Below are 54,183 nucleotides of genomic sequence, written 5' to 3'. Positions count from 1 at the left end.
CTCTAACCTACTAGAAAGGTCAACAATGTGACAAGTTTGAATAACGTAAGGACTTCACCATTGTTGTTTTATATATGACTAGGTTAGTGACCCGTGTAATACAAGGGTTGGGTAATATATATATTTGAATAATAGAAAAATGATAAACGATTGTTTTATATTTTATTTTTAATTTTATACTGTTACTATTATTGTTATTAACTATTGGCCATCAGAAACTATAACACAAGTAAATCATAGTTTACAATTAATAATTGAGTTCTTAGTAATAATTTAAACATAGCTATTCTCTGCAATCTATTATTAGTGGGCCAAAAATTACAAGGCTTCAGTTCCTTTTTGTTCTTGATCAATGTTTTAAGTATAACTCTGATTGAGCTCCTTTTAAACATAGTTTAGCGTGTTTTCAACTTGATTAACCCGTTTACTATGTATAGAAAGTAAAGGAGAAGAGCCATGTACCTTTAGAAAATAAAGTTCAATCTTTCCGAGAGCACCACCGATATACAAAATTTGCACAACCCGACTACCCAAGTCCCAGGTTCGTTTACTATGCAACACATAATTACAATCTGCCCAAAAAGAAAAGAAGAGAATGAGATATATTTAAAGCTCGAAGCCAAGTAGATCGTTAAGCAGTATGGGAAGTCTCGACTCTCGAATGATGTTTTTTTAACTCTAAAACAAATTTAGATGATCAATATATAGTTATATGATGTTTTAAATGACATTGTTAAATCGCAAGCACCTGAAAATGGGGATGGCTGCTAATCACATATTCCCCATCGATTGCGAATGAAAGAAGGATAAAAACAATAAAATTTAATCACATTCATATGAGTTCATTTACCATGTCAACTGAAAGATCTTTAATTAAAATATCAAGAAGTACCAATGCACCGGTAATCATTACCTTAGAGTGTTTACAAAAATCCACACGAATAAATCCAAAACGAATAAATAATTTGACAAAAAACACACCAGAAATTTTGATAGTGGTAAAAACAGGAAATATCGAAACATATAACGAAATCAAATAAACATATGATTCGGTCAGATTACATACGGAGCTGAATGATAAAGAGGACCATAATACGCTGACCAAATCAATGTTTCCTTCCTCTCCTTCTTCTCTTCTGGTCCATGCACGACACCACCATCCATTCCTCACTCGATTTCAACCCAATTCAAAGTGCAAAGAGCTATGATTTTTGTTTCCCTACTCGATATATGCTCTTATGTTTCCCCACCCTCTTCGATTTCAGTTTCACAATCTCTAGGGTTCGTATGGCTAGGCCTAGAAGCTAGGATTTATGGTTAGAACGGCTAATTGATGTTCGGTTTATGCTAATTGATGTTTAATTTGGTTGAATCTTGCTTTTATATCGACAATTTGGTTTGAATGGCTAATTGATGTTTTCACCATTTGATGATACGTATTGGGATGAATTTGTAAAGAAAATTATGCTCATAAGGTATTTGATAAAATGACTTGAATGAAATGACTAATTTAACTTTTACACATTTGATAAAGTGTCACTCAAGTGTTTTACATCTATCTTAATGAAAATATTAATAGGGTCCATGTTTTCGACCTCCTAAAGTTTGAATTTTTTTATATTGCATTTGTTGAATTACTATGTTGATGCCGCATTAGTTGAATTAGGAATTCTTAAACTTTTGTCTATTCAGCTTAATATGATATTTGTTATAATAGCATTAAGGTTATAGTGGTCACACTTTAAAACCTTGAATCAACATTAGAACTTTGATAAATCACAACTGTACACATCTCACAACAATTAGCATGCTAAAATGACCACACTTTAATCATTACTTAGTGATTATAAATATATAAATATACAAATCAAATTATAAATAAATATAAGAAAACAGTTAAGAATTGCGGTGTCGGTGCTGATTCTAGAGCAGAAGGTGTGTATCATTGATCTTAATTGTGATGCTGATTCTAGAGTAGAAGCATGAATCGTTGTATTAACTGTAAACACAAATTGCTCAATATTGTTTAACGGTTATACAGCTCAGAGTTTATACGAGTAATAGTTGAATTGACTATAAACACATTTCGCTCAAAATTGGTTAACGGGTCTAGCATGGCTTTTTTAATACAGATCAGAGTTGATATGAATAAGAGTTAGGTTGACGCGAAACACATTTTGCTCAATATGGTTTCATATCTATCCCGTTACCTTTTTTCTTGTTTGGGTTTTAGTCACCAACGCGGTTACTCCTGCGATTGCAAGGTTTTTGGCAAGGAGACATATTATTGAAGACTGTATGATCATTAACCTTCACCAATGCAGTTACTCCTCCGTTTGCAAGTCAAAATGGCGTTGTGTGTGATATATTATTTTCGACTCGTTTAACCCAAAAACAATAAGTAGAGAGACCCGATTAAAGTGCCATGATGATGTTGCTACATGAGTTAAAACACATATCAATTTCTTTAGTTACATTCAATTTGTATGCTGCAAGCCTATTCACTTGCAACTTTGTTAGTTTGTTACTACCGTTGCAAATGATAAAAAAAATGATTTCTTGGTTGCAACATGTATATTTGGAGTACTGTACAGTTTAAATGATACTACAACAACAACAAAGTTGTATGTTACTACAACTAGTTACTTTTATATTTTACGGTTTAACACGTCAGTTGCAACGTACGGGTCTAGAAACTAGTACATTTTTTATAGAAGAAAGGTTGTATAATTGGTTATGGAAACCCAAAGTTTTGGTACCTAACTGTTGTGTTTCATGGGATTTATGATGTGAAATTCTTTTGATATTGTTGGTACTAGATCTTATCATCATTAAAGCAAACGTTATAGAGTGTTTAAACAAATAGATACATATCATTCAACACAAAATAATTCTCAGGGGTAAAATGGTCATTTTGTACAGGTCCAACCAAACAACACTTGTTGGTTCAGCACTTACTGGCTCATATCCTCTTAACCAGTCAGACCTCGACCTCTTACTGGTTCAACACTTAATGGCTCAGCACTTGCTAAACATACATATAATAAAGTTCCAAATTTCAATTCAAGCAAAAAGGTAAGATAAAAAAACAGAGCTAAACATTAAATTGCAGCCGATCGACTTCCTAATACTCTGAACATGAAATAATAATTAACAATACGCTAATTGCCATAATATCGGGTAGGGATGATCGATTGGAGCCTAGAATCACATAGAGTGTCTATACCTTAATTAATTGGCCAATGATACTATGACGGTAGATTGAGATGGGAAAATTAAAGAGTGTTGGGCATGAAATTGAAGATAAATATTTGAGTTTTGAATCCATTTATGGATGCGATTGATTTGATAGGGGTTTTAGTGTTTCACGGTGGCGTGATTTGTAATTCCAGCAAATTGAGATCGATATAAGATTTAGGGTAGATCTTAGGTTTAGTTTGACGGGGATTAGTTTGGCGGCAGTTCATCGATTGAACATGGGAGCTTAATTGTGAAAAAGGTTTTGCTGGAGAATAATAATTGGTGTAATATTAATCACATTACCTGTGGAATGAAATAAATAAGCCCTAAATAAGTTTTGAGCGGGAAAATAAAAATCAGCTGACTGAGAATGGGACACAATGACACATGTCCCATAGTTGATTCCTTTATTAGAGATTTAGATTAGATTTAGATTTTAGATTTAGATTTAGATTTTAAATTTTAGATTTTAGATTTTAGATTTAGATGTGATAAGAAAAAACATATAAAAGGTTTCCTAATTTAAGACATCCTAAGAATACATATATATTACGTATGCATCATATAAAACTTGAGAAAACTAAATAAAGATGGAAGTACAAGTACAGTATATATTAATCAAGCAATTAATAAGAGAGATCAATCCAAAGTTCATCCTCAACTGCCAAGATATTTGAAACCTGCCGCATTGTCGGCCTTTCCTGTGGGTTAGAGTTTAAACACGCTATTAAGATAATCAAAATGGACTCTACTAGTTTTTCAACTTGGGGCGTTGGTGGCGGTATCCGACTATCTCCCACATTGGTAATCAACATATAATCAGCCGACAAAGCTGGTAAAGATGTTATGAGCTCTCCAGTATGCTTTCCCATGATCACTTTGAGCGCAACAACTCCAAAGCTATACACATCACATTTCTCGGTTGCCACCATCGTATAAGTAAGCTCTACATGCAGAAAGGTAATAAAGGGTCTTAACATATACATATATTTTTGAAAATTTAGAAGATATATGTAGATCAAAACTAAGTTACCTGGTGCTATATAACCATATGTGCCTGCAACGGTTGTCCAGTTTGACGAGTCTAGCTTTAAAAGTTTGGTCGTGCCAAAATCAGAGATATGTGCCTCATAATCAGAATCGAGAAGGATGTTGGCTGTTGAAATGTCTCTATGGACTATAGGCGGTGAGCAATCATGGTGCATATAAGTCAAACCATTAGCTACAGCCCTTACAATTTGGACCCTTTTCAACCAATCCAATCCCTTCGATAGGATATCACTATTTAAGATCGATCTGAGACTTCCCTTTTCAAGGTATTCATAAATTAAAAACGAGTGACGAGAATGGTTGCAAAATCCAAAGAGCTTCACTATGTTCCGATGTCTTATGTTGGTTAATGTGCGTACCTCACTAAGGAAACCTTTATGATTAATTAGATTCTCTGATGACGAAGAATGAATTTTCTTGACAGCTACCGTAATATCGTTGGGTTGTAACTTCGCTTTATACACAGAGCCATATCCTCCGGTGCCAATACAATATGCTTCATCAAAATCATTCGTCACCTTTATGATTTCATCATACGCTGCTCGTCCATCAAAGTTTGATATTGAGAAGAAATCATTAGCTTCTTCAACCAATGGTTCCATTGAAGAAGAGCCTTTCCTTTTTAGTTGATAAGCATAGCGGCCACCAAGTAACATTGCCCCGAAAAGGGGAAGTACTATCGCAAGCACGAGCCCATGATGAAAGCTATCATTATTTTACTTCATTGCAATTTGACTTTTACAAAGTTTCAAACCTGTAACATTTCCACACAAACCTGGATTGCCTTGGAATACTTGTATGGACGAATTCGTGAAGATAGAAAATGAGGTAGGAACTGGACCTACCAACTCATTGTAAGACAGGTTGACATCAATCCCTCCGGGCAATTTTCCAAAGGCGTTAGGAATTGAACCAGATAATCTATTGTGTGAAAGGTTCAAACTTTCCAGCCTTACTAATCTATAAATTTCAGATGGTATCCCTTCCGTGAGTGAATTCCAAGAGACATCAAGGGTGGTAAGGTGACTCAATTCACCAATCTCAGATGGGATTTTCCCACTGAGCTTGTTATTACTAAGATTCAAGTAATAGATTTGTTCCCACTTACCAATGGATTTCGATATTGGCCCGTTCAATTTGTTTGCGGATATATCGAAAGCAAGGAGATTATGAAGTGACCCAAGCTCTTGAGGTATAACGCCTGAAAGTCGGTTTTCTTTCAAGGACAAATACATCATACCTTTCATCTTTCCAAATTCCTTTGGAATTTCACCAACCAAATGATTTGAAGAAAGATCAAGCCTTTGAAGTCGAGTTGAGCTTCCAAGCTCATGTGGGATGTAACCACTGATGTTTTTATATCCCATCCCTAAGGGTGTCAAGTTCTTGCATTTTTTTGAGACAGATTCCCATGAAAATTGTTATGACTGACGTCAATGTAATTTAAACTTGGATACACCCTGAAGAAACACTAATCGACCCCGGGCAGATTATGGATAATCTGGGGGTTAAATAGATGTTTCCCACGAGGGTTAGGTCCGGCAGAGAAGGATGTTCTTCAGATGATCTGCAAAACAAACACCGTGAGCTCGTCACTGAGAAGGGGGGGGGTTCCTCCTTGTGACCACCCTCCAGCGTGAGAATCAGACTAGATTGCTCTGAATATAAGTGTATATTGAGAGAAATAGCTAGTGAAGGTAAAATACCAGATGATCCTACCGTTCCAAGGTGTTGGAGTATTTATAGCCGAAGGTAGGTTTCCAAGCAGATACAGCCAGCTGTATAATATTCCTGTTCTACCAACTATGGGCTACGCACGTGCCATGCTGGTTGGTGGGTAGGCAGCGGCTGATAGTGACAAGGCCGGCTGTATACTGTTCCCTTTCCACCAACTGCAGGCTATGTGCGTGCCACGACAAGGGTTGGTGAGTAGGCAGCGGCTAATAGTGACAAACAGTACTAGAGCATGCTCCTCCTCGTACTGTTGTCGGTGAGCTGTCACCCTGTGATTGGTTCATGGGCTGCTTTGGTCAGATCTTGTCTATTTTGTCCATACCTTGGCAGGTATAGTACAAAAGATCTTCCAGAAGCATACGGACTGGCTCATTTGGGCGGGAGTATTCCCGCGTTGCTCATTCCTTCAGGTGACACTGAATTATTGAGTGCCTTGTGCGTGTAGCCTTGCTATTAGTGCGGGTAGCCTTCCCTGATGGCTTGTATCCGCAGCTGCGGGGACAGGCGGGATACTTCACCATTGGGAGGCTTTCCCTGCGGGAACAGCTGGCGTACTGCGCGTAAGGTCTTTATCTCTGAGCATGGTGGGTCCTGCGGAACCAGTTGGTCCTTGCGCAAACGTCCCTCTTCAAGGTGAGTCCTGCGGGTCCAACTGTGCTCTGCTGGGACCTACCTCTTCAAGTCCCCCCAGTCCAATGTTCTTCTCATGAATTGTTAATAAGTGAGGTGAACTTTGGACTTAAGCAAGGGGTTTTGAAAAGGATTTAGTTTTAAGGTTGTCCGTGGGGATTCTTCCCGCGGTTTCCCTAATGTCACGTGCAGAAATTCCCGACTTTTCTGCTTGATCTTTGGGTATGATGCGGGTAGGTGTGTAACCTCCTCGCAAGTCAGGAGCGTTGAGTTTCCCTTGTAGATTCTCCACGAGGTTTTGGTAGTTTTAAACATAGTGATCAATTATGTTAAAGAACCAATTCCATCCTGGAGCTTCAAACAATCTAGTTCTCAACGTTCCCGCTATGCGGGGATGTTATTTCCCTTTCCGCAAGCATGGCCCAGAAGATCCTTCTTGGTTTCAATTCCCTGCGAGTGCTAAGTATGTGAAGGGTTTCGCCTTGACACTGTACCCGCACTCGTCTTATAGTTATCTTACTTCCAAGGTATTCTTGGCGTCCATTCCCTGCGGGTGCTAAGTATGTGAAGGGTTTTGCCTTGACACTGTACTCGCACTTGTCTTATAGTTACTTGGTTGCCAAGGTAGGGGGTATTTTCCCGCTTACTTTTGAATCTTTTTGAAATTCGAAGAGTTTGTGAAAGGATAAGAACAGTCCAAACTGTTGAAACGTCGTCCGACGGTTTCTTCTGACAGTGTCAGGACGTGCAGGAAGTTATTGCGACGTGACAGTATATGGTCATTCCAGGCGCTTTTTCAGGCGCGTGGGCGCGATTTTTCGGGCGCGTGGCCGCGAAATTAATGACACGCGTCCTTTCAACAGCTGTTGCCAGCTTTCTCTTTGCCACGTGTCATAGTTTCATTGCACATGCGATTTCTCTCTCTTCCGCATTAAATTCATCGCATTAATTGCGATGAGTATATAAAGGGCGAGAGGGTGCACCTTAGTCCACACTTTCACTTCTCTCTTCATCTTCTTAAAACGATTTCCGGCGAATACTCACTATTCCGTCGAGCATTCTTCTGAAATCGTTGTTTTGTACATCCAAAACATGTCTTCTACCCGTGATTTTGAGGCCGCTGCCGAGGAGGCTGAGTTGTTCGTCGAGAACCCGACGTCGACGTCCGAAAAGGACGACAAGAGCACTGCCGGCGAGTGCCAGTGCGCTCTTCCTACTGACCTCTACCAGTACATCGTCCGGAAGTTCATGCTCGAGCCTTTCGAGCCTGAGTTTCCGGAGCCTCATCAGACGGTGTACGATGCCCCCAAGGGCAAGATAGGGGTGTACGCTGCATTCTTCGTCTATGGGAATCTAAGGTTCCCATTGACGAAGTTTGTGTACTGTGTTCTGGAGAGACACGGTGTACACTTGACGGAGGTACACCCAATGGCGATCGCGAAGATCCGCCATTTCGAGTGGGTGTGCCTCATTATGGATGTAGAGCCCCATGTCGACCGCCTGATGACCTTCTACTCCTGGAGGTGCATCCAAGGGTGGTACACCCTGGTCAACCGGATCAAGGGTCTGAAGATTTGCGCCACCGAGCGCAGTCTTCGGTCTTGGAAGCGGGAGTTTTTCTTTATCTCCGCTCGCGTCGTCCCCCTTGCGATGACGTTTAAGAATGGGAGAGCACTCCCCGCCCTTCACGCCGTCAACCACCAGGAGGCGGAGTGGTTCGCCAAGATCTCCCGGATCCAGACTCCGGTGTACCGCTTTGCGGAGTCCGGGATGGTGATGCTCGGGATGAGCCGGGTGTGGAAGGAGGCGTCCCAGATTCCCATCGTCCTCGAATACGGTTTGAACTCTGTCCCTTATGGTATGCTCTGTCTTCTTTGTTGATGTAGGTTTTTCTTCTAACTGTTTCTTTCTTTTTTTTTTTTTTTTATTTCAGAGGGAAACGACTTGCAGTCTCTCCTGCAGCCGCGGGAGAGTGATGGTCCCGCTCGGATGGGTACTCGTGCTCTGGACGAGAACGAGTTGCCCATCCTTGAGCAGACGGCGGATCGGTTCGTGGAGGTCTACCCGCTAGGCCATGAGATCCTGAGCGCCAGGCGGCCAGGTAAAGAACTTTTTAACCCTCGCCCTGTCAATGCTGAAACCTCTGCGGGAATTCCTCTAATTTTATCGTCTTCTGATGAGGAATCCGCAGATGGTCCTTTATTGGCGAGGAAGAAGAAGGCTGCCGGCGGGAAGAGGAAGGCGAAGGTTGCCTCCGCTGCCGATCCGGTGAATCGGTCCGAGTCAGAGACCGAGAGTGAAGAGGCGGCGAGGAACCCCGGTGGTGTTAAGACCACTGCTCCGGAGGTTGAAACGGCTGTCACCTCCGAGCAGCCCAGGACGACGACGGTAACCGGTACGAAGAGGCCGGCTCCATCGGGTTCGTCCCCGCCTGTTCGCTCATTCAGGCTCAAAAAGACCCGTAAGTGTTCATAATTTTAACTTCTTATCTTTCCGCCATTATACTTATATATCTTGTCTTCGTGCAGGCGTGGATGCTACGGCATTCCAAAGTGGAGCGGGAGGGAGCAGCTCTGGACCCATGAAGGTAGGTTTGGTCAACCTACCCGAGGTGATGACCCAGGCGGCTACGCCTGCTTGCAGTACTGGTTCAGTTGCTCATCCCGTTGAGCCAACTGTTCCAGCTGTAACCTTATCCCCGCCGGCTGTCAGTGCCATTTTCACCGAATCCATCACTGAGCCGGCGGTGATATCTCTTGCGGGTTCTTCCGCAGCCGCGGCCACGGTTGTGAGTTCACCTCCGTTGGTTTCCGCCGCGGCAGCCTCCACCACGTCTCCTCCGGCGCCTGCGACTACGGCCGGTCCTTCAGGTACGTTTGGGGCTGGGGCGTCTAGCCAATCCTTGCCTCCTTCCCGTCTCCTTGACCTTTTGGATGGATATCCCTTAGGTTCAGGTGATGGGTTTGGTGGCTATCGGCCTGTTGTCGACCCTACAGGTGCGTAGGGTTATTTTGGCCTATATCCCTTTCATCCTTTCTTTCTCTAACCGTTTTTTGTTTTATTGCAGTTCGTGATTCCAACGAGGTGTACGCTCCTCGGTGGAAGATCCGCCGGGGAACGACCCTCCGTACTGCTGAGGACTGCGTGGAATGGGCGCGTCATGCCGCCCCAAGCGGTGCGCTAGGGGAGGCCATGGCCAGCTACCAGGAAGGTAGGCTGTCCAACGAGCTCAGAATCCTTCTCGCCCGGATGCAGCCGCGCGTCGAGCTACTTTGTCGTGAAAACGACAAGTTAAAGACGGCGCGTAGCCTTGAAGTGGCTCAGGCGCGGGCCATCCGGGAGGAGAATGTGAAGCTTGCAGCCGTTGCTGCGGAAAAGGAGAAGGCCTTCAAGGCCCTTGAGGTTGACGTTCAGGCTCGTCTGGAGGCCCGTTCCAAGGCTGCCCAAGCTGTTAACGAACAGCTTCGGCTGGCCAAGGAAACTGCCAGGAACGCAACCGAGAGGGCCACCAAGGCTGAAGCTGCTGCTGAGCCTCTACGCATCGAAAATGAGGAACTTAAAGCGAAATTAGAGAGGCTCCAGCAGGCTCATGATGCCTTGGCCATGGAAGATGCCAAGAAGCTCCAAGAGATCTTGGACCAGAGGGGGGTGCTTGACCACACTGAGCGTAAGCTAAAGGGCGTCGAAGAGGCTGCAGCCAAAGATGTGTTGCTTGCCAACCTCACAAAGAACGAAGCCGAACGCGCCCGTAATGAAGCTCAAGCTGCCCTCCAGGAGGCTCTGGTTGCCAAGGAATGGCTTCTTCGAGAAGCGTTGTCGCAGGTATGCGCAGCTTCCAAACTTCTAACTTCTTTACGCTTTTCCATACTCTTGAGTTTGACAAACTTTTGTTTTGTAGGTTGTGCATCGGGTGTTTACGAACACATCATATGACGATGCGATGAGCGCAGCCCTCAACGCTTCTCATGAGGATGGGGAAAAGGCTGGCTTCCTGCTTGGTCTAGGGTTTGTTGAACAAGGCATCCCGCCTTCCAACTTCCCTCTTTACAATGTGGATACTGAAGCTGCGTATGACCAAGCAGTGAATCAGTATGCTGCCTTCCCGCATCCGGTGGTGGAGAAGGTGAACGAGATTGCTGCTGCTGATGATGGGCTAGCTATCCTTAAGGATTTCCTTGAACCGCCACACTCTACTGATGGTGCGGGTCCAAGTGGAAGTGGTACTGAAGCTTGATTCTTAAGATCCCTTTCCACCATTAGAGTAGATTTTTATTTTTGTATAGCTTCTTTTGTATGTGGGTATGTACCCAGCAATCTTTGTAATATTTGAATTTTGATGGAATAAAGATTATTTGCTAATGCCTTGCCTTGTTTATTTCACGCATATTTTGATTTAACTTAGCAATTTCTTTAGTACTTAGATAAGTTAACTTTTCAACGTGGCAGATAATAAGTTAAAGTTTTGCGTCCTCTTTCGTGATTGTGCGGATAAGACCGTCACTTGCACTTAGTAGGATGGCTAAACTTTACCTATATCTGACCTGCGTGGAAGTTTTCCTCATCTTTTCCTTTGAAATTTTCTAAGTGTTTTAAATAAGTTAACATTTCGACGCGCGGTTGCCAATAGGTCAATGTTCAGTTTCCTTTCATGATTGTGCGGGTAAGACCGTCACTTTCATTTATTGGGATGACCAGACTTCACCTATGGCTGACCTGCGTGAAGGTTTTCCTTAGAAATTTTTACCGTTTTGTGTTTATGCGGGTTTTGCCGCCTTCCACACGCAACGACTTACTTCTTCCTATATTTATGCGGTGAATACCGGCATATCAGCGTGGGAAGTTCATAAGTATAAAGGTAAGGCTATCAACACAATGTGAAAGGAGAATCATTTCCATTAGAAGTGGCTCTAGGCCTTTTCTTTACAAATTTGGAATTGATCTACATGTAACATTTGCGTAATTGAGCTCCGTTCCATGTTCTTGGGATAGGAGTGCCATCGAGCCTTTCGAGCCGGTATGCGCCTTTTCCCAAAACTTCTTTGATAATGTATGGTCCTTCCCAGACCGGTGCCAGTTTTCCTGGGCGCTCTTGGTTTGAAGCCTCGTTGTTACGCAATATGTAGTCTCCTACGTTGAAGTTGCAGAGTTTTACCCGCGTGTTGTAGTACTTTTGCATTTGTCGCTTGTAGTTTTCTTCACGCGCTGCGGCTAAGTCTCTACGTTCCTCGGTTAGCATAAGGTCTAACCGTCTTTCCGCATCATTGTCATCTGGCTGAATCAAGACCCTTGGTGAGGGCAAACCAATTTCGACTGGGACCATGGCTTCAGTGCCATAAGTGAGGCTGAACGGGGTTTCTCCCGTACTGGCCTTTTTCAGCGTTCTGTTTGCCCAAAGGACGTGTGGAACTTCGTCTACCCAACCGGATCTGTGTTTGTCACACCCGGCCCTGAGCGGCGGAAACAGCCGGGCGCGCGCGAGTGGGGATTGATAATTAAGCACGGGCCATTGCAAACATTCAAAGATTTTCATTGCGCATGAAATGTTTGATACAATTACATTGTTTAAAAATTACATAAAAACATCCAAGTATAAAAACTGTTGAAGATTTCCATGCCATATCCCCCTTGCGCGGCGGGAACAACCACGCGCATCGAAGGGATAGAACTAAAATCTTCCAAAAAGCTAGTTTTAGATGTTCAGCGTGAGGTGCTCTAAGTGTGACTCCATGCGCTACCTAAATATCTCCTGAAAGACACGTAAAAACATTTGAATCAGTATAAACTGAGTGAGTTCACAAGTTTTAGTAACTTGATAAATCGTATTGCATCATAATCTTGATACAAATCATTCTGAAACATAATTCTGATATCTTCATTAAAACACATGCTTGGTAAAACATAGTTCTATCAACATATTCTGATAAAATCGTTCCGCGGTTTACGCGCGAACATTTCTGGGAACTGTGCTCGTCTATGCAAAGTGGCGCTGCCACTACGAGCAAAAATAAGTAATACCGTCCCGCGGGTTACGCGCGAACGTTTCAGGAAAATGTGCTCGTCCATGCAAAGTGGCGCTGCCACTACGAGCTAATCAATAATTCCGTCCCGCGGGTTACGCGCGGACGTTGTGCCGGAAAACAAGGCGCTCGTCCATGCAAAGAGGTGCGACCCCTACGAGCGGGCTCAAACCCATAGTACTGCCCCATGACCTTACTAGGCACTCGTCCATGCAAAGAGGTGCGACCCCTACGAGCGGGTGGATCAAACCAGCAGTCCCTAGCCTTAGAGTTCCAATGGTAAAGTGATCACTTACTCGAGTTCTAGCGCACATACATCGAAAACCTTAAATAACCGTTCGCATTGCTCATCATGAAATATAATTTAAACACATAATCGCTTGCATAGCTTGTAAGTATACCATGATAAAACATTATTTAAGTACGTGTCCCTCGCCCCGAAAACAGTTTAAAAACAGTGAAAACAGCGAGAATAGGGGCTGTGAGACTCACCTGTGGTTCTTGTTAAGGGTTTAATCGAGATTCGGGTTTTCTTGGTGTTGGCCTCGGAATCGAAGGTCTAGAATACGATTAAATAACAAGTATATATATTAAGATTAAGAATTAGGAGAATATAAGGGTTGGAAAGCAGATCTCAAGGTTATATTCTAGGCTTACCTGGTAACAGGATCGGAAACGAAAACAACGGATGCTTGGGAGATGATTAGTGCAAGTTGCAGTTCTTAAGAGAGAAGTTTGAAGTGTGTTTTGGTGATGATAATTTAGGTTACATATTTATAGGCAAACTCAAGGGAACACAATCCCTTGCTTTAGGGGATTGTAATCTTTTCATATCTAGGGGTAATGATGATAAAGTATGGAAATTATTATTATTTATTTAAGAGTGGAGTAGTGGATAAAAGATTTTGATTTGATTTGGTCAGGACATGCAGGTCTGGGGTTGGTGAGAATAGGGTGGCTGACAGTTGACTTTTCGTGTTACAGTGTGCTTTTTCAGGTACTTTTGTTAGTGTACAGTAAAAAGTGGAAAATCTCTGAAACACGCTACCGTTTCTTTTTGGGCGGGAGTAATCTCCTTACAACTGGAGAATAGACTAAGTGTTCTGCGCGTATTACTTTGTGCGCATAGCTTTCTGCGTGAAGGACATTTCATTGCTGCGGGTAGGTGCGTGACCTTCTCGCAGTCAGGGACATTGAGTTTCATTTGTAGATTCTCCAGGTGGTCTTGGTATTTCAACATAGTGATCAGTTATGTTGAAGTCAATTCCATCTTGGAGCTTCAGACAAACTAGCTCTCAATGTTCCCGCCATGCGGGGAGGTTAGTTCCCTTCCGCACGCGCATAAACGATTTAGGGTGCACCCGCCTTAGCATCATGCGTGACGGTCAACCCATTAGACATCATAACGTTAAGGTACATGAAAACATAAAGCCAAAACATTCGCGCATGGCGCATATAACATATGCCCACGCTGGTTCTTAACATGGCGCGCTCGCGCAGGGCGCACATAACAAATGCACGCGCTGACTAACATGGCGCGCTCGATATTTACAATCACCTAATTATTAGGTTGATTACTTAGTTTATAGGATTGAGAAATTTACCGGGTGTCACATTCTCCCCCTGTTAAGCGAATTTCGTCCCGAAATTTAGGAGACGTTGCTGGCAGAAGCCAACCTCTGAAAGAGGTGTGGGTATTTCTGGCGCATTTGATCTTCTCTTTCCCAAGTGAATTCAGGCCCACGCCTCGAGTTCCATTGAACCTTTACTAACTTGATTTTGCTTCTGCGCAACTTTTGTTCCTTCCAATCGGTTACTGCTATAGGTTCTTCTACGAAGTGCAGCTGTTTGTCGATGTGAATCTCTTCCAACGGCAAAATCAACGTTTCATCAGATAAACACTTTTTGAGGTTGGACACATGAAACGTATCATGAACTCCACTGAGTTCGGCGGGTAAACGGAGTTTATAAGCAACCGGACCGATCCTTTCCAGGATCTCAAATGGTCCAATGTAGCGCGGATTCAACTTTCCTCGCTTGCCGAAACGGGGGACTCCTTTCCATGGAGAGACTTTCAAAAGTACTTTATCCCCTACTTGAAATTACAATGGTTTCCTTCGCACATCTGCGTAGCTCTTCTGTCTATCGCGCGCTGTCTTAAGGCGATCCCTTATCTGAAAAATCTTGTCTGTTGTTTCTTGGATCAATTCTGGACCAGTCATTTGCTTTTCACCCACCTCAGCCCAGCACAGTGGGGACCTACACTTGCGCCCGTACAAAGCTTCGAACGGCGCAGCCTTGATACTTGTGTGATAGCTGTTGTTGTAAGAAAATTCAACCAATGGGAGATGAGTATCCCAGCTACCACCGAAATCGATTGCGCACAGCGCGCAGCATATCTTCCAATGTCTGGATTGTTCGCTCGCTTTGCCCATCCGTTTGAGGATGATAAGCTGTACTCATATCAAGGCGAGTACCTAGAGCTTCTTGTAACGATCTCCAAAATCTTGAGGTGAACCGACTATCTCTATCAGAAATGATGGACACTGGGACTCCATGTTTTGAAACTACTTCTTGAATATACAATCGGGCTAACTTTTCCATCTTATCGGTTTCCTTGATCGGCAGGAAGTGTGCTGACTTAGTTAGCCGATCCACAATAACCCAGATCGTGTCGTAACCCCCAGGTGTCCTTGGCAGTTTGGTGATGAAGTCCATAGAGATTTGTTCCCACTTCCACATGGGAATTTCTGGCTGTTGAAGCAACCCTGATGGTTTCTGGTATTCAGCCTTTACCTTCGAACACGTCAGGCACTTACTGACATACGTCGCGATGGCGCCTTTAAGATTGGGCCACCAATACAGCGCTTTAACATCTTGGTACATCTTGTCTGCGCCAGGATGTACGGAATACCGCGTCTTGTGAGCTTCGTTTAACACTTGCTCGCGCAATCCTCCCCTGAGAGGGACCCATATGCGGTTAGCGAAATATAGATTGCCGTTCTCTTTAAGTTCCAAACTCTTAATCATACCCCCAAGGCATTCGTTTTTAACAAACTCTGGTTTCAAGGCTTCTTGCTGAGCGTCTCGGATGCGGGTAGAGAGATCTGCGTGAATGGTCAACCTTAGAGCCTTGACTCGTAGCGTTTTTATTCGCTCCTTCCTACTTAGCGCGTCTGCTACCACATTCGCCTTTCCAGGGTGGTACTTTATTTCACAATCATAATCGTTCAACAATTCAACCCATCTTCGTTGCCTCATGTTTAAATCCTTTTGATCAAATATATGTTGAAGGCTCTTGTGATCCGTAAAGATTACACACTTTGTACCATAGAGGTAATGGCGCCAAATCTTTAGCGCGAAGACAACCGCTCCAAGTTCCAGATCATGCGTTGCGTAGTTCTTCTCATTGGTCTTGAGTTGGCGCGAGGCATACGCTATGACTTTGTCTCGCTGCATAAGGACACATCCGAGTCCCTGATGTGAAGCGTCACAGTAAACGACGATGTCGTTCGTCCCTTCGGGCAGAGACAAAATTGGCGCACTACATAACTTCTGTTTCAACATTTGAAACGCTGCTTCCTGATTTTCGCCCCAAACAAACTTCTTGTCTTTCTGAGTTAGCGCGGTCAGAGGTAGAGCTATCTTGGAGAAGTTCTCAATGAAGCGTCGATAGTAGCCAGCTAGTCCTAGGAATTGCCTCACCTCAGTTGGGGTTTTTGGCGCTTCCCAGTTTTCGATGGCCTTGACTTTGGAAGGATCAACGTGTATTCCTTTCTCGTTTACAACGTGACCGAGAAAATGAACTTCTCTAAGCCAAAACTCGCACTTGGAAAACTTCGCATACAACTTTTCTTTCCTTAACAATTCCAGAATCAATCTCAGGTGTTGCTCATGCTCGGCCTTGGTCCGAGAGTAAATCAGAATATCATCTATAAACACAATCACAAACTTGTCCAAGTATGGTTTGCATACGCGGTTCATCAGATCCATGAATACAGCCGGCGCATTAGTTAGCCCGAAAGGCATCACTAAGAACTCATAATGGCCGTATCTAGTTCGGAAGGCTGTTTTCGACACATCTTCCTCATGGACCCTAAGTTGGTGGTATCCGGACCGTAGATCTATCTTCGAATAATAACTGGATCCTTGCAACTGGTCAAATAAGTCGTCAATCCTCGGTAAGGGGTACCGATTTTTGACTGTCAGCTTATTCAGCTCCCTGTAGTCAATACACATTCTGAACGAACCATCCTTCTTCTTAACAAACAGTACTGGAGCTCCCCAAGGTGAAAAGCTTGGGCGTATGAAACCCTTATCCAATAGTTCCTGTAACTGATTGGATAGCTCTTGCATCTCAGATGGAGCTAGTCGATAAGGCGCTCGAGCTACTGGCGCAGCTCCTGGGACTAAATCAATACGAAACTCGACTTGTCGCGGCGGCGGTAATCCGGGCAAATCTTCAGGAAAAACTTCTGGAAATTCGCGCACTACTGGTAAGTCTTCAATTCTTCGCTCATCTCCTTTCTTCTCTACGACATGCGCCAGGAAGGCGTAGCACCCTTTCCTTAGGCACTTACGCGCCTTTAGGCACGAAATCAGTTTCGTCGCAACTCCCCTTCTTTCCCCTTGAATTACCAAGGTTTCTCCGTTCAACAGTGGGACCCGAACCTGCTTCTCATGGCAAATAACTTCCGCGTGGTTCTCGACTAACCAATCCATACCTACCACAATGTCAAAACTTCCCAAGTCTATTGGCAACAAATTAATATTGAACCCGTGACCTCCCATGACTATTACACATTCTTCAGTTCTTTCGTTCGCGCATAACTGCCTACCATTGGCTAGTTCTATAGTATAAGGCGTGTCTAGCCTACTGGTTGCTAAGCCTAGGGAGTTTTTAAACTCAGCAGATATAAAACTTAGGTCAGCGCCAGTATCAAATAAGACAGATGCAAAATGTCCGTTAAGCAAAAACGTACCGGTTACCACATTCGGCTCTTCTTTAGCTTCGCCTGCGCCGATCACAAAAGCTCTTCCGCGAGCTTGGTTTCCCTTTTGCGGGCAATCCCGACTAAAATGCCCTGGCTTCCCGCATGCGTAGCAGTTGTCGCTTGCTCCAGCTTCTCTGACACGGCAATTCATCGTCTTGTGCCCTGGTCTGCCACATTTGGCGCATTCGATTCTTGCGCATTCACCCTCGTGGTGATACTTGCATTTGTTGCACCATGGGCGAGGCCCGCTGTATCCTTTCCTTGATGGCTCCGCGGCTTGGATCGCGTAAGCCCTTACGCTCTCCTGCTTCTTGAACGGTGGCTGCTTGGAGTCGGACCCTCGGTGGTGAGAGTTCCACTTCCTCTTGGGATCAGAGGTTCGCTGCTCGATTCCGCGCGTAGTTAACATACCCGCACGGACCGTATCCCTTGTAAGGGTGATGGCCCGCGCTACCGCCTCATCAAAGGTTGGAGGCGCTGCGGCGTTGAGCGGAACCCTAACAACAGGAGGTAACCCAAAAATATACCTCTCGATCTTCTTTTCCTCCGTGTTTGCCATGTCTGGCACCAACTGGCAAAGCTCGTTGAACCGGTTGTTGTAGGCGTCGATATCCGTTCCTACCATGGTGTGGTTCCAGAATTCCTGTTGTAGGTTCTGAATTTCTGCGCGAGAGCAGAACTTTCTCATCAACATTTCCTTCAGTTCCTCCCAGGTCTTGTGGAGAGCAACTTCTCGCCCCAATGTTTTCGTTTGAAGCTTCCACCAAGACGAAGCTGCTTCTTGGAACATGCAGGTCGCGTAAAGGACCTTCTGGTTCTCACTACATCCGCTAATGGAGAGAACTGTCTCCATCTTGTCAATCCAGTTGTAGAGCCCAATGGCCCCTTCGGTACCCTTGAATGGCCAAGGCTTACAGGCCATGAATGTCTTGTAGGAGCATCCTTTGTCCAAGGCTCCTGATTCGGGTTCTGGGGTCTCATTCTGACGACCCTGACTTGATTCGGCCTTGCTGGCCTCATGTGTTGCGATTGCTTGCGCGATTATTTCCGCGAGTTCCTCGGGTGTCATGGTAATTCCTTTGGCTTTAGTTGGAGGCATTCTCGCTTTAAAAGAGAATGAAAATATATCAAACTTAGCGCATGTACTCTGAGCACATAATGTAATCATTATTTACTAGACACTGTGTGACCCGTGTTCCTAAGTGTGTGTATAGTTTCTTTTGAAAATATTCTTTGAAAAATATTTCATGTGATTCCCCAACGGTTATAGTCTAGGTTAAAACTTCTTTTCCTAGTTCGCTATAACCAGTGCTTTGATACCAATCTGTCACACTCGGCCCTGAGCGGCGGAAACAGCCGGGCGCGCGCGAGTGGGGATTGATAATTAAGCACGGGCCATTGCAAACATTCAAAGATTTTCATTGCGCATGAAATGTTTGATACAATTACATTGTTTAAAAATTACATAAAAACATCCAAGTATAAAAACTGTTGAAGATTTCCATGCCATATCCCCCTTGCGCGGCGGGAACAACCACGCGCATCGAAGGGATAGAACTAAAATCTTCCAAAAAGCTAGTTTTAGATGTTCAGCGTGAGGTGCTCTAAGTGTGACTCCATGCGCTACCTAAATATCTCCTGAAAGACACGTAAAAACATTTGAATCAGTATAAACTGAGTGAGTTCACAAGTTTTAGTAACTTGATAAATCGTATTGCATCATAATCTTGATACAAATCATTCTGAAACATAATTCTGATATCTTCATTAAAACACATGCTTGGTAAAACATAGTTCTATCAACATATTCTGATAAAATCGTTCCGCGGTTTACGCGCGAACATTTCTGGGAACTGTGCTCGTCTATGCAAAGTGGCGCTGCCACTACGAGCAAAAATAAGTAATACCGTCCCGCGGGTTACGCGCGAACGTTTCAGGAAAATGTGCTCGTCCATGCAAAGTGGCGCTGCCACTACGAGCTAATCAATAATTCCGTCCCGCGGGTTACGCGCGGACGTTGTGCCGGAAAACAAAGCGCTCGTCCATGCAAAGAGGTGCGACCCCTACGAGCGGGCTCAAACCCATAGTACTGCCCCATGACCTTACTAGGCACTCGTCCATGCAAAGAGGTGCGACCCCTACGAGCGGGTGGATCAAACCAGCAGTCCCTACCCTTAGAGTTCCAATGGTAAAGTGATCACTTACTCGAGTTCTAGCGCACATACATCGAAAACCTTAGATAACCGTTCGCATTGCTCATCATGAAATATAATTTAAACACAGAATCGCTTGCATAGCTTGTAAGTATACCATGATAAAACATTATTTAAGTACGTGTCCCTCGCCCCGAAAACAGTTTAAAAACAGTGAAAACAGCGAGAATAGGGGCTGTGAGACTCACCTGTGGTTCTTGTTAAGGGTTTAATCGAGATTCGGGTTTTCTTGGTGTTGGCCTCGGAATCGAAGGTCTAGAATACGATTAAATAACAAGTATATATATTAAGATTAAGAATTAGGAGAATATAAGGGTTGGAAAGCAGATCTCAAGGTTATATTCTAGGCTTACCTGGTAACAGGATCGGAAACGAAAACAACGGATGCTTGGGAGATGATTAGTGCAAGTTGCAGTTCTTAAGAGAGAAGTTTGAAGTGTGTTTTGGTGATGATAATTTAGGTTACATATTTATAGGCAAACTCAAGGGAACACAATCCCTTGCTTTAGGGGATTGTAATCTTTTCATATCTAGGGGTAATGATGATAAAGTATGGAAATTATTATTATTTATTTAAGAGTGGAGTAGTGGATAAAAGATTTTGATTTGATTTGGTCAGGACATGCAGGTCTGGGGTTGGTGAGAATAGGGTGGCTGACAGTTGACTTTTCGTGTTACAGTGTGCTTTTTCAGGTACTTTTGTTAGTGTACAGTAAAAAGTGGAAAATCTCTGAAACACGCTACCGTTTCTTTTTGGGCGGGAGTAATCTCCTTACAACTGGAGAATAGACTAAGTGTTCTGCGCGTATTACTTTGTGCGCATAGCTTTCTGCGTGAAGGACATTTCATTGCTGCGGGTAGGTGCGTGACCTTCTCGCAGTCAGGGACATTGAGTTTCATTTGTAGATTCTCCAGGTGGTCTTGGTATTTCAACATAGTGATCAGTTATGTTGAAGTCAATTCCATCTTGGAGCTTCAGACAAACTAGCTCTCAATGTTCCCGCCATGCGGGGAGGTTAGTTCCCTTCCGCACGCGCATAAACGATTTAGGGTGCACCCGCCTTAGCATCATGCGTGACGGTCAACCCATTAGACATCATAACGTTAAGGTACATGAAAACATAAAGCCAAAACATTCGCGCATGGCGCATATAACATATGCCCACGCTGGTTCTTAACATGGCGCGCTCGCGCAGGGCGCACATAACAAATGCACGCGCTGACTAACATGGCGCGCTCGATATTTACAATCACCTAATTATTAGGTTGATTACTTAGTTTATAGGATTGAGAAATTTACCGGGTGTCACAGTGTTCCAGGAGCCTTTTCTTTATGCCTTCGACGATGCTTTTGTTCGCTCTTTCCACCTCACCGTTACCTTGCGGGTGTGCCACTGAGGTAAAGGTGTGGGTGATTTGAAGTTCTTCTAGCCACTTTTGTAGCTTCTTGTCAGCAAAGTTGGTGCCGTTATCACTCACCAAAGTCTGTGGAAGTCCAAAACGACAAATAATAAATTCCCAAATAAATTTTTAAATATGTTTTGCGGTTGTTTGGGCTAAGGGTTTTGCTTCTATCCACTTGGTGAAGTAGTCGATGGCTACCACTAGGAACTGAACGTTTCCTGCTGCTGTAGGAAATGGGCCTGTCACATCGATGGCCCACTTCTGAAATGGCCATGAAGAGGTGACTGGAACGAGTTCATTCTTCGGGCGATGCGTGTTGGGTGCGTAGAGCTGACAAGACCTACACTTTCTGATGTATGCCAGCGCATCCATATGCATCCCCGGCCAAAAGTATCCCGCGTTGTTTAGCTTAGCTACAACAGCGTGTGGACCTGCGTGCACTCCACAGATGCCTTCGTGTACTTCCCTTAGGAGGTAGTCAGCATCTTGGTTGTCCACGCATCTTAAGAGTGGGCCAAGAAAGTTACGTCTGTAAAGGATGTCATCAATGAGTTGATAGTTTAATGCTTTACAACGTATTTTTCTTGCCTGTGTTTTTGACTCTGGTATTATACCCGCTGCAAGGTAATTTATTATTGGTTTCATCCACGTTTCTGTACCGGTTTGGAGGACACAAATTTCCTTGTGCGGGACTGATGGTGCTTCAAGGAGTTCAATACGGATGTCCTTTCCCAAATGGGTGAAGGCTAATGACGCAAGCTTGCTTAACGCATCCGCAGATTTGTTTTCGCTACGCTTGACGTGTATGACTTTACAATCATTAAAATCGCGCATAAGGGTTTTTGCTTGTGCGAGGTATAGGGCCATTGTTTCGTTCACAGCCGTGTACGTTCCGTTTATCTGATTGGCTACTAACATGGAATCTACGTGGGCTTCCAAGTTTTTCACTCCCATTTTACGCGCAATTCTCAGCCCTGCCAAGAATGCTTCGTTATTCGTACTTGGAAAGTCCAGTCGAATAGCGTAAGTGTATTCTTGGCCTGCTGGGTTGGTTAATTTCAACCCTGCGCCCGAACCCTCGTTGCTGGCTGCTCCATCAGTGTAGAGTCGCCAGACATCATTGATGTCCTGTGCTGGGGAGGGTTGAGCCTCCTCCTGGCACTCTTTCTCCCGTGAAGCGGGGACTTCTGCAATAAAATCGGCCAGGACCTGGCCTTTCATAGCTGGTCTTGGCTTGTACTTTATCGCATATTCCCCCAACTCAATTGCCCATTTTGCTAGACGTCCCGATAATTCGGGTTTGCCTAGAACGTTTGCGAGTTTGAAGTTGGTGAGAATGGTGATTGGGTGACCCTGGAAATATCGTCTCAGCCTGCGTGAAGCTTGTACAAGTGCTAAGACTAATTTTTCCAGGGTGGAGTACCGGGTTTCTACGTCTGTCAGGACACGGCTAACATAGTAGATTGGCATCTGGATGCCTTTCCGCTCTGCTAGTAGGACTGCTCCGGTTGCTCTATCTGTGGCGGAAAGGTATAGGATTAATTCCTCCCCCGCTTCTGGTGCTGTGAGCGTTGGGAGTTCAATCAAGCGTGACCGAATCTTCTGAAAAGGTGCTTCCGCTTCTGGTGTCCAGCGGAAGTGCGTTTTCTTCAAACAGTTCCTTAATGTTGACACGAAAGGAAACGACTTGTCCGCATGGTTTGCCAAAAAGCGGTTAAGCGCAACTAGTCGTCCATTCAGTGTCGAGCTTGCTTGATGGTAGTAGGTGATTCCATTTTGATAATGGCGTCGACCTTTTCAGGGTTCGCTCTGAAGCCATCTTTAGTGACGATGACCCCTAAGAACTTCTCTTCTTCCATCCCAAAGGAACACTTGCTCGGGTTGAGCTTCATGTTTATCTTCCTGAGCGTGTCGAAAGTTTCTTCGATGTCTTTCAACATCGCTTCTGCGTCAGGGCTTTTGATGACCAAGTCATCCATGTATACTTCCAAGTTCCTCCCAATTTGGGCAATGAACTCTTTGTCCATCAGTCGTTGATATGTGGACCCGGCATTCTTAAGTCCGAATGGCATCATTTGATAACAAAATGTGCCATCGGGCGTCCGAAAAGCGGTTTTGTCCCGATCATCAACGGCCATGTGGATTTGATGATACCCCTTATACGCATCCAGGAAGCATTTAAGGCGAAACGGTGCTAACGAATCTACCTTAAGATCAATTTCGGGTAACGGATAACAATCTTTGGGGCATGCTTTGTTTAAGTCTTTGAAATCTATGCACATGCGCCATTGTTTGTTATTCTTCGGTACCATAACGGGATTTGCAACCCATGTTTGATATCTGCTAACGCGTACGATGCCCGCGTCAAGGAGTTCCTTGACTTGGGTTCTACACGCGTTAGCTTGTTCCGCCCCCATTACTCTGCGCTTTTGTATGACTGGCGTAAAAGCTGGGTCACACTTCAGCTTATGCTCTGCCTTACTTCGAGGTACACCAGTCATGTCAGCTGGTGTCCATGCGAAGATGTCAGCGTTTTTCAGTAGTAAGCGTTTGAGTAAGGTGCGCGTGGGATCAATGACTGTTGGGCCAATGGTAACGGCCTGGTCAGGGTATTTGCCATTGAAGGCCCATTCTTCCGGTTCGGTGATGGTTGGTTTAGCCATCTTTGGTTTAGGTTTAGATGAGGCAGATGCGATGCATACCTGGGGAATGCCGGTGATCATCGCTACACCCTCAGCTGTTGGCCATCCCATCATGCCGTGGACTGAAGATACCACGGCGTTGAATCTTGCCATCCCGTCTCTCCCAAAGAGAATGTCGTATGTGTGGTGTGGCTTCCTCATTACGACAAAGTCCACATCTTCTGTGCGGGAGTGTTTCCCGTCCGAGAGAGTGACGGGGAAAGATAGGATACCCAGGGGGGTGTTTGTGCTGCCGTCGAACCCTTCCATCGAGGCGCAGACCGTTTCCAGGCGTTCCTTGTCTTCGTCATCTAGCTTGTCTAAGAACTGCCTGTACATCACCGTTGACGAGGCGCCGTTGTCAGCAAGAGTGCGTGAAGTGATGTAGTGCCCCAGCTGGCTTTTGATGATGATAGGGCCTTCTTTGCTGGGTCCTCCTGGCACTCGCGGGAAGCGCACTTCAGCTTCCTTCCACGCGCATGGTTCTGTCGCTCGTCTTTTTCTTCCTGTGATGTTAGTATGAACCATGTGGATGCTGATGTCAACGGGCTTTCGTCCATTGCCTTTGTACCGTTTCTCATTCCTCCCTCCATTCTTGATTGATGCCACAAGGTGTGCAAGTCTTCCATCCTTGACGAATGTTTCAACTACATCCTTCAAGGATGTACACTCATCTGTACTGTGACCCTTTGTCCCGTGGAAGTCACAGAATTTGCTCTGATCCGCATTAGGTCGTTGCCGGATCATTGGAGCTTTTGGCCATGGGAGTTTTTCGGTAGCAAATATCTCCGTGACGCTTTTGGTGAGTGGCGTCCACCGGTGTTTTCGGCTTGAAGGGTGCGTGTTATCCCTTCCGCCAACAAGAGGGCGAGAGCTGGATGAGGTGTCAAAGTTTACCCTTGACTGCCAAATACCTAGCTTCCTCTTTTTGTTCTGCCGGGCGATCCGAACATTGTTTTCTCTGGTCCTCTGCGTGTAGAGATGTGTACTCTGGGGAAGGTCCCTACCCAGTTGCTTCTCCGTCTCGGCAAAGCGCTTAGCCGCCGTCATGATGGCATCCCATGTTGATGGCATGCCGTCCTTACCCGTCAACGTGCGGATAAGCTCTGGGTATTCGGCGCCCTGGATGAAATCGGCGCGAACAAGATCTTCACTTATGTCGCCCAGACTTAGCTTTTTGGAGTTGAAGCGAGTGATGAAGTCTAGTAAAGATTCATCCTCTTCTCTCACGCAGTTGAGGATCGTCCACTGTTCTTCAGTATATTTCCTTTGTTGACTGAAGTGTTGGCTGAACTTGTGCTGAAAGTCCGCCCAATCATAGATGTAGTGGACCGGTAAACGATCGAACCACGCCCTGGCTGCTCCAACCAGCGTCATCTGGAACATATAACACCACGTGGGTTCCGTCCAGCTGCTGACGGTTGCCCCCGCTATGAATCTGTTCAAGTGATCATCAGGGTCGGACATACCATCATAGGTGCCGATGTTGGACATCTGTTTGGCACTTTTCGGGGCGATTGCTTCCGCAATGTCCCTTGCAAACTTGGACTTTCCCGCATTTGCGGCAGTTGGTCTAAAGGTTTTGGAGAAGTCACGTGGGTTTCCTCCCGCGTTCCTTGGTTTGAAGGTTTCTCCAAAATTCCTTCTTGGTTGGAAGTCCGTTTCCTTACGCTTCCCTTTCGCCCTGTGGCGAGGGTTTGCGTCGGTGTCGGATTCCTCCCGATCATCGTCCGAGTACTCGCACTCACTGTTCATGTTGAGCTGTTGTCGAGTACTTCCGAATTCGCCAGCCTGTTGGATTGAACGCAAACGTTCATCCAACTCAGCTTGGAACTCTTTCTGACGTGCTTCGTCCCATGCCTTAACTTGATCGAGTGTTTGGCGAGGGAGCGTCGTCTGTTTATCCAACTGGGCATCAGTGAACCCCAGTGAAATATTGTTTACTGCACTTGTCCCGGCTTGGGTAACCGGGGTAGTGTTCGTAAAATTTGTATAACCGCCGGTGTTCCTCCCAGTGGCTGGGGTTGTGGTTACCGGGGTTTCCTGGTCACTTACTGGCCTTGGGACCGGAGTAACGTTAACCATTTCTTCAGAAATTTTGAAAAAACTCAGAATTAGTTCTAGCTTTTATGCACGGATGGCGCCAATGAAGAAACACTAATCGACCCCGGGCAGATTATGGATAATCTGGGGGTTAAATAGATGTTTCCCACGAGGGTTAGGTCCGGCAGAGAAGGATGTTCTTCAGATGACCTGCAAAACAAACACCGTGAGCTCGTCACTGAGAAGGGGGGGGGGTTCCTCCTTGTGACCACCCTCCGGCGTGAGAATCAGACTAGATTGCTCTGAATATAAGTGTATATTGAGAGAAATAGCTAGTGAAGGTAAAATACCAGATGATCCTACCGTTCCAAGGTGTTGGAGTATTTATAGCCGAAGGTAGGTTTCCAAGCAGGTACAGCCACCTGTATAATATTCCTGTTCTACCAACTATGGGCTACGCACGTGCCTTGCTGGTTGGTGGGTAGGCAGCGGCTGATAGTGACAAGGCCGGCTGTATACTGTTCCCTTTCCACCAACTGCAGGCTATGTGCGTGCCACGACAAGGGTTGGTGAGTAGGCAGCGGCTAATAGTGACAAACAGTACTAGAGCATGCTCCTCCTCGTACTGTTGTCGGTGAGCTGTCACCCTGTGATTGGTTCATGGGCTGCTTTGGTCAGATCTTGTCTATTTTGTCCATACCTTGGCAGGTATAGTACAAAAGATCTTCCAGAAGCATACGGACTGGCTCATTTGGGCGGGAGTATTCCCGCGTTGCTCATTCCTTCAGGTGTAACATCCCGAAATTTCAAAGGTAATATTAATTATATTACTTATTAATAGATGGGAAGTTTTCTCGGGTTATCAGGAAATAAATAATAGAATAGGAGTTGGTATGGGTCGGGCTAGTGTTGGGAAATGTATGTGGGTCTTGGACTTAGATTGCGTAAGATGGGTTAAATGAGAATGGGCCTTGGGTCCGTGGGCTTGAGAGAGATAAATACCCATCCCAAGCCCAAAATATCATTTATTTCCATCTTTCTCTTTTACACTCCTCAAAAACACACACATAACCGACCGAGATTCGAAGCCGAGACCCGAGATTCTGTTGAATAGATCTGAGTTGATAAGGTAAGAACTAATCCAACAAAGCTAATATTACTGAAAATGGTTAGGATTGGATGGGTTAACCGGACCCGAAACCCAACTGCCCAAATCGGACCCCTAAAACGTCGATTTTAGGCCGATTTGATGGTTGGGGTTTGTAGGCGCCGATCATACGGTTCCGTGGGTACCAAAATCGAGTTATTTGGCTAAGAAACGAAGGAGTTATGGGCAAACAGATCTGCAGCGCGACAACTTCGCCTGCAAGATTAAGTTCGCCTGATGAACTTCGCCTTCAAGCGTAACTTCGCCTTCAAGCGTAACTTCGCCTAAGGATAACTTCGCCTACGGCCAAGTTCGCCTAAGGATAACTTCGCCTGAAGCCAAGTTCGCCTAAGGATAACTTCGCCTGAAGCCAAGTTCGCCTAAGGTTTAACTTCGCCTGAAGCCAAGTTCGCCTAAGGTTTAACTTCGCCTGAAGCCAAGTTCGCCTAAGGTTTAACTTCGCCTGAAGCCAAGTTCGCCTAAGGTTTAACTTCGCCTGAAGCCAAGTTCGCCTAAGGTTTAACTTCGCCTGAAGTGAGGTTCGTTTAGAAAATAAATTAAAAACCAAATGGAAAATGTGTTAAGGCAGTTAATGTAAATAAAATTTTTCCAAGCTGACCTGGCAGCTTAACCCCAGCCAGGGGCTCTGCCCCTTGGACCCCGCTAGGGGCTGCCGCCCCTAGAACCCCGCTGCCAGGGGCGCTGCCCCCGGACCCCCGTTCGTTGTGGGTCATATATAGATAGAAATACAAAAAGAGTAGTAGTAGTTAATTGATATGTGTAAATATTATACAGTTAGCCGAGCCCAGTTAAAGAAAGGAATTACGATCAACGGCGAGCGTAACAGGATCCAGGTGAGTTTCTAGCCCCATTTATGTGTTATGTTTTCGGGGCTGTGTGCATACTCGATATGTTTGTTAATACGCTTATCCTAAGAGATAAGTGTATGCCTTATGTGAATGATATGATATATAGGAATGATTGCTTGATGGTACGTGAACGATCTTCGGATATTGCACGTACTGTCAGGTTGTAACACTATGTGTAAGGTAAGTATGATATGTATGTTTATGTGTATGAACATGATAGAGATAATAGAAGAAAGAAATGATAATGTATGGTTACGAAAAGGGTACCGAGCCCTACTAATACTCGAGGTATGATGTATGGTTGTATGGTGACGAAGAGGGAATCGAACCCTTCTAATATTCGAAAACAAGGGACCAGACCCTTATAATATCTGTGATGTTAGGGACCAGACCCTTATAATATCTGTGATGTTAGGGACCAGACCCTTTTAATATCTGTGATGTTAGGGACCAGACCCTTATAATATCTGTGATGTTAGGGACCAGACCCTTATAATATCTGTGATGTTAGGGACCAGACCCTTATAATATCTGTGACGTTAGGGACCAGACCCTTATAATATCTGTGACGTTAGGGACCAGACCCTTATAATATCTGTGACGTTAGGGACCAGACCCTTATAATATCTGTGATGTTAGGGACCAGACCCTTATAATATCTGTGATGTTAGGGACCAGACCCTTATAATATCTGTGAGGTTATAGGGCGAAAGGCTCTTTAAAACGTATGAATATATGAATGTATAGAAGTATGAAAGAATAAAAGTATGAATACATGAATGTATAGAAGTATGAAAGAATAAAAGCATGAATACATGAATGTATAGAAGTATGAATGAATAAATGTATGAATATATGAATGTATAAAAGTATGAAGGTAAGAAAGTATGAAATGCAAGAATGTATTGTATGATTATGTGATTAACTAGAACTCACTCAGCGTAGCTGACTTTTAGTATGCACGCAGGTGAGCTGATTATAGAGTTAGCATGAGGATGGCACATGGCATGGTTTGAACGGCTGGCATCTGAAGAAAGAAGTAAAGATGTTTTAAATATAAAGTTTTGTGTTATGGTATCAAAGAAAAGATTTAATGTTTTGTAACAAATGATTGACGTTTTATATTCCGCGAAAAGTTTTAATAAACTCTGATTTGAAGAACTGTGTTTATGAGTAAATCCGACGCTAAAGTAGGGTCACCGGGTTCGGGGCCTTACATCAGGTGACACTGAATTATTGAGTGCCTTGTGCGTGTAGCCTTGCTATTAGTGCGGGTAGCCTTCCCTGATGGCTTGTATCCGCAGCTGCGGGGACAGGCGGGATACTTCACCATTGGGAGGCTTTCCCTGCGGGAACAGCTGCCGTACTGCGCGTAAGGTCTTTATCTCTGAGCATGGTGGGTCCTGCGGAACCAGTTGGTCCTTGCGCAAACGTCCCTCTTCAAGGTGAGTCCTGCGGGTCCAACTGTGCTCTGCTGGGACCTACCTCTTCACACCCCAAAGCTATTAGATATATCTCCAGTAAATTGATTAAAATCAAAGTTACCTCTATATAAGCTGGAGCAATCTCTTATGCCTATTGGTATAGGACCCGTGAGTTGATTATAACTTAGTGATAAATGTTGAAGCATTCCTCCATGGCACAAATCTTCTGGAAAATGTCCAGACAACTACAGACAACTACTGGTTATTGTCAATTTCTAGCTCAAGCATGACTGGACCTGCCAGTCCTTGTGGTATATGACCGGATAATTTGTTATCACGAAGAGACAAATATTGTAGGTTTCTCAGGTTTTTTAGTGATGAAGGAATAGAAGCACTGAGTTGATTTTCGCTCAGCGCCAGCTGGGTGAGAGACTTTAAGTTCCCAAGTTCAGCAGGAATGGGTCAAGAGAGTTGATTTTGGTACAGATGTAGGAGATCCAAAGACACCAAATTACCCAACGATGAAGGAATTGGGCCAGATAGGTTGTTTCCAAAGAGGCTGAGGCTCTGAAGTGAGACCAGGCTACCAAGTTCTTGTGGGATCGAACCGGTCAAATTGTTTTGGAAAAGGTACAAGACAGCAAGCTGTTTTAAATTCCCAATGGTAGGTGGGATGGTACCACTCAGAAAATTGATACTGATATACATTTCCACAAGATTTTTAAGGTTCCCAATCTCATGTGGAATTTGACCAGAAAGCATGTTATCATCAAGGTATAAGTAAGCCAAGTTTCTTAAGTTGCCAAATGTTTAAGGCAGTTCTCCTTCCAGAGAATTAATATACAAGGCAAGCTCAGAGAGAGAGGTTAGTTGACCAATCTCTTGTGGTATTGACCCATTTAACTGATTTTCAAAAAGATGGAGGGTTTCAAGATTGGCTAACATTCCTATTTCCGGTGGGATTACTCCTGAAAACTTATTTCCTGAAAGATCAAGATAAACATAGTATAAATTCACCCGTTTTCGACCGAAATTTTGAGCCCGCCCCCCTCTAATCTAGGAATTTTTTTATACATATTGAGTCCGGCCCCCTCGACGTGTATGTCCAAGCTTCGTCACTGAAAACACCTTAATCATGTGAACATAACTCCAATTCCTTGTATTTTTATAACAATAATTGGAATTCTATAGCAAGTAACGGTACGTTGGACTGAATATTTGACTTATACTAAACACCGGAACTCTTATCACGTTGTACATTCCTGATTCAAGTTCAAAATCCATGTGCAACTTAGTTAATTATTCATTCAACTTAAAAGAAAACAAAACCAAAACCAAAACAACTAATTCAAAAGATAACACATCGAAACGTTTTCTGGAACACCAACCACATCAAGAACACTATCAACAAATTAACACATCAATTTATAATGATAAACCATGACTAAACTTATCATAAAATATTAACAAACACATTAGAAGACTAATTTTCATTACACAGTACATCAGAGCATTGCAAAAGTAGTTATAATCATCCGTAGACAAGCCATACAAAAACTGATTCAATTACTTTTGCGTACATTGTACCCGCTGACCTCCACCATGCATATCTTCATCTTCATCATAAGCTTCTTGAGCTACTTGATGTTGTTTCCTTCTCGTCTCTTATTCAATATTTGCGTCATGCAGAGTTGTCTCTTCACATTCGTCCAGCTCCATGTATGTCATCTGCATAACTGCATTGATGGCTTAGGTGGCAGCACTGCCTCTAACGTCTTGCACCGTTCCAGTGACAATGAATCACGGAGTTTATTGTTTCTAATAATTACGGGGTTGTTTTACATTATTTGTTTCTAATATTTATATATTTGTTTGGATTTTTTTAATTGTATTTATTGTAAGGAAGTTAATAATGTAATTAGAATTTTGACGATGAAAAAGTTTCATAAATAAATAAGATGTTACAACCTGTTTTAAAAGCTATCTGGGTTTGGTGAGACCTATGACCCCGCTTATTTTTTTTGCTTTAAAATTGTTTCTTAATTATAAATAATATTTTTTTAAATAAGATATTAATTTTTAGTATATCCCTATTTTATAGAAATTTTATACCAAATATTTGGTAAGATTAATTTTAATTTAATGAGATGTTATAATTTAATTTTATACCTATTTTATAGAAATTTTTATACCTTTTTAAGGACTATCTGGGTCTGGTTAGACCCATACCCGTGACTTCGGGTCAAATGCACGAGAAGCCTCTATTTACAAATAATGCAATAAGATGGCTTGGGAGAATGTATGGAGCAACCAGAGAGCTTTTAAAGGTTTCGTTTATATATATTATAGATTATCATTATTATGTCTTATAAACAATTTATCTTTTCTACAATACGTGTCGAAACAAATGCACAAGCAAAAAAATAACGCATAAATGAAATGTCGTGAGAATTGAATTCATCTTAGTATATCACGCATCTCACATATTTGAATACTGAGCAGTGTCTATGGATTAAACCATTGCCATTCGAAGATAATACACACACAAGTCTACATACTTACATGTTCTTTCTTGACACTATATTTTTACTAGCCTAGTGTTTTAATCCGCCATATAAGCTTAGTAAAGACAAGTCCCATATTCTTGAAGTGGCTAAACTTCATATTCGTATATGTAGTTTTTTTTTCCTGTTGCACATGCAATTTTTAAAAAATACTAGAGTTAAGTGTCACTTTAGTACCTGTGGTTTGGCCAACTACGCAACTTTAGTACCTAAACTTTATTTTGTGCAACTAGCTACCCCAGCTTCAAAAAACTTGCCATTTTAGTACTTTTTGCTAACCCCGTTAATTTTTTCTCGTTAAGTCAGGGGTAAACTTGTAATTTCAATTATTTTATCATAAACTCAAAAAGAGTTAAGTGCCGCTTTAGTACCTGTGGTTTGGCCAACTACACAACTTTAGTACCTAAACTTTATTTTGTGCAACTAGCTACCCCAGCTTCAAAAAACTTGCCATTATAGTACTTTTTGCTAACTCCGTTAATTTTTTTCTCGTTAAGTCATGGGTAAACTTGTAATTTCAATTATTTTATCATAAACTCAAAAAAATATGTGGTGACAGGGACTCGAACTCGCGCCTATGGTTTTTACTAAGTTTTAACGAGGGATGCACTAGCGAGTAGGACAAGTGACTGACTTGTTCATAAGCTGGTTTTGAATACTTTTATAGTCAAGTTTGAAAGACCCCCAAATCCTCATAAACCATAGAAATGTCAAAATTGGTCGTAACGGATCATGCAACTAGTTACACCAACACAATTGGGCCCAATTCCGCCCTCCGATTTTGTCAATCAGAGCTGTTAATCCCCTGCTTAATCAGGTCAATGCACTGCACATATTGTATAGCAGATTTTGGGTTGGAATTCAAAATGAAAATTAACCAGTTAGCCAGAGCTGAGATGGCCGGAATCCCGCCGGTATTGAGATCGGGACAGAAGCCGGAAAACGAAAGAGAAAGCGGGGTAGGGGTTATTTAGTTTAAGATTTGACACCATCAGTCCCTAGGGTTTTCAAATGTTTAAAAACTAAACAAAACTTTTACAAAAGAGGGAATTTGATTAAATGAAGAGTTAAGTGTCATTTTAGTACATGTGGTTTGGCCAACTACGCAACTTTAGTACCTAAACTTTATGTACTAAAATTGCGTAGTAGGCCAAACCACATGTACTAAAATGGCACTTAACTCTTAAATGAATTAATAAAATAATTGAAATTACAAGTTTACCTTTGACTTAACGAGAAAAAATTAATGGGGTTAGCCAAAAATACTAAAATGGCAAGTTTTTTGAAACTGAGGTAGCCAGTTGCACAAAATAAAGTTTAGGTACTAAAGTTGCGTAGTTGGCAAAATCACAGATACTAAAATGACACTTAACTCAAATACTATTAAGAAGTTAGACCTCAACCTCCTTAACTTGGAGGCTTAAACACATATCTTGGGATGTTGTTACTTATGTGTTCTAATATTTAGATGTTAACCTTTCCACATTGAATTCAACTTTATATTATTTGAGATTTGAGTGTCTTAATATGAAAAACTGGACTTGTATCTCATTTATATAGCTGAACTGTGCACAAGATCTTTACTTAACTCTTTGGTTAAATGATCGGCTAAATTATGTTGAGTTCTCACAAACTCCACAGATCACACCATGCATGATAACCTCACAAATCATGATGTGAACACCTAAGTGTAGAGACTTTAAATTGTACACTTGACTGTAAGGTAGCTTCACGATCACTGATCACACCCGTTAGATTCGGGTAATATTGGCCTAGGCCACAATGGAATTCATAAAACAAATTTCTTAGCCACTAATCTTCTTTACCAGCAGCTGTTAATACCACAAACTCTGATTACATTGTTGAGTTAGTAATGCAAGTTTGTTTCTTTGATGCCCAAGCTATGGTACCTCCGCCAAGTCGGAATACCTATCCACTTGTAGAAAAGTGATCTTTCATATTAGTATTCCAACTTAGTAAGTGTCCACTTTCCATGTCTGATGTGGATAATAGGCCTGAGTCGTTGGCGTTCAGTGGCAATAACAATGAGCATGAGCTATATGATTTTCTGCTTAACTATCGGTGTCCATTTGATCAACATGAAAAAAGGATAGACCTTTGTTTCATGGTCGCAAAACAATTATATATTTTTAATCTCTGGTTTCTGTTTCAAGGGTTCTTCTAACATCTCTTAACTGGTTATGATTTTCATTCTTGTATTCACCTGCACCATTTGAATATGCTTCGCTTTCTGCACTGCAGGTTTGTAAAGTTTTTTCTATCGTTTCTTAAATAAGTGAAGTTTCGGGTCAGAGATTCTTTAGATTTATATTCAGGTCAAATGCAAAGTCAGGAGAATTGATCACTTGCTTGTTTCACAAGAAACTTCTACTACAAGTGACCCTAATAAAGGTTCAGATTCCACTTCATGTTACAGCATAGAAATCAATCATGCTTATCTTCCTCCATGGATTATAAAAAGTGTATTTGATGCATTGAAGGCTAATGGCAGTGATTTTGAGGCAGCTACACAAAGGCACATATAAATTTGCAGGGCTTTGAAGTTGGTTATATTATTGATGGAAACTATCATTTGGTTGTTTTGCAGTTTTGTGACTGATCCCATATCAGTTGGTTTAAACGCTGTTCTGCCAGAAGTTTGATGAAAAAGCCAGAGAATACGACAGCTTGCTTGAAAAGCATTCATCATTTGGCATCACAAATGCGGTTGTTCCCCCCTCATTTGAGCCGTGCGTTTGTAAGATCGTAAGGTATTCTGATCCTGATCGGTCTTTCACAGCTTCTCTTTCACCTGTTTGATCTGAATTCTGGGATCAATTTTTGTATATAGATTAGGATGTTAACTCTGCTGAAGCTCTTGTGCTCCCTAATTTTGATCACTCATTAACTGTAATATCTCCATGCATATATTTGAAGCCGGCAAAACTTTCATCAAGATGTTTGGACCTGTGTTATTGACTGCATAAAAATTGCAAAGCAACTGTTATATTCAAACATAAAACTTCCATATCCACAGGATCATATGTGTATTTACAAACAGATTTCCAAATTACATTCAAGCTATATTCAAGAAAAGCTTACAAGCCAGCAATTATAAATGACTATATATGTATGTATGTATCCGCATTTTCTTCAATCAGAAAACCAATCCAATTTCAGCAAATATAAAACAATAGCACTTCACCCATAAAAAAGTAGTTGCAAATTTTTTTATTTAAAACCTAAAAGCCAAACATGTGATGTAGATATCTGGACCAGATGACAATGAGTGTCCGAGGTCTATACTTCAAGAATCTTGTTCTTGAAAGACACCTCCATTGCCCCATCTGTGGTCCCTTGTTTACCAGCATTCGCAGACCCGCGTTATTGGCTGTCATGCCAAACATGTATCTAGAAAAATAAAAAAAGTTTTAATTTAGAACAGAGAAAACTTGCAGCCTAAGTAAACAAAAAATAACTAGCATTATTAACTTACTTGCTTTGACTTGCTCTCCTCCAAAAAAGGAATGAAACGATCCACTGTCCAAATGAGCTCAAGTTAAAATAATATAACTAATAGTTTTATAAAATATAAACATCCAAAGTAAGTACAGATTAACCATCAACATAATTTGCTTATTACCTTAAACAGCAAGACGAACGAAAAATTCCCAAACATAGATCGTTTCTTGACAGGCATCCTGTTTGGTTGAGGAGACATGTCTTTATACAAATGCTGAGCTATCTCCTTCAACAATACCAATTGTACCTTTTCAGTCCTCATAGAAATCAAAGCCTGCTTCATTGACTCCCTGTCAGCTTCCAGTGCGTGAAGCCTTGCATACAGATTCTTCACCTCTGTATCACCAATGCTTTGAGTAACATCAGCATCATCTTTAACCTTTGTCACATTATAAACAGAATCAACTGTATATACCCTGTCACTCATGTCATCGCCAAACTCTGATGCATTATCACTATCAGAAGATAACTTCTTTGGCGAATTACCGAAAACAACCTTCTCCTTCACTGGACTGTGTTCAAAACCTCCCTCCAGTTCGCTGATTCTTTCTTCAATGGCTTTCAAAGAACGTGGAGATTCATCAAACGTATGCTTATCTATATCAACTATTTCACCATCAACATCCCGGTCGGCATGATGTTCAATCAAATTGCATTTTAGTGGAGGGTAATTGTATGCAGGCAACTCAAAGTTGGTCCCACTATAATTCTCTCCATCTGCTTCGGCTTCCGTCAGCCCATAACTCATCATCCTGTGTTTATACGCATGTACTTCAAAAGTCAAAGCTTCTATCGCTTGTTCTTTTTGGTACAACAAATCCTCCAACGCCATAATCTCTTCCTGATCATGGGCCATCCTTTCCTCCGAAAACCGTTTAAACTGACGGGCCTCCATCTGCACTTCCGCCTTCTCACTCTGCAACCTTAATATCATCGACATCGCTTCATTAGCCGCCGACGAGGCAGCATTTCTCTCTTCATCCAACTCAACCGATAAATCCTGAATAGTTTCCTGTTGCCTGTTAACCATCTCCCGTAACGCAATACACTCGTTTCCAATATCAACACGAGCCACACCAGAATCCGAAAGCCCAGGTATGAACAACACATCATCATCGTCGTCGTCTCGTTCATCAAGCTTCCGCTTCACCGATCGGATCCAGAACCCGTTACCATCAAGCTTTGCAGAACAACAGTCGCATCCACAATCACACCATTTGACCACTGTTCCCACCGGCTGCTGCTGCTCACTCTCGGTTTCCATATTCACAACAATTTTTCAACACAACATAATCGTTTTCGATGCACAATTCCCCCTACCAATCCTAAAGTAGCCTAAAGAATACTCTGTAATAATCGAAACTATCGAAGCCTAAAGCAATGACCGATCGGGATAGCACGTACGTTTGTAAGTGCAAACTTAGGTGACAACTTAATGAAACCGAAAGGCCGTAATAATTACATACATCTGAACCTAATTACTGACAATTACGTTACTTAACACTACAGCTTATTCATGAAACAATAATACCGTTGTAACTTGTAATTACATATACTCCCTCCGATAAATTGTTGACCTAATTGATGGAAATCACGTTACCTTGCAGCAGAAAACACGGGCCGGTGTAATTGACTCAGTCCATGTACGAATCTGCACAATATAATTGTGAATTTGAGAATTTGATTACAAATTTGATGAGAAATGGAGGATTTATTGTGTTGACTCGTGAAAAATTGGGGGTTTTGAAGGAAGGTGAAGGGATTTGGAGCCCTAGAATTTTAATTAATTTGGGTATTTGTTATCGGAATATTTTTTTAGATATTTTTTTAATATATAGTTGAGAGAAATGAAGAAGATATCCCCAAAAAAAAAGGTAGTTGTGTGTGGCCATATTGTGAGTATTTTTTTTAAATAAAAACATCAAAGCTTTATTAAAGTTATAATAATAACAATAATGATTAAAAAGGGAAATATGGATAATAATGAGAACCGCATTAAGTAGTTACTATTTGATGATTAGATAAATATGATGTTAGGTTACTTGACAGAGAAACTTGTTTTTTAGATGAGATGTCTTATGTTTAAATCTGGACAAATACGTAATTAGCATTCTGAGTGTAAAATAGAGTACGGCGTGAAACATTTGCTGTTAAAAATTGATGATTAGATGGTTATATACTTGTCTTATTTAGGCAGATTGAATCTTAATAACCCAAATTTTGATTCGTGACCAAATTTCGAGCAATTATACTTTAAATTTCACTTTTGTTGACAAGAGCAATCATCCTAGATTTTAATTTTACACTCGATTTTCATTTGATTTAACGGAATATTGCATACACATTTCTCCATTTCGTTCATAATCATCATTGTGAGAGAAAGCGAGACACTTAATATAAATCTTTGGCGATCAACTGATTATGCTACCGTGATTGCTCTTAGCAACACTGGAATTGAGAGTTTTATTGATCAAATTGGTAGCAATGATATTATCAACCAAGTAATTGAATTATTAAAATCTAATACCTCTACACGTTTTTCTTATAGTATTTTTATAATGTCAACTCCACATATTTTAGAAAGACAATTAACAAAAGTTTTGTTAACATTCTAATTTTTAATTGTATATAGATAATAATATTTAATAGAGTAAATCACACGATGATCATTTCTTATATATTATACTATTAACTTCATTAAAAAAAAATAGAACACGACTATTTCTTGGTCAATATTTGTAACCCGGTCAACTCCAATCCTTTGCAGGCTACTTCTCAAAACATATATTAAAATTATACTTGTATCTGTATGTATCACCAACCATATCTTTTTTATTCGGTTCGATTATACAAAACCGGTACAATGAGACTATAGTTTTGTCTCAATGTTACAACATGACAAGAGTCCTTGATTACAAGCAAATATGAGGCGGAATAAGCTTTCCTGGATTCATAATATCATTAGGATCCAAAGCCGCCTTTATCTTTTTCATTGTCCTCAAATTCTCGCTTCCGAGTTCCTTTTCAAGATACTGCATATACAATCATCGGCGAGGGGCATTTCAGACATTTAACACAACTTTAAAAAAACACAGAATTAATTATATAATTAATTCATTCATATATATATATATATATATTGCTTACTTTCAGTTTCCCTGTACCGACACCATGTTCTCCGGTACATGTACCTTCCATAGACAATGCAGCATGAACCATGAAGTTGTTTAATCTTTCAGCCTCCTTACGTTGTTCTTCGTCTTCTGGATTGAATAGAATTACTGTGTGGAAATTACCATCACCAGCATGAGCAATCACTGTGCTGTTAACAGGAACGGGCCAATATAGTCAACGTGTCAAAATAGTCACTGGTCAAAATCAAGTCGGTTTGTCAAGAATACAGACGAAGCATACCACAGTAGAGGCGAAGCATCTAGTTCTTGTTTAGATTTAGAAATTAGTTCAGCCAGATGTGATAAGGGAACACATACATCCTGAAAAAAGAAAATAAGTTTGACTTTTCGGGTCAACCATAACAGTTTGCAGATACTTATGGTGCTTTTTTTAGGGAAAATAATAAGAAAAAAAACGAATTAACCGACTAACCGTTGTCATTGCTTCACAATTAGGTGCCAATGCTAAACATGCATAAAGAGCTTCCTTCCTAATCTATATCAAAATATTTTGTATTAATAAAAAGAAAGTAACATAGTAACCATGCAGTGGTTAGTTAGCATTAATTAACCTTCCAAAGTTCCTTTTTAGTTTCTTTATCTTCTGCAAAAACAAAATCTGACCCGTTATGCTCAGATGCAATCTTTTGAACTATACTTGTCTGCTCACGCGTATATGCTTCTGTAAAAATAAAAAAAATTAAGATAAACATTAACAGCCTCATTATAAGATATTATAAGCATAAAGTATCAGAAATCCTCATTTATGTAACTATGTAGAATGTTGTCATACGGTCATGCATCATGGTTTGACGTACCAATCAACAAACCGTAGTTATCAAATGCGCTAGGCGCATAGGTCCCGCTTGGGGCTTAGGCGCAAAAAAAGCGAGGGCCTAATATAATAAAAGCGCACTTAAATAAAAATAACAAAATATATTATGTGTTAGAAAAATAATATTATTCTTCAAATAAAATAAACAAAAGCTATTATATAACATTCTTTATCTAATTAGTACCAAAAATTCTAAAAGAATCAAGATTCAAATGTAATTTCTTGAATAACAAAAGGTACAAAGTGAAGTACCAAAAGTTCAAATACCAAAATGTTCAAAACATGAAAACCAAAATTTAAAAAAATAATAACAGTAAAGGTTTAAATGATCATTGTTCTTGATTCGTATCAAATACCAATAGAGGTGTCGCCAGCTTAAAAAAGCGAGGGCCTAGGCGCAAGAAGCGAGGGCTTTTAACAACTATGCAACAAACATGTACTCTTTATCACGTATCTTTCAAGAAATGTTTCAGATTCTAGAACATGGCAGAACATTTGAAAGAATCAATTACCAGTGCCAATTAACTCAAACATTAAAGTTGGAACTTCAGGCAATTCTTTTCCATTGGCAAGATTGATAGCCTTCACTTGAACCTCATCTAACAGCTCCACTCTTGACACCTACCAACACATTATCCATTCGGTTTCACAAATTCACATTTTATAGTGGCAGTTGAACAAGATTTTAATAAAAGAAGACAAAAAAATGCAAAACAGACAAAAGCATACCTGTATGCCAGACAACATTGTTGCAATTGCCACGTCAGCTGCATCTTTAATGGTAGGAAAATTGCACATTGCAACCTGAAAGAAATCGGCAATCAGAATCTTTGGTGTATCGACTATAGCAAGGGAGCATTAAGTAATTTTATAAAAATGAAGTTACAATGGAATGTTCTGGAATCCTCTGTAGGCGCAGTGTAACTTCTGTTATTACACCAAGAGTGCCTTCACTGCCAATCATCAGCCGAGTAAGATCATACCTACACCAACAAAACCCTTTTAATTAATTTGTAATTACACTTTAATATATAGAAGTAAAACACATATGCTTTTTGAAAATGACAATTATACCCACCCGGCAGCACTTTTTCTAGCACGAGATGCTGTTTTCACAACTTCACCATCTGCTAAAACAACCTACAAAGGAAGCTAATCATGATATGATGGGACAGTTACTTCACTATAAAAAACTAAATTAAAGTAAAAAAGTAAAAACCTTGAGATTAATGACATTGTCACGCATGGTTCCGTACCTGCATACTTAAAGCATAAGTACACACTCAGATACTTGGAAAACAAGACCCGTATAACTGAATTAAATGTAACATTGTAATAAAGGTAATATTAAACAAAACTACTATCGAGCCGGGGGTCTCACCGGAAGCAGCCTCTCTATCCCTATGGGGTAGAGGTAAGGCTGCCTACATCTTACGCTCCTCAGACCCTACCATAGCTTTGCTATTGGTGGGATATACTGAGTACGATGATGATGATGATGATGATGATTGTAATATTAAACAAAACATAGTGTCTACCTAACAGCTAATGAACCAGAACAACGGGTCCCACACATCCCTCCGATGGTTGCTCCGGGTCCTACTCAATACATATATAAATATAAATTAACATGAAAATAAAATATTCATGTAAAAGAACTTATATTTTATATACTAACCGGGGTCAAGAGGAAAGAATAGACCATACGGTGCTAAGTATTCATTAAGCTCCATCCATCCGATCCCGGGCTCAACGACCACATCCATGTCCTTAACATGTAATGCTTTGACATTCTATAACCAAATAAATAAGGATTGAGTAGCCTACAAAGGAATCTTATATATTACAAAATTAAGAAACAAGTTGTTAAAAAGACTTCAACTTTTTTTAGAAATATGTGCGTGTTTATTAAAAATCAACCAACAATTACACAAGGTTGGTCATGTACCATAAGTTCGAACAAGAAAGGTTGGTTCATACTTTCATTAGGGTCATGTCAATGCAAACACCTCCATTAGGAGATAAAGTGTGACCTTCAATTGATGTAGCTCCACCATATGGTACAATAGGGACCTGCAAAATGGAAGATTAAAGAAAAACCATAATAATACTGTTAAGTGTATATTCATACAAGTAGCTTTAAATGCTTCAACCAATGAATCAACATAAGGGATCTGACCTTATAATTGTTACAAGCTTTAACAATCTTAGATACATCATCTTCTGACCTGCACACATATAAAAGTCTCACAAAAATTAACTATTTATTCATTATCTTGATATTAACTTGAAACCACAAATTGCATGTTACCTCGGAAACACAACAACATCGGGGATATTGACCGCTTTGTGAAAACTGTATTGTGGTTTCCCGTGGAAGTATCTCTCATCATGATCCAGAGTCATGTTATCCTGTAAAATTAGCTTTATAAACACTCCTATTCATAATAACATATATATAACACTGAAATTGCTAGAGAAGTCAATATGGGATAAAGCAATCGTCTTTATTCCAAAGAAAGAGGCACAAATAACTAATCAAGTTCAATCACTCATTTTAAGTTTCATACATGAAATGAACTACTAGCATACTTCACAAAACTTAATTTAGCCTAATTTTCATTCATGTGAAAAAGTAATGTTTACATCGTTACATAAGGCAGACGAGCAACAAGCTGCACCGCCAGCCTTTTTTAGATAGCAAACTAATTTGAAGATAAACACTAAGGGTGGGGGGCTCAAAATGTATACAAGATTCACAAACGAAGGGGGGGGTCGGGCTCAAATTTTCGGCTGAAAACAGCTAAATTTACACTGCGTATAAAAAATTCGGATGGAAACGGGGAAATTTACACTATTGCGCGAAAAAACAGGGGGATTCGGGCCACCCCAGGCCCTAACTAACCTTCGCCACTGATATCGACCACGATTCCTGTTCTTTTGAAAACACAAATAAAAAATGTGTGATTCTGAATAAAATATCAGCTCAAAAACCAATCATTCTTAAAAACTAGATTTTTTTTTTTTTTTTGAAAAGGCCAAATATATTAAAAATAAAAAGAGAAACTTCTTGCATGAAGCCCAACATACAAGAAAAAAGACGAGATACAACCCGAAAATGTAAGAAAACTAGATGAATTACTAGTTTGCAACATAAAATCATATAGTATAATAACTAACACTAAAAATCAAATTAGAGTTTGCAATAATACAAACTTGCAATGGGATAATAATATGTTACAAGACAAACAGAAGAACTCAACCCAAAAGACTAGTCTGATAGGTGAGGGAACCCATTTGGCTTATAAACCCCACATCAGTTGCCCATACAACCGATGTGGGACAAGTCCGTATCTTGCAATGGTTTCAGTCCGTAACATAATAATAATAATAATAATAATAATAATAATAATAATAATAATTGAAAAGGTTATATATGAACAACAAATCAACAATAAGATAAAGATTATTACTTGACATATAGCATTGAGTTCATCAACAAGCTCCGGCGGGACCGGCTTATAATTACCCTTGACAACATGTTCCGTGCTATCTTTACCCCCAATTCTCACACCACTGAAACCCAATCAAGATCCAAACCCATCAAAATTAAACCAAAACCCATTACACAGAACCAATCAAAACGCAACAATCAATCAAAAAAACCTTTCTTGGAGACTGGCGCGTCGCATAAAGATGGGTTTTTTTGAAATTGAAACGCGAGTGAGCCACCGGAGACTGCGAGAATGATGGGAAGCAAGCAGGTGTTCCATGATTGACGATGGTTTGAGTTGATTAGAATGGTGGTGTTAAGGATTCTTGATTGAGATTGGGGTGTGTGGTTGATGGAGGTTTGAATGAATTTGAGAGGTTTTGAATAAGAGCGTAAACGAGAGAGCAAAGTGGAGATTATTGCCATTGGTTTTGTGTATAAGGATAAAATGAAGTCAAGTCAAATAATAAACACTAATGATACACACTATTTGTTATCAACAAATAATAATTTTATATTTTGGATTTAATGGTGAGTTCAGTGGAGTAACAAGATGGCAAACTAGCACGAATCTCATAGACAAATCTCAAACATGAAGGTATGGGTATGGACGGATATGGACAAGTTTTGTGAGTACGAGATGGATATAGTATTAAGTGATATTTGGTCTGATTATGTAATTTATATATACTTATTTAATTGAATATCATGATCGCAAACATTTTTTATTTGGCTATGTGATAGAATAATTTACTAGACATGTCTATTTTAGCCTACATCTTTTCAATCATTGGTTTTTTTAACCAATAAACAACTGGCACGTCACTGAAACCGGTTAAGGCGCTAAGACTTAGTCGCCCCTTTATGAGCACGGAATTTTATGAAAAGTAAACTGGTCTCATCTTTAACCAATAAAAATTCGATACGTGTCAAAGGTGGTTTAAACTTAGCCTACATATATGGTTATTTAGCCGGCATCTTTGACTCTTAGCCGGCTTCGGAATACGTGACTATTTAGTTAGCCGGCTCCAAATATTCCTTCTTAGCCGGCTCCAACTCGGCTTGTAGGATAAGGCTTCACTTAGCCGCCTTCTTTTTTTGATTTAGTCGTTTTAATTTTAGCTGCCAAAATTGAATATTTTACCAACCTTACTAACTCTATTAAATATTTAGCCGGCTTCACTTAGCCGGTGTAAATTTAGCCCCCAAAATTAAATATTTTTACCTATTCACCTAATTATTTAGCCGGCTTCGCTTAGCCGCCAATTTTTTTTCTCCTAGCCGGCATGTTTTAGCCATCAGCAATAAATACATTTACTTACCCAAATTTAATTTTTCACCAACATTTTTATAAAACTATACAACCCCATATTCACTACATCTTATAAAACCATTTTCACCCTTTCAAATTTTTTTACTTTCTTATCACAAGATCCTCAATTTTTTTTAAAATATGTTTTTAACGTCGTCATATAAATTTGAATTGGTATTTTAACAATTTATCGCTTGTCGATTAGAACTATGGTAAGCCGGAAAGAGATGACAAAGATGCAATCTTTTGCAAACTTCATGGACTCGACTCAACAGACTCAAATGTCACATTCGCGCTATGTTGTGGCACGCGCTCTTCTCCCGCGGTAAATGAACCTTTATTAGAAGCTTGCATTGTTCATTATAGTTTCTAGTAATTGTATACTATCATTTTTGGAAAAAAGATAAGAGTGTATACAGGTGATGGGGTTGTGAATGAATTAGAAAGAGCAAAGCTAGAGTAACTACAAGCTTCAATAGTTGTAACAAGTTCAAAGAAAATCGGGGCTACCAGAACTTTTGCTTAGAAACATGCATTATTTTGCTCAAGATTTGGAAAGATTGGTGGAATGGTTGTGCCAAGAATTGCCTACGTTCATCGAGGAAATCAATGGTGAACGCTTTAGAGGAGTCAATAATGCAAAGAAAATATGTTTGTTAACGACGACGGTTAACAAAATGTTTTTTTAAAAAATGAGGATCTTGTGATAAGAAAGTAAAAAAGTTTGTGAGGGTGAAGACGGTTTTATAAGATGTAGTGAATATGGGGTTGTATAGTTTTATAAAAATGTTGGTGAAAAATAAATTTTGGGTAGGTAAATGTATTTATTGCTGATGGCTAAAACATGCTGGCTAGGAGAAAAAAAAATTGGCGGCTAAGCGAAGCCGGCTAAATAATTAGGTGAGTAGGTAAACATATTTAATTTTGGGGGCTAAATTTATACCGGCTAAGTGAAGCCGGCTAAATATTTAATAGAGTTGGTAAGATTGGTAAAATATTCAATTTTGGCGGCTAAAATTAGACGGCTAAATCAAAAAAAGAAGGCGGCTAAGTGGAAGCCTTAGCCTACAAGCCGAGTTGAAGCCGGCTAAAAAGGAATATTTGGAGCCGGCTAACTAAATAGACACGTATCCCGAAGCCGGCTAAGAGTCAAAAATGCCGGCTAAATAACCATAGATGTAGGCTAAGTTTAGCCGTCTTTGACACGTGTCGAATTTTTATTGATTAAAGGCGGGACCAGTTTACTTTTCATAAAATTTTGTGCCCATAAAGGGGGCGGCTAAGTCTTAGCCGCCTTAGGTGACGTGTCAGTTGTTTATTGGTCAAAAAACCAATGATTGAATAGATGTAGGCTAAAATAGATATGTCTATTTTAATAAAATATTGGTCAAACATGTCTATTTCTGTAATTTTCCCATTTACTAATTTATAAAATTTTAGTTTTTATATTTCAAAGTTTACTTGATAAAATAATATTAAAATTAAACTAGTAAGAAATGCATTTGAAAATTTTAGCGGATAATTAAGCCAACAACAAATAGCAATCATTATTTGACTGGGTTTTAAATACAAATTTTAATCGGGTGTGGGATTGAATTCGCCAATAAATGTGTAAGGCTGTATATGAATAGAAGAACGTCCGCAAATTGTTCGTGAATTATATGGCGAGAATGTTTATGTTTGGATGGTCAATAAATGAATAAACACAAACAATAAATTGCATTCGATTAATTAATTGAACAAATACAAACAGATGTCATGTTCATTTTGATATTGTATTCGTTTGTGTTCATTAATGTTTGTTTAAGCGTGTTCAATAAAGGTTTTTAAATATAATTTTTTAATGATTTTCCTAATCATATCATATAGATTAGTGTAACATCCCGAAATTTCTAAAGTAATATTTATTATATTATTTTGTCGGGTGAAATAAACGAGTTAGTGGAACGATAATAATAACAGCAAAATATGAAGACTTAGTAGGATAATTAGATGGGATTAGATATGGACCAAAAGGAAATATGGGCCTTCGGTCCATGGGCTTAACGGAGTATAAATACCCCCTTAAACCCCAATCCTTTCCAATCCATCCATTTATCCATATCTCTACACACACCCAAAACACACACACCACATACACCGCCGGCGGCCGAGGAGAGGAACGAACAAGATCCGAGAGAGGGTGAGCGATTAGTTGTGATTAAGCAAGTTAAACGAGATCCAAACAAACTCAAAAAGGTATGATTCTTGATCTTTGAAGTTTAAAGATCCAAGCTTTATAGTGTATAAACGACCGAAAACGGTTGGGGAACGTAGTGGGTGATGTTGAACCATAACAAGGGTGTTAAAATCGCCAAAATGCTTGATAGAAACCAAACAGCGGCTGGACTGGGCAACTTCGCCGCGAACTGGGCAACTTCGCCTTCAAAGCGATAACTTCGCCTTCAAAGCGATAACTTCGCCTAAGGCCAAGTTCGCCTAATTGATAACTTCGCTTACGGCCAAGTTCGCCTAACTGGTAACTTCGCCTGAGGCCAAGTTCGCCTAATTGATAACTTCGCTTACGGCCAAGTTCGCCTAACTGATAACTTCGCCTAAAGCTAAGTTCGCCTGATGACAACTTCGCCTAAAGCTAAGTTCGCCTGATGGCAACTTCGCCTAAAGCGAAGTTCGCCTGATGACAACTTCGCCTAAAGCCAAGTTCGCCTAAGGTTTAACTTCGCCTAAAGTCAAGTTCGATTAGAAAATAGATTAAAAACGATAAGTAAAAGTAAGCTAATACTAGGCCACCAGATTAAATCAGGCGAGTATTGATACGTGTAACTTATACAGTCAGCCGAGCTCAGTTAAAGAAGGGATTTACAACTATCGGAGGAAGAAGCAGAGTTCAGGTGAGTTTCTAGCCCCATTTCTTGTTATGTTTTCGGGGCTGTGTGCATACTCGATGTGAAGTGTGAATACACTTACCTTAAGTGGTAAGTGTATGCTATAGATGTTATACGAAGTATATGTTTATAATGCTTGTCGGTACGTGAACGATCTTCGGATACTGCACGTATCGCCAAGGATAGTAAATTCCAAGTGGTTGATAGTGTGTATGAATGTTATGATGTGACTTGTTTATTACGTAAATACCGAACTGATATGAAGTGTGATATAGGCAAGTAGTGGTAGAGTGTGTTAAAAGTGGCAAGAGTCTAGTAAGGGTGTTAGTGGCATAACGTGAGCGCGTGATAGGGAAAGCCTGTACGTGCCATCGTTATTATGTGTGTATGATTGTTGATGTGACTTGCTTATTATGTAAATGATATGAAGCGTGTTGCAGACAAGTAGAGGTAGAGCGTGTTAGAAGTGGCAAGAGTCTAGTAAGAGTGTTAGTGGTATAACGATAGTACGTGGTAGGGTAAGCCTATACGTGCCTTCGTTATTAAAGTGGCAAAGTGGCATAACGTTTTACGTTATTAAAGTGGCAAAGTGGCATAACGTTATACGTTATTAAAGTGGCATAACGTTATACGTTATTAAAGTGGCAAAGTGGCATAACGTTTTACGTTATTAAAGTGGCAAAGTGGCATAACGTTATACGTTATTAAAGTGGCAAAGTGGCATAACGTTATACGTTATTAAAGTGGCAAAGTGGCATAACGTTTTACGTTATTAAAGTGGCAAAGTGGCATAACGTTATACGTTATTAAAGTGGCAAAGTGGCATAACGTTATACGTTATTAAAGTGGCAAAGTGGCATAACGTTTTACGTTATTAAAGTGGCAAAGTGGCATAACGTTTTACGTTATTAAAGTGGCAAAGTGGCATAACGTTATACGTTATTAAAGTGGCAAAGTGGCAAGGTGGTAGGTGTAAATAAGAGGCTAAGTGGTAAGGTAAGCAGGTTAGATGTGAAAGTGTGAATACACTTACCTTAAGTGGTAAGTGTATAGATGTTATACGAGTAGCTATTATGTAATGCTTGTCGGTACGTGAACGATCTTCGGATATTGCACGTATCGCCAAGGATAGTGATTGTCAAGTGGTTGTTAGTGTGTATGTATTCTATGATGTGACCTTCTTATTATGTAAATATTGTATTGATATAAAGTGTGTTGTAGACAAGCAGGGGTAGATTGTGATAGAAGTGGCAGAGTCTAGTAAGAGTGTTAGTGGCATGACGATAGTACGTGGTAGGGTAAGCCTATACGTGTCTTCGTTATTAAAGTGGCAAAGTGGCATAACGATATTCGTTATTAAAGTGGCATCAAGTGGCATAAAGTGGCATAAGTGGCTAAGCTGTAGGGGTAATTAAGAGGCTAAGCTATATGGGTAATTAAGTGGTTAAGCAGTGGCATGTTAGACTGTGGACTATGTGTCTTCGGATACGTATATATTGTATGTAGTGGTTGTATGATTAGTTGCTTGATTAACTAGAACTCACTCAGCGTAGCTGACTTTTAGTATGCACGCAGGTGAGTAGAATGAGACAGCTAGCTTGAGCGGGCACATGGTGGGCGAGTAGGAGACTGGCATCTGAAGACTCAAAATGTTTTAATGTAATTTACGTTTATTTTGAAAGACAAGAATGTTTAATTAAGGCAAGTTTTGGATTGCTGTAACGTTTCATGAAAGTTTTTATATTCCGCGAAAGTTTTTAATGAACTCTGATCTGTAAGAACTGTGTTTATGAGTAAATCCGACGCGAAAGTAGGGCTACCGGGTTCGGGGCCTTACATTTAGCTAAACTATTAACTATAAAACAAAAATATATTCAATTATGTGATTAATTTATATGTAAATTAACATATGAATATGAATGTTTAAAAAAATACAAACACAAACTTGGTAATTGAGTCGAATTGTTTGACACTGATTATTCTCATGTAGCCAAATCAAATAAATCATTCTTCATGTTCGATCATTTATGTTCATGAACCGTTATAAACAAGTTCATTTTCTTAATGAACGAACACATAGAACAAATTTGGTTCAGTTAGATGTTCGTGAACCGTTCGCTTGTCCAGTAAAACTTAATGGACGAACTTGAAAAAGACGCTATTGGTTTCGATTCGGTTTATTTACATCCCTGCTGTAACATTTCGGGTTTTTAGTTCCCTTTCGGTTTTGTAATCATTACCCGACCAGGGTTCGGGTTTGGGTATTTTAGCAATAAAGTTCGGTATCTGTTTATATTCCTATTTATATATTTGATCATAACTATAAGACGTGTACAAAAACAACCTTTAACCAACTTTAATTCATTATTGCATCCAATCTCAAAAATAAAGGTTCAATTAGCAATTAAACAAAAAATAATAATTTTTTCCCTTCTTACTCCCTCTCCCGTCCGTCGACGCAACCCCCCCCCCCTATCTTGGACCATAATTTTCGGACTAATTATGCGTAATTGATCATGCCCATATTATTCCTTACCTTAATTCGATTCTACCGACACTCTATTCATGGTAAACGTTAAGGAATTGACAGCTAATATACCAAAACGAACCGCGACTGACCTCCTCTCCAAAACACTATATAAACATGCCTGTAATTCAATTAATCGTGCACACACACTCCCTAAACCAGCGCGAATCATAACCCTAACCTAATTGCAACATACAAGTTCGTTAATATCCTATTCGATAATCAAGGTTGAGCCGTAACCCTAAGGTGTCGATAACCCTTAATCCGCTACTGCCTCAGGTAATTAATTCATGTTTACAATTCGTTTATAACCCAGTAACATTAACCCCAAATCAGTTGTAACAAACATGGATCAATTATACGAAATTCGAATTCTAAAGCACAGCCCGATGGCTGGTGTATGTCCGTTTAAAACTCTGAAACAGTCCAGGGCGCGGGTTCGAGCCCCCATGGACCCGTTTTTGTTTATTTTTTTATACTAACCATTTTTCTTGATTTTTGGTTTATTATTATTACTTAATAAATTTTATAAATATAACTTTGGCAAAACCGAGCCTTCGAGTCCCCTAGAACCCGGTTTTGTATTTCATTACTTATAAATATTAAGTAATAAATGTTATTTTCTTAAAACCGAACCTCTAAGTCTCACGAAACCCGGTTTTTATAGCTTTATATTTTTAAAACCTTTTTTTAATCAAATTTAAAAAAAGATAGAGACGGAGAGAGAACAGGGAGAGAGGTAGACGGAGATAGAGAGGGACGGCGAGAGAAAGAGACGGGGAGAGAGGGAGAGCTGAGTGAGAGAGGCAGAGTTAGCCGATACACCAGGGGCCACGACGGCCGGCTGCCGGAGACGCGCCGGAAAGCCGAAGGAGGAAAAGAACGGCCAAGGGTGAGGGTTAACGAAAAGTGAGGGTGGTGGCCGGAGAAGGAGAAGGGGAGACGGGGTGATGTAGTGGAAGGTGTTGACCGGAGGTGTTGCGTCGAAAGTCCGCCGGAAAGCCACGCCGGCAGAGGCGGCGGCTGTCGGATAGAAAAGAGAGAAAGAGATGGAGGCTAGGGTTTAATATGTGTGTTAGGGTTTGTTTATGTGTTTATATATGTAATGTATATTTACATAAATGGCCCTCCAAGTTTAAGTCATGGTGTAATACGAGTTTAAAGGTTTCCAAAGCTTATAACGAGTTTACGAAAGTTATTTTAAACCCCTTGTGTTTTTCTTAACGACTCTATAATATGACAAACATCGATTTATTGGAGATCGGGATATATAATAATATTATATAATAATTAAATAAGGAAACAAAAATGTTGAGTCGGTTCTACAAATTTAAAGTTTACAAAACAAATGTAACTCGAGACTCAAATTTGACGAATGTCATAGTATCCTCAACTTTTTGGAAATTTCGTCCCGAAATTAAAATAAACTCAAAGAAAAGGTAATTACCAAAGAACGTTGCTCTTGATAAAACAGTTGCATGAATTTTTTTTAAGCAAAGAATAACGTCAAATCCTTGCATGATTTGAAAAGAAAAAAAAACGCTACAAATGATAAACATAATAAAGGCACTTATATATATGATGTACCAGCGGCGTATCCACCATGCCCTTATCATGATTTCGCATTTTTATCGTTTTTCTGTCATCATCTTCGGGTTTGAGTTATCGCACACAAGTGTACTTACTATGGCTTCCATACGGGGATTTCGATAATTAAGTGCGCATCCATAATTATTTAGATCGTCGTATGGTCCACATGGTTCGTCCCATTGTGTGGTTTATAAAGACGTATTTATATATTATTATTTTTTTTTAAAATCTTAAACACGTGAAACGTGCATAAATCTGTTGAATTTTAATAATGAGAACTCTGATAGAAGGAAATGAGAAATCCAATAAAGGAAACGATAATCCAAACAGTGAAAATGGGAAATCCGATAGGTGTAAATGAGGACCATAAAAGTGAGTACATGAGGTCGAGGTAAACAACGTTACAATTTCAATAATGACATCGTGCGACGAGTTTCACACGTGAACAAACTTGAGGTTATAAGTATTTGAGGATAAGATTACATGAAATGTGACAACACAAGAATGAGGTGAGTTTCTTTGGGGTGACGCATACGTGCATCAATATAAATAAAATAGTATTGATTAACAACCAAAACAATCGATGAAATGTGATAAAACGTGAATATGGCCACTATTGTGAAACCATTTATATAATCGTCATCATAATAACGGTTTCCAATAGCGCCAAAACTTGCGGACAACCACACATAGGCCGCTTAATAGATTAGATGACATGATGCAGAATAATACATAGAATCGTGTTTACATAAACGCTCAAATTATAAATAACATGGTCATGAAAATATCGTTTAAAAGATAAACAAAATTTGAAACGAAATTGAGGCTTTGAAAGTATTACACAAATTGTTGTTGAATAACTTGAATTCGGTCATGAATAATCGAAACACAAAATGAAATATCGTGTGCATAATATTGTCATCGAAACATCTCATCAAATGAAAAGAAAAAATAGAAATAATAGTGAGACTCGAATTAATGTCGAAATATGTAAATCGCGTAGCGTATAATAGAATAAAATTGCAAATGAGGTCTTAAGTAAAGTCGTTCAATCGTTTCCAAGAAAATTAATATAATTATATCAATATATCGCGGTAACGCGTAGTTAGAGAAACGTTCTGATCATTAACAAGAGTAAATCTTGTAAGCCCAATTTGTTAAAGGGATTTGTATACATAAAGCGGTTGTGATGAAAAATATTTATAAAATAATGCTTGCGATAATAAGAAGTAATAGTTTGCGTAAATCGTTATTGAGCAAAAATTTGTGTAACAATATAAAATATTTATAAATGCGTCCCAAAAGATTTGCGAAGCTATGGTCATTGAGTTTATGCAATATGAGGAAAGTTGTAATTTATTACTAAATAAATCCTGTATTCAACATTCAAAATAAAACCTCGTATTTATAAAGTTCTTAAGAGACTTATCACTTTAGGTGACAATATTTAAAATTTTGAAATCATACATATAATCGTTTAATAATCTCTTTGAAAACAAATCCTCATAATAGAATTTTATTGCCTTGACAATATCTATTTTTCAAAGGTGATTTATAAAATGTGAGTATAATAATACGTAAATCATCCCCTTTTTGTAAAAGTTTATAATTTAAAAAGCAATTATTTGAATACTTAAGGTAGTTATAAATACACTAGTTGTATGTAGGTATACATATATATAAAAAAAATTCAGGGAAAAACGAAGCTTGCATGCGTAGGGAGGGGTCTTAGGCTTCGTACGGTGAATGAGTTGAAAATTTAGTAGTAAGTGGGAGTGATTAGGTCGGCTTGAGTAGTTGAGTTTTCTTGAGTTGAATCGATGGGGTTTGTTGAGTTTAGGTCTTTTGAGTGGGTTAGGCTTGGATGATTTGTGTGAGTGGTGGTTGGGCTAATAGGTGAGGTTTGGCTTATTTGAGTTCGGGTTAAGTTGATGGGTTGGATAATTTGATCTTGGCTAGTTTGGGTGGAGGTTTGGTTATACATGTATTTTGTAAAGAGCGTTTAGGTTGCTATTTGATATCAAATTCCATGTTGGATGGGAACGGTGTGGCGATATGGTTTGTGACTCGACGTAGCGTGGGTTGAAGGGTTTTGAGTCATAGTTGGATAAACTTTGGTTTGTATATGTTCAAGGCATTTGTGAGTGTGTTTATCGGTGTCTTTGAAGTATTAGAATAGTGAGTTTGATAGGTTTTCGTGGCGTGGGAGTGTTGGTATTTAAGGCCTTTTGTTGGGTTAATGTTGTACATCTTGGATTTTGCATGGGGCTTGGGTAGGTGAGGATATAACATTGATGTGTTAGGTTTCGTTCATATTGAGGAAAGGTTTGAGTGCTCGGGAAACTTTTGAAGTGGGAGGGTGGTTTGATTTAAGACGATAGTTTGAGGTGGGATACGGGTGTTTGGGAACTTGTGGTTGTGTATAGGGAGATTTTTTACTAGTAATAAATATTAATTTGAAAATATCATAATTTATAACTAATGTTTGAAACATCCATGAAAATTTTGATAATTAAAGTTACAAGTTAATATATGTATAAATATATATTATATAAATAGAATTTTTTTAGATCCGCGCGTGTGAATCACACAATTTTTTTATTTATTTTTTTTATAAAGATTAAAATTTATTTATTTATTTATTTTTGCTTATGAAGAAATTTAAAATACGTAAATTAAATGTTAAAATTTGTTATAAGGTCTCAATATTAAATGATGAATGTCGTTTTTGGGAATATAAAGTTGTCAAAAGAATATATATTTTTTTTACCAAGTTCATAATTTAATATCGTGTAACGAATATATCATGGTAAGTTAGAATGACCGGCATTGTAAA

At 40.4% G+C, this 54,183-nt stretch overlaps 1 protein-coding gene and 2 pseudogenes across 2 annotated transcripts; all 3 read right to left on the bottom strand.

The window, feature by feature from the left end:
• Positions 1–3,802: 3,802 nt before the first annotated feature.
• LOC143627170 (uncharacterized) lies at positions 3,803–30,730 on the bottom strand (annotated as a pseudogene).
• A 4,047-nt stretch (positions 30,731–34,777) lies between these two features.
• On the bottom strand, positions 34,778–36,816 carry LOC143627201 (myosin-binding protein 7-like). Its single transcript, XM_077097083.1, has 3 exons — positions 35,654–36,816; positions 35,507–35,550; positions 34,778–35,421 (listed from the first exon to the last, which is right to left on the bottom strand). The coding sequence occupies exons 1-3, from the start codon at positions 36,794–36,796 to the stop codon at positions 35,253–35,255; spliced, it is 1,356 nt and encodes a 451-aa protein (XP_076953198.1). The 5' UTR covers positions 36,797–36,816; the 3' UTR covers positions 34,778–35,252.
• Positions 36,817–38,263: 1,447 nt separating this feature from the next.
• On the bottom strand, positions 38,264–43,476 carry LOC143627186 (D-lactate dehydrogenase [cytochrome], mitochondrial-like; annotated as a pseudogene). The gene is made up of 17 exons (XR_013152549.1): positions 43,207–43,476; positions 43,014–43,116; positions 41,852–41,952; positions 41,720–41,768; positions 41,521–41,613; positions 41,219–41,333; positions 41,079–41,139; positions 40,760–40,796; positions 40,619–40,680; positions 40,427–40,523; positions 40,270–40,344; positions 40,053–40,161; positions 39,278–39,387; positions 39,139–39,201; positions 38,947–39,026; positions 38,680–38,854; positions 38,264–38,564 (listed from the first exon to the last, which is right to left on the bottom strand). The product of XR_013152549.1 is annotated as a D-lactate dehydrogenase [cytochrome], mitochondrial-like (transcript).
• Between the last annotated feature and the right edge of the window lie 10,707 nt (positions 43,477–54,183).

The sequence above is a fragment of the Bidens hawaiensis genome, unplaced genomic scaffold (assembly GCF_021521415.1).
Source record: "Bidens hawaiensis isolate Kalapana, Puna unplaced genomic scaffold, B.hawaiensis_p1.1 tig00004617_1, whole genome shotgun sequence".
Lineage (NCBI taxonomy): Eukaryota > Viridiplantae > Streptophyta > Magnoliopsida > Asterales > Asteraceae > Bidens > Bidens hawaiensis.
The sequence above is the reverse complement of the archived record's forward strand: the minus strand, read 5'-3'. Positions and strand labels throughout refer to the sequence as shown.

Coding starts and splice junctions, on each gene's coding strand:
- LOC143627201 (XM_077097083.1), bottom strand. CDS start 36,796: ATGGAAACCGAGAGTGAGCAGCAGCAGCCGGTGGGAACAGTGGTCAAA. Junction 35,551..35,653: donor CGTTCGTCTTGCTGTTTAAG/GTAATAAGCAAA, acceptor TCATTTGGACAG/TGGATCGTTTCATTCCTTTT. Junction 35,422..35,506: donor AGGAGAGCAAGTCAAAGCAA/GTAAGTTAATAA, acceptor TTATTTTTCTAG/ATACATGTTTGGCATGACAG.